The sequence below is a fragment of the Mytilus californianus genome, unplaced genomic scaffold (genome assembly GCF_021869535.1).
Source record: "Mytilus californianus isolate M0D057914Y unplaced genomic scaffold, xbMytCali1.0.p SCAF_6, whole genome shotgun sequence".
Lineage (NCBI taxonomy): Eukaryota > Metazoa > Mollusca > Bivalvia > Mytilida > Mytilidae > Mytilus > Mytilus californianus.
Genome location: NW_026262712.1, coordinates 102,970,804 through 103,042,892, shown reverse-complemented (window position 1 = coordinate 103,042,892; position 72,089 = coordinate 102,970,804). Strand labels below are relative to the sequence as shown.

The following is a 72,089-nucleotide window of genomic DNA, read 5'->3' as shown; positions in this document are numbered from 1 at the left end:
GAAAACATTTGAAAAGATAGATGCAAGCAAGGAAACTTGGTTATCATGGCAACTGAATAAGCAAATATTTTCATGTTAGAAAAATGTCATAAATTGGGAGTTTTCAACTTTATCATCTCCCCAGATCAGCGCGGTTGGTTGTAGTTGACTCTTGTCTAAAGCATATACAAAGTAAAAAATTTTGAAAAAAATGTTTATCATGTCTCAATGTTTTTTTTCAATATTTATGCACTCTTTTCTCAAATATCATATAAATACGCTCTCTGTAGACAATCTTATTCACTTTAAAGTACTACTTTGATTAGAATAAAGCTTTTATACAATTTCGAAAGATATTCTGTTTAAGTTTTGAAGCAAAGGCATATGTATTGTTTTTGAAATTGGACTTTTTAAGGTTAACATTGTCCATTTTTGATCATTGTTTTACAAAAATCAATCTTAAGATTTATGAAGACACATAACTAAGTAGAATGATATTTAATTTGGCAAATCCTTGAACAGTGTACATTTTGTAACAGAATAATAATTATGATTCGAAAAACCAGCATGCGTTTACCATGTTAGAAACGATTGCATTGAAAGAGAAAATTTTGTGTCAATATAAAATTGAACGGTGTCGTAGTTATATTTTTATATATTTTTATTTAATAAAAACTGAAAACTCACAAGGTAAAGACTTCATAGGAAGAAAAATACTTAAACCCATGCATTATTCGGACTACTAGCCAACACGTCCTAGTATTTGCTTCTACTCCTAAATGTCGCGTGTTTGGCTGAAAAACTTGCCATATTTCTTTTTTTTTAAGCATATTAATACAGAGATTGCTGTTTTTTTGTGTTTAAAATTACGTCAACACAATTAAAATGTAGTTGTTGGGGGTGTCTGGCTTTCTCATTAATTTTGGATGTTTGCACACCATCTTTGAATGTCTCCCGTAGCCCGTAAGCATTAACCTATCTGCGTTATTATTCATTTGTTATCTACACGACTTCTTGCCCAATCAGCTGACTTAAAATATATGTTAATAATATGTGTAAATTGTTATCAACGATATATATACAGAAACACTTCTCTGAACCGGCCCCTCCAAATACAAGTTCTCCCCTCATACCGGCCAAATCAAGAAGTCCCGGCCGACTTGTGTTCCAATAAATAGTGATATAACCCTGGGACTATTATACTAATATTATGTCCCAGTATTATATCATAAAACCGACCATCCCTTTAAACCGGATACCGGCCGGTATTTTGGAATTCGGTTAATCAAAATCAATAAAATTTAACCTATTAAAACCGGCTTTGTCATCTGAAATCACCGATTCGTACATATACATGTATTTGTTAAGTCTCGGTTAGTCTTTGAAAAAGTATATACTATAAAATTTAGAGCGAGGGGCTTGCCCCGAGCACTTCATTTCATAGTATATAACTTTTCATAGACTATCCAATTTTACACATATTTACAACTCAAGTAATCTTTTAATATTCACAGTTTATTTTGGCTGACTTCTTGTATCACAGGTGCTTGTAAAACGGAGTTCATTAACAAACTTTTTAAGTATTATGTTTTGTAAATCTACTCACAACTATCATAGTAAAACTCTTTATTTCAAAAGGCCCTCGACTCCAGAATGAAAAGATGGTTGCTGCTGGTGTAAGTATGTATATGGATATAGAGCGATGTTTTAATACATGTACTTTCTCACATGGTAAGATTACAAAATACATTGACCAAAAGCAGGCAATGATTGAATTGCTGTGGAAGCTTTACATGTGTTGAAAACATTTTTCAATTTCACAGTAATACTAAAGCTATAATACATTTAAAACATAAAGATAGTATGCCCCTTTAGATAATAGTCTAACGGTTAGGCATTAAAAATCAACTACCAATAGACCAAAGATAATTGTGCTTTTTTTCAAAACTAAAAAAAAAAAATTATTTTTATGTATATACAGGTGGCAAATTCCCTTCAGACATTGATAACGAATTTTCAATTCATAACATCGTCCTGAACATGCATGAAATATTTGCCGGTGGACATTAAGCAACGAACAATCAATAAATAAATCAATCAATTAATTTATGATGAAATAGATCAATTTCCTCAAGTTTATAAAGTCATCATCAAGTTGCCTCAATTTCCCTTCACAAGGTAGCTTTTATAGTACACACATTTTCTCGATAACATAAATATTAAGTAAATATAAATACAAGCTTAGGGTAAACAGAATACAAATAATTCTGTGAACACTTATAGGTTCCGCATCGCACCTCCGAAAACATCTGTACCATAAACACCCAAAGCTTTTATTGAGCATGCGCGAAATGAATGGCTGTAAAAAGATATGACTAACTCTTTTCAATACACATCTTATACAAGTACACCTAGAATGGCATATCAATCGAATTGTTCACCTGTTTATCCTCCGCCACCCGTTCCCCTATTTATGACTTTTCCAATGTCACCGTGAATTGAGAATACATTAAAAGAACTCTGTCAAAAGATGACAAAGATCTCAAATTGACAAAGCTTAATAAAATAGAGGAACGATTGGAGCTAACTGATATAAGGTTTTAATCTGTTGATACAGAATTAAGCAATTGTAAACAACGTTTAAATAATCTTGAACAAAGCGCCCATTTTTTATCAGATGGACACTACGAACAAGCTGCACTGAAGAAAAAACTTGATACAATGACAAGTACAATTGAAAAAAACAAAAAACTTCAGTAGTAAACTTTTAGATATCGAGACACATAACCTGGAAAAAAAATCTGCTATTATTCTCATTCGAGGAAGAACCAGCAAAAGTTAATACAAATGTTAATAACATCGACAATCAGGAGGGAGGACGTGGTGAAAATGAAAACTGTAAGGAAAAAATACTTGAATTCTTAGAAAACACTATGAAGTTAGATGGCGCGAAGAATATACATTTGGAAAAAATGTTTCGTTTAGGGAAACGAAAAGCCGATGCGATTAGACCAAGACTGATAGTTGTGAAATTTAGTGAGATGTCAGATTGAGCAAAAGTTAAAAATGCCTCAGGTCGTTTAAAAGACACAAAGTTCGGAATCAGTCCCCAGTATCCGCGTGAAATATTGAAAACCGGAAAAAAATGGTTCCGATAATGCTGAAAGAAACTCTATGTGAACGGAAAAATATGGGAAGGTGAGGAGACGGCGGAGAGTGTAAATAAAAAATCTGAAACCCAACAAAGTGCTATTAATATATGTCTTTGGAATATTTCAAAAGACTTAGTTCGAAAGCTACGTGATCAGGAATTTATTCAAATTGTAATCTAATACGACGTTTAATGTCTTAGTTAATGTTGGGTCAAATGCTCGGATGAGTTTGAATTAAATGGCTATGAAAAAAAATTTTGGCTAGGTCAAAATGTAACGGTAGTAAAGTAGTATTGTTCTATAAACAATGGCTATGTCAATTTATCGAAGTAATTAGATATGAAATTGATAGTATGATCTGGTTAAAATTTGACAAACGTAGTATGCCAAACAATGAAAATGTATGTATGTGTGTTATTTACATGTCACCTGATTGAAACGTGTATTATAAAAAGTATAATATAGATTTATTTGATATTTTACAAGAACAAATAGATTTATTTGCAACCTTAGGAACTGTGACTGTCATGGGTGATTTGAATGGAAGAGTTGAAATAGAATCTGATTGTATTGTAGAAGACACCCTAGATAAACATTTACTAGACACTATATTGACTTCATATGTTATGTTTCTGATGTAAAAATAACACAAAGATTGTCCGAAGACTTAAAAGCCCCAAAACATGAAGAACTAGAAATTCCATTTACAGAAACTGAATTAGAAAAATGCTTAAGACGATTGAAATATGATAAAGCTACTGGATTCGATAATGTCATGAGTGAATATTTTATTTCTGGAAAAAATATACTTATTCCAAAATTGTTTAAACTTTTTAATAGCATTCTTAATTCCGGAAATTTCCCTGAAATATGGGTCAAAAGTATTATCGTACCTGTTTTTAAAAAAAGAGATGTGAATGATCCTAACAACTACCGTGAAATTTCTTTAGTTTCTCATGTTGGGAAATTATTCACCTCGTAGCTGAATACAAGGTTGCTACAATGGAGTGAAAAGAACAATGTTTTGACAGATGCACAATTTGGTTTTCGTCCTGGATTTGAAACAGTCAATGCCGTCTTTCCCCTTTATTCCCTTATCACTAATTCTCTAAGTAAAGGTACACGTTTATACTGTTGCTTTGTAGATTAAACCAGAGCTGTTGATAGTGTCACGCATTACAAATTATGGCAAAGGTTAGTCAGATGTGGAATAAGTGGAAGGCTATTTAATGTCATTAAGTCTATGTATAGCAAATCAAAAACCTGTGTAAAACTTGAAGGAAAATTTTCTGACTTTTTTTAATATAGTGTTGGCCTAATGCAAGAGAACTCTTATCCCCTATCCTGTATTCATTATATGAAGGTGATATGGAGATCGAACTTATTACACAAAATTTTAAATCATATGAACTTAAAATGTTAAATCTGTATTTGTTAATGTACGCAGACGATATGGTCTTATTTAGTTAATATATAACTGACCTACAAAAGATGATCGATACTGTTAATGTTTATTCAAATGAGTATGATTTATATATATTTTCCAAAAACAAATATTGTAGTTTTTAGAAACAGAGGTAAAATTAAACCAGAAGAGCAATGGTATATAAATGGAAAAGCTATTGATATATGTAACGAGTTAATGTACTGGTAATTTTGCAAATACCCCAAAGAAACTATCAGAACAGGGTAAATAGGCTGTTTTTAGCATATTTAATAAAATACATATTTTTTAAAACGTATTCTTAAAGTCAAAATGAGTGCTGTAACTAATATGATTTATTGTGAATTATGTAGATTGTCTATGTCCATTGAAAGGCAATATAGAATGTTCAAATATTGGTTAAAAATTATGAGTACAGAAAATTGTATATTAAAGAACTACTATGATGAGATGTATGAAAGAAGTTGTATTTAAAAGAATGACAAACAAAACTGGTGTTGTAAGATCAGAGATATTTTGTTAAGATATGGATTTAGTTATGTTTGGTTAAGCCAAAGTGTAGTTTGTATAGATTTATATTACAATTGAAAGAAAGAAAGTGAAGTAACTGCGTTTTTTTAGAATTCAAATAAATGTCATTTGTATAGATATATGTATAGTACACATGCTTTGCAATTTTATTTAGATAGACCTGTTTATATACAATTAATACTTATATAATCATTTGGACTAGTATTGTGAAAATAATTGTGAATTTTTGGATCTCGTTCCAAATAATTGTATGAATTTCAAGATTATATATACGTCAAAAAAATACGTTACGTTTTGTGGTGTTGATCCATTCATTTGACGTGCAGTTTGTGCCGTCCTGTGCTGTCGTTTATGGGAGATGTCCATTTTCATTCTACGGTTTACATGTTGTAATGTACTATTATATTATTTATTCGTGCATTTCTCTATGCTGAGTGTTCTTGCGTTTGTTTGTACTGTATTCTTGTCACGCAAAGTTGTAATTTTAGCGATATTTCTTAACTTTGAAATATAAGCGGGAGGTTTGGCTAGCCATAAAACCAGGTTCAACCAACCATGTTTTCTTAAAATGTCCTGTACCAAGTCAGGAATATTGCAGTTGTTATCAAATAGTCCGTTTCAATGAATGTTGGCGTGTTTTTGTTGCAGTTTAGTTACTGTTGTTCCGTTGTTTTTCTCTTATAGTTGATCTGTTTTCCTCGGTTTTAGTTTGTAACCCGGATTTGTTTTCTCTTAATCGATTTATGACTTTTGAACAGCGGTATACTGCTGTTGCTTTATATACAGACCATACATTTGTAAATATCGTATATCAGCTCATAATTTAAGCAAAGAAACAGGCAGATATTATAATGTTGATGAAAATAATAGACTATGTACAAATTGTAACACTAGCTCTATTGAAGATGAATACCATTTTATACTTGAATGTCAAAAATATAGTCAAATCCTAGAAAAGTATGTAAAAAAGTATTATTGGAGAAATCCATCTGCATACAAACTTATCCAGTTGTTATCTGTCAGAAATATCAAAGAATTAAATAACTGAGGTATATTTTTAAAATCAGCATAAAAACTTAAAACTCTCTACCAGAGACCAAATCACGTATAAGTAAGCAACTATAGGTCATCGTTCGGCCTTCAAACAATCATAACATTTACTTCTCTGCAAAACATATTGTGCTTTTGGTGTTATTCAATAAAACAAACAAATTTAATAACTTACATGAAACTTTTGGTGTGCTTCAGATACCCAACGCGCTATTTCAGAGTAGGTGACATTGGCTTATTGATAGGTTACATGTAAACACAGGACTAATGTTGATTTTTTTTTTATTAATAAATTACCTTTATAGCAATGAAAGTTAATTACAATTTTAGTTGCAAATATTATGTTATTGAATCGGTTGTACGTAATCTGAACCATCTTATTTCCGTCAAAATTTTGTTTTGAGTTAAGTTTTTAGTGGACATCGCTGCGATTTGTAAACTGTGGTTTCGTATTAGAGAAGATAAAAGTTCTTTATATTTCTACTCAAAACATCACCATAGTTAAATCGCTTGCTAAACAAGCTCATCAACGATACCAGGCTTATGATTTTGTACACCAGACGCGCGTTTCGTCTACTTTAGACTCTTTCGTGATGCTAAAATCACACAAAAGAGAGTCCAAATAAAAACGAAGTTAAAAAACATTAAAAACCAAAATTTCATAAAAGCTGTGATAAATATGGCTATGGTAATCTAAACCTAACGGTAGAAAAATCTTTGCGTTTCAAATAATTTATTAAATAACAAAAATACCTAACTTTAAGGAAAATTCAAATCGGTAAGACCCTTATCAAATGGCAAAATCGAAAGCTCAAACACACCAAACGAATGAAAACAACTGTCATATTCCTGACTTGGTACAGGCATTTCCTTATGTAGAAGATGGTGGATTAAACCTGATTTTATAGCTAGCTAAACCACTCTCTTGTATGACAGTCGCACAAAATTTCATTGTATTGACAACAATATGTGAAAAAAACAAACAGACGTAATAGGTATACAAAATGTCAAAATAAAAGGTACAGCAGTAAACATTGTGTTGAAATCTTAATCAATATAAAAACAAACCAATATGTCAACAAAGAAAAACAAAATGGCATATAGACAAAACACATAAGCAAAAATGGTTGACAAGAATATAAAAAAATGGCCATAGCACAATAACACAATGGCGGGATGTATAAGTACCGAGCAACGGCAAAAGGATATTACCAAAAATGGACAGTAAAGGTTCATAATTTGCAAAGATAAATGAAAGAACGCTATAACACGTAATTATGATGATAAACATGGTCAGTACATTCTGTATGTGCCTTTCCCAAGTCAGGAGCCTGTAATTCAATGGTTGTCGTTTGTTGCTGTGTAACATATTTCGTTTTCGTTCATTATTTTATACATAATTTATGCCGTTAGTTTTCTTGTTTGAATTTGTTATTCCGGGGCCTTTTATAGCTGACTTTGTTGTATAAGCTTTGATCATTGTTGAAGGCCATACTGTGACCTATAGTTGTTAATTTGGTCTCTTGTGGAGAGTTGTCTCATTGACAATCAAACCACATCTTCTTATTTTCATATTCAAGACCACCATGTAGTATTCGTAAAGTTCATACGGAATATTTATCAACAAGGTCTTGGTATCTTCCGATGAGATTTTTTAGAAAAAGGACGAGACGTTCTTTGACATAACCCTGGTTCTTCAACTTTCTGCTCAGACACTGGTGACGTTTTATTAAGTCTAAGTAGCAGCTGTAAACTATTGAACACCGAATTAGTTGAGAAATGTATATCGGATGTTAAGTTATAAAAGTCCCAGGCATACAAAATTTGAAACGATTCAAAATAGGAAACCAAATGCATATTAAAGCTGAAAACAGAAAACCAAATATAAAACCAAAATGTCAATTGTTCGTGAACAATTGAGAAGTCTTACCTTTTCGTTATATAAAATATATGTTTAAATAAGCAAAGAATGCATTGAAAAGCTCCAAAACACACATAAAACCCTTACAATATGGTCAAAAAAACATAATTTGCAATTTGGGACATGACCTTGACTTTTAACCTTACGACTTATGTCAAGGTCATTGGTCCACGATCTCATTCCAAAAGTCTCCATGGGTATATGACCTTTGGTTTAAGAGTTAAAGCTAAGTTTGTCTTTTCAGAAACCGTTAACAGAAGTTATGCCGCTTACGGATAGGTCCCTCTTTTCAAATTTCTGCGGTCAAAATGTTAAAAGGTTGCGCCTTAATGACCAAAACAATTTTCACTATTCATGATTTATGTAAGTATAATGGTTTTTGAGATATCCCATTAAAAATTGTACGTTCAAAAGTCAAGGTCAACCTTTAAAAAGCTTTAAAACATAGAAAACACACTATTAATGAGGTTAAAACACATAATTTTCTATCTTGAATATTACCTTGACCGTTGACTTGTGTCAAGGTCATTGGTCCCCGATGTCATTGCAATAGACCCCATGGGTCTAGGACCTTTAGTTTAATAGTTAAAGTTAATTTTGTCTTTTCAGAAACCGTTAACTGGGGTTATGACCTTTACGGCAAGGTCAAATCTTGTCGGTCAAAATGTAAGAAAGTTGCGCCTTAAAGGCTCAAATATTTTCCTCTATTGAAGACTTCTGTTAGTATGATGGTTTCTGTGATCATCCCATAACACGATGTAAGGTCAAAGTTCAAGGTCAACATACACATTTGACCTGGAGGTATTTTGAAGGTCACATGAGTTGATGATCATTTTTGAAGATCCTAGGTGGCTACGACTTACGGTTAATTTTCAAAGGGGCATAACCATACCAATGAGTCGATGAATCTTTTTGATCCATGTTCAACGACGAACCAAGGTCTGGTCCTGAACAAATCCCAGCCTTTGGTTTATTTTCTACCTATTACGGTTACGGTGTTTGAATGATAACAAGGTTTTTAGGTTTTGGGCAGAAAACTCCGGACCGGCAAAATTTTACGACTCACTGGGAAAGTTCCGGATAGGTATTTGTGACGCCGTTGCAAAGTTTGAACCTGAAAGCGACATGTCTTACGGTTACGGAGGGAAATTTTGTCAAAGTTTAGCGGAAAAAAAATAATAATTAAAAACCAATTATTCAGAGAACAATTGAAGGTCTTTCGACTCTAAATAGACATATCTAGACAGGAAAATATTAGATTTTGGTTTAAAATGTCAATTCTGGTGTAAGAAAATAGCTTAATTTATGCTGATTCCAAAAATATATGGTTTATTATAGTTTTGAGAAAAATAAGGGAGATAAGAAGGTATTTTCGGTTTACAAAATGCTGCTTTCGGTTAGATTTTAACGTTACTTCCGGTTGACCTTTTTCAAGGTCATAGATATCTGTAACCCAATGATGTTAGAGCAAATGTCAAAATCTAGAACGTCAAATCAAACTTTGACCTTGACCCAAATTTTAAGGTCATTAAACAAGGGCCTCATATCGTAAATGAGTTATATTACCATACAGCTAACATTAGATTAAAGAGGGGAAAAAACTCCCTTTAAATATCTACGTACCCTTACGTACCTTTTCAACTAAAATTTACGTGTTACGAAAGGTTGCAACTGATAATTCTGTAGAAATATTTTGTCAATATCTTATACAATTTCTGAAAATAAGTGATAACAAGCCAAAATCAAAATTAAGAATATGATCTTGACCTTTGACCTTGACCTCATTTTCTTTTTAATGGACCAATGACATTAAATCAAAAGATCTCTATCACTTAGGGTTTGCCAGTAACAAATACATTTCACTTATATCAAAACAGAAGGGGAAGTAACTCTCATATGGAATCTCTATACCGCTTCGGTCAAAATTAAACAGAACATCCTGAGGATATAACGAGCAATTTGGAAAAATAAATTTGTCGGTTTCTTTTACGGTTGCGAAGTATTAGAAGTAACAAGAAAAACAGTGTTCAGGGATATAACTCTTACAAGGAAAAGTATTCGGTTAAACAGGGTCTGTTTCAAAAGCGTATAAACTGTTCGATATCATATACCAAATATCTAAGCGACATCTTTCGAAACAATCAAACAGCGAAAGAAAACAATAGGCGGTAAAAAAATAATAATCAGAACAAAAGCAAAAGGTGTTTCCACGGAAAATGAAAGACCTTAATAATAAACAGAAGAAATACAGTAAGGTCTTTCCCTTTTGGAAAAGGAAAGTCCTCAATAAACAGAAGAAATACAGAAAGGTCTTTCCCTTTTGGAAAAGGAAAGACCTTAATGATAATAATAATCAGAAGAAGAAATACAGTAAGGTCTTTCCTTATAGTGAAAGGAAAGACCTTAAATACACACACAATTTCCCTCAGTTGCAGCAAGTTTAAAACCATTTTCTGATTATAAATTAATCACATTTTCCGATCATCAAAAGTCAACTTACTAGTCGTTGATAATAATTTTTTGCATACTATTAAAATTTGTTTTAATTTGTTTATCCTGAATAAATCCTTTTATGTACGTCATCATCAATAGTGGAAAAGTGTTCACTACATTCTACTAAGTGGTGTCTGTGGAGTATTTTTTATAATATTAATTTAAATAATGAAATCAGTTACCTGCGTTTGGCAGCACATGCTGGTCCCTGTCATTATCAACGAATGAGACATAATAATTTAATTTTTCCATTGTAATTTGTGCAAACAATGTTTCCAAAATAATATACATTATTTACAGTTTAAAACGATGTGAAAAATTTGTTTTGCTTATAAACAGAACATTTATTTGCTGATAAGCATGATGATATTAACCCCCTAAGAAATACTTTGCTGTTAAATCAATGTTAAGCATATTTTGGGATTTTTTAGAAGTTTTGTCGATATTGTGTAAATTACCACTTACTCAGGGTATGTTTGGAATTATTAATTTCTATTTTATATATTGTATATGTGTTTTTGGAAAACAAACTCACATAAGAACATAAAAAGAGCACCTTTTGTGAAGGCTTTCAGAATTGGAAAGAGTTTTTTAAATGTACTTTTGGCTTTGATTTATCGGCAATTGCACCGTAAGACTATTTTAAGGCAGAGAAAGACAGAAAGTCTCTCACAAATGTGTAACTGATTACTTACAAAACAAAAGCATTTGCGTCTCCCAACCCCACACCACCCTTGTTATCGGAATACAGTCTAAGGAAACGCAAATTTGAGAGTTTCCAAAGGTATTCCAAAATATTCAACACATAAACAACTGTGAACGGCATGGTTTTGAATCGAAACGATTTAATTATTACTCGAGTTGAATCTTCATCATTATTAATCAACTAGTTAATATGATCTTCCAGGACGTGAAGATATAAAGCAAGTTTTTTTTTTTTTATAGTAAAGTTGAAATCAATTCTTCGGACTTTTTACGGTCGCAACCATGATTTGGTTATTCATTTTATAATAGTTAGGTCACAAATGTCAACAGATATGTTTCATTTAATAGCGTTATCATCCAATCTCATTTCATCAATTGTAAAATCATTTAATGCGACTTATCACCATATCTTTAACTGCCATGAGCAACATAACAGGTGCCACTAGACAAGCAAAAAACAGCTTACAATTTTGTAGCACCTAACGTCAACCCGAATGTCGTGTGATGCTAGTGTTCAATATCTATTATTCTGTGTAGGCTGATTATTTGCTTGTCTTTTTTCTGTTGGTCAGTGTTCATTTTCATTTTGTTTTTGTTTGCTTTCGTAGTATCTTTAAACATTATAAGGTTTGATGATCATATTTATATATATATAAAAAAAAAGAACCCATATTTGTGGAATGACTTACGCGATGGAGGTTTTAAATTGGATTAATGGAAGGAAATCTTTCGACATTTTCCATGTAACTGCCTCAAATATTATATATCCACCATTGTAGGAACATACAAGCAGGAAATTACTTACATTATGTCTTAATATGGTAAAAACTATTTTAGACCGTTAATAATGTGCGGAAATATTTCATCCTTTGACTTTTCGTGTATAACATCATTTTACAAATGTTTCATACACGGATTTTTAGTTTTCGGTGTGAGCTTGAGAGGAAACTGGAATAGTAAGTAACACAAGTTTCATTACTCAAAGGTAGGATTGATTGATTTTCTGGTAACTCTTTCGTTGGTTACAGAGACATATTTTCGTTGATTTAACGTCGTTAAACACGGTGTTACATAAGTGAAAAATTACAGCACATAGTTTGAATGAATACGTGCTCTCTACGCAGATCTTTTTATGAGTTTTGTACTACATATTTCAATAGCCAAAGTATACTTGAATGCACTATTATGCCAAGAAGTATATACATTGCAGTCTATCATTTTTAAAAGATTCAGTAATACTGAGTTAGTTTCTCCAAGAAAAAAGAAAAGAATGAGCGCAGAATTTGAAACTACAAGGACACACATTAGAGAAATAAACTATTGATCTTAATAACACTCTTTGTGGGAAAGAACATAAGAATTCACCTATTTATTTAAAAAAAAACATTTTAGTACTGTGACCTCGCTGGAACATTTGTAAACGCAGTAGTTAGTAGGATGATCGAAAATGTTAAGGGATTTGGGCTCAATTTAAGTATATTTTGATATCTTGACACGACTATTTTCTTTTTCAAAAGTATTGTTATAAGTATCATGAATTTATAATTATAATCTATCTAAGTTATTTAAGTGTTTATAGGTATTTTTTAACAAATAAAGGGAGGAAACATATATAACTAAGAAATACTTTGTTGGTTGATAACATTTTTAGCTGATTTCCCTTTTAGTTGTGTGGTGATAACAGAAACAATTGAAATTTGACGAAGTTTTGTAAACAGTATAAATTGCGGACCTGTACTTGAATGTAGCACAATTCAAAGTTTTCGAATTTACTCTCCTTTGTAATACTAAATTGATAATGAGAATAAACCATCATTCTAACTTATTCTGGTCTTTTTTTATAGTAAGACATGTACAAATTATATATCGTTAAACATTTATCAGAAGCATTTAGATGCGTGGTATTGTTTATCCTAATGTATGTATCTCATCTATTTTAGTTTTATAGAGGAGGTAGATGTTTGGCGTTTCAATATTTTATCATCTGTATCATATCTTGTTATTACAATTCTATTTCTATTTTAGATGAATAATATTCATGTAGTGGTGGTGATGTTAACCAGTTACTTGGCACACATTCAAACAGGCAAGTGGATTTTAAACATTATATAACAGTACCCTCTCACAGCAATGCTATAATGTTGAATTGTTTTTTTTGCAAATACAATCCAGATAGGTAAATTGGGATAAAATAATTAACCGATGTTCAAAAACTACCTAAAAGACAATCAAAGTAACGAACAAAAACTGAGAGATTAGCATGGACTCCAAAATGAACGAGATGCTTGGTCGACAGGGTAAGCGTCTCATGCTATGCATTCACCACCCGCCATATACATGCAATCCTACGGCGGAAGATATCGTCGCTATGTTAAGGAGTTTTAAATTATCTATATAGTAACATTATTTGTAAGTTTTGCAATCTATTTTGGGAAAACTTAAATATCATTCTTAAAATGATTTAATCATTATTTAAAAAGATACTGTTGTTATTTCAGAAAACATATATCATGAACCTGGAGATGAAAAACTGTATAGTATTTTTGTAGTCGACACCGTAACTCTTCTATTCTCAGTTAACTGTTTAAAAAATTATGTTCGATGGGTATATATGAAAGGCACACATGATCAAACGATTTTATCGCATGGATTGATTTTAAATGCAGCGGGATTTCATTTTGATGTCAACTATACGAACAATCTAAAAACAATTAGATATTTAAGGATATATAATATCACTTTGCAAGAACAACAGATGTTTAAATGTTATTATTCATTCCAAAACAACACGCATATTGAATATGAATACATCATACAACTAACAGGTAAGTAGTCTAAACAGTATGTTCACGTAACAAAATGTTTAACACCATCAGCTGTTATGGTAACTTTGAGATAACAATTTGACTTTTTTGGAATTTTACTAAAGCCTTTAGGTAATATTGAAGACTGATAACTGACATTGAAGTACACAAATCTTTAATGAAACCAATACTTTCACTAATGAAATAAAAGTTTTTATTAAAAGACCGACTTCGCCTTATACAATTTTTTGAATTGATTGCATACATTATTTTTAAATGATCTTCATAACCCTTGCTTTTAATTGCTTTTTTTTTTCGATTGGATCGAGCATTTATGTATTATATTTATTTAGAAACACGATGGTGAGTATAAAATAATTCTTGTCTTATAAATATTATATTGCTTGTCATGCTTATAGGCCGGGCTTCATTTCTTATAATGTTTGCCAAAAAATTTAATGTTACCATATTACCATATTTCATAAAGTCAGCTGTATTACGTTGTTTATTTTTGTTTTGTATCTTTTAGCATGTTAATGCTCTCGTACATTTTGGATGTTTCCAATACCATTATAAAGTACGAAAATAAAACGATTTGTTGTTGTGTAGCTTATGGAAAAAATGCAAAGATTACCCATATAATTTGGGAACATCGCACAGTACTTGATGAACACATTCAGTTTGATAAAATTATCAAGATAAATGGTTCAGGGAACATCTAGTCAAACAATGTCCTGTCTGCAGATAAATAGAATTTTATCATATATATCAGAGAAGGGAAGTACATATGCATTACTCAACTTTCCATCAGTGGTAGGAATCATACGATAAATAGATCTTCATCAATTGAGATAAAAAATGTACAAGGTATTCGTCTTTGCTTAATAATTTTGATAATATGCTTAAAACAAGTTAAGAATATGGAAAAACTAACATATATATAACTTCATCATAGAAAATTTAATATATTGGTTTTACATAGCAATGTGTTAATATGCTATTTCAGCAAGAATAAACAAATATTAAACGATTCCTCCCCTATAAATAAAAACTTTTAAATTACTTATATATGTGTTTAAATAAAAAGAACTGCAAAACAAAAAATAAAACCAAAGTCTAATAAAGACTTCTTAACGTTAACACAATTGTGAAGAGTTATAATTGATTTAAATTTAAAAAATCTGTACTATTTCCTATAACACAGAAATTAGAGATTTTTTGGCTTTTTGCATTGATTTGTAACAAACCTTCATCTATGTACCTTTATCTGTTCAAATGATCAAACAACAGTTAATTGCCTAAAAAAAAAGATTTTTGTTTACACCTGTCAGAAGTCAGGAACCTCTAGCCTTTGTCAGTTTTGCGCGTTTTTTTTAAATTTTGGTTTATTTGTATGTTTCGTAGTTTAGTGTGGCGTACATTTCGCTGAACTAGTATACTCTATTATTTTGGGAACCAGCTGAAGGGGTTTCTGGGTGCGGGATTTTTTTTTGATGCGATGAAGACCCATAGGAGGTCTTGTGCTCTTTAGTCGGGTTGTTGTTTTTTTAGACACATTCCCGTGCATTATCTATTCTATTTACCATCGTCTCATAGTGATGTGCTTGTCAATAGGCAGAACACTTGTCAGTGGTAGCCTTCAGTTATATCTAAATATTTTCAGTAAAATTTATCACACTTTTTTAATGTAAAACCAAAAAAAAAAAAAACGAAATGCCTGATATCAGAATTTGCGTTGCATATAATATTTTTTGTATCAAGAAATTTTCAGTTTTATTAGTTACATAAACCATTAATATCTATCATCCCTTTTTTATATAGAATATGAAACATTGCTTTATATCACGTCAATGTGTTTAATAACACCCGTTGGATTCGTGAGGTTCTTGTTGCTCAGTTTTTTGTTTCTATGTTCCTGGTCCTTTGATCATTTTTAGTTTTTTGCCATAACAATGTCAGTTTGTATTTGACTAATGAGTTTGAATTCCCTTTGGTTATTTGTCTCGACTTTAAGAAGTTTTATGTTAAAAATCAACTTTATTATCGTACGGATCAATTTGCATTTGTATTTCAGAAATAATTTTTTTAATTGATATGTCTTAATCATGTTGCCTGTTAAACATATGAAAAAATACTTTGGTCCGTTAAAGAAAATATTCTTGCATTTCGATGACAGGAAAAATTATTGAAATTTTCAGATCGACCATTGTGCATTCAGATCACCAGAATCCAGCGTAACGTTCTAGGAGCTAATGTCAGTATTGGTATGGATTTCTACAGCAAGCCAAAATATCATGATTTAACATTTAGAAAAGACAATAGTGAGTTAAAATTGGAAAATAATATTTTTGTTTCCAGTAAAAATGTTTCATTGAATATATACAACGTTTCTGTTGTGGTCTTTGGATATGAAATAATATTCAACATCACAGAATTTAGCGAAACAGACATCGGAATTTATACAGTCAATATCACAAATGCGTTTGGTTACTCTAACTGTAAACTGCAATTATTTCGTCAAGGTAAGCAATATTTCCTTTTATAGATTTTTTGAGGAATATATCCTTGAATCATTTTAATGTGTCTAGTCACGGAGTATTTTGCTGGATAAAACTGTGACATGATCGGGACTTACATTATCCATCAAACGAGTGGATATGACAACGAATGCATACAAATTACAGGTCAATATAAAGCCTTCAATAACGGACAAAGATTAAACTTGCTTGTTAGTTATCAATCACTTTAATAGTCAATATCCGCAAATCAAACAATTGACCCCGTATGAACAGTTCATTTCTGTTTACAGTTATTTATACATTTTCGCGCCTCTTAAAGCTTGTGCTACCGTGATGTTTTCTTAAAATTGAAGTCGGAAAGTTTTTTTTTTTTCATTTTGGTGACATGATGTAATCTCACTCATGTTTAAATAAATGTCCAACACCAATTTTAAATATAACTTATATATAGTTTTCGGACGCAGCTTTAAAGAAATATTTAACCTCGAGATATGATTTTTTTCTAATAAAAATGTCAGTTGTTAGTATTAATTGAAAATATTTTATCTCGACGAGACCTTTTAAAAAGCGTATAAGTAAAACGAATCACGGATGGTTATACATGTAGTATAAAATCCATGAACAGATCAACTTAACTTGTATATGATCAAAAGTTTTTGATGCAAATAATTCAAACTGGTTATTATTTAGATAATTACGACTGATTACCGACTTTATTACGTAATGATCACCTCATTTTTAAACTTTTTTCTTATCAATTGATTCTTGAAATTACTACAAAGTAAATTGGTTTGTTTGAATTCCCATCATTATTTACTGTACAACCAACCCGTGTTTCATTAATTAATTTATTTTATTGTTTGAGATTTATGACTTATGTGCTCTTTTTGTCTCCGGTAATGTGATCAATTTAATTTCATTTGACAATTAATAATAGATGTTTAATTTAATCGAATATTAGACAGAAATAAATTAGACTAGAATTAAGAAAGGTGTTATAAAAAAGTTTTTTTTCTTCAAGTTAATATTTAGACAAGAAATTAACACGACAGTCATAAACATTTTAAAACACAGTGTTTTGTTTTCTTTAAAAGATGAAAATTAAATGTTTGAAACAAATGAAGTGATGATTTTATTTTATTGAGAAAAAAAATCATTTGTAAATTCTACTAGGAAATTGTTTTAAATTAACAAAGTAAATTAGCGTGAGGATGTGAGAGAGAAAAGGGGCAAAGGTAATATGAAGTTGGAAGAAAGCTTAGTTTGATTTGTTAATGATGACAAAAATTTTAGATCTCTTTTCGTATAATATTTGTAGCCCTTAAAAGAGCTGTTTTAAATAGATGTTGACTATCAATCATCTTCATATCAGCTGCAAGCTGGCAACTTTTAGCTGGTACTCTGGCGTCTTCAATTCGGTATCAAAATAGTGGAGGGACTTTCCGCTTGATCTCTCTGGAAAAATCTTTTTGGGTAGATCTCCGGTAGCTCGTCCACCTATCACAACCGCTATTGGCATGACTTTGAAGATGTGGTCGATGAAATTATTGCATAATGCAATTGTCATATCTTCTCTCCAAAACGACCTTATGCCATTGATTAAATCTTCTTTTGTCCTTGGCTCTTTTTTAGACAATCTTGACTTCATCATGCTCTAAACTATCTCAATTGGATTGAAATCGGGACTTTCTACTGGCCAATTATCCTACCAGTTTATACTATGCTGCTTAATAAAGTCTTTATTTGCATTCGAAGTCGTTGAAAGCGATGAGTATCAGGGAACACCCGGTTAATGAATGGAAACAGGCCGGACACCAAAATAGAGTTAATGTAAAATGTAAAATGCTGATGGCATAATATTCTCGAATACTAGGATACTCGTTGTTCCTCGACGACTTATTCCAGCCCAAACGTGTACCTTCAACGGATGCTTAGGTTTAATTAATACTGGTGCGACTGAATCTCTTTCGCGGTAGATGACGATCTTATCCTCATGCAGCTGAACGGAACATTCGTCGGTGAAGATGATATTGTCGAAGTTGTCATTGTTGGCAATTTTCTCTTAAGCGAACTCGACCCGTTTTACTTTGTTAGCATCACGTAATATCTGTCCATATCTTGGCGATGTTACGGTGTAACCAGCTGCACCAATAACTTTATGTACTGTTGACTTACTGACGTGTGTACCCTTCTTACTGACGTGTGTACCCTTTTCAGACAAAAGACTGCGAATATCAGCAGATGTCTGGGTTGGTTTTTCCGAAAGCGCTTTTTTTTTACAATTTTACGTCATGATCGGTAATTAGTTTGAAAGTTGGTATCTTCCGGTCTTTCGTAAATAAATTCTCGCAACCTATTTTGCCGGATTGGTACTTTTTTATAACATGCTTAACGGTACTCCACGTAACATTTATGCCTCGTTCAGCTATCTTTCTGACGATGGCATGGACAGGCCAGCTCTGTCTGTATAAATTAGTTTTACAAAATACACAAGTAAACTCCAAACGAGAACCGCAAATGCTTATATTAAAGAATTGTTAATACTTGGTACATGAATATTTTATTGTTGGGAAATAAACACAGGATGTTGAAAAAATAAAGAACGAATCACCAAAATTTGTTTGTACTGCATACAAATATTTTAAAAAACTACACAAGCGATACGCAAAATGAGAAAGGCAAAATAACACACGTATATCAGTCAGGAAAATCTTGGTACATGAATATTTCGAATGTAACAAAAAAGTTGGAAATGATGGTTTGAATGTTATTTTATTATTTAGCAATTATTTTATCTTGTGTCATTTCGAAGGAGAACTTTTAAAAAAAAATACACACACTTTGTTATATTAACGATCTATATTTATCTTTTAACAAGAAAACATTGTTGACATGACCGAATAAAGACACGTAACTTTATTTAAATGGATTAATTACAACTGTACCCTTCCTGGAGCCTCTGCATTCATTTATTCCTGTCAATCATTGCCGTATCACCATGGTGATACGGTCTGATTAGTCAGAGGCTGGACGTCTGGAATGTGGTAAATCTGTTAACGGTATCTCATTGGTTATAAATAACATTAAATGGCTGCATCTCAGCTGCTTCCGGGCTGCTTCTGGGTGAAGTGAAAGATATCTTAACGTCTGATTGGCTATTATTGAGTTGTATGCATTATATGTCAACGCGTCCGTAAGTGGGGTCGGATAAAAATCATGATAGTAGGTCATCGGTAGAAACTATAATGAAGTGTTCAATTGCTATCATAATTTAAGCCAAATTTAGTTCACGAATTAAGCCCTGTCAATTTGGGCAAATAATATCATTCTGTGATGATGAAATTTATGTTATCTTGAAATTTTGTTGCAATTTTGGTACAAAGGTGTGTATTTATGGATTATTAATGTTCTTTCAAAAACAAAACAATAATACATCTAATCTTTACTTTATAGTGCGTATTGAAACATATTTTGCTATATTTCTTCATAAACTATAATTTTAAATAGTAAATACACAAAACGTGTGTTCTATTATTAAAAATGTTATCCTTATATTTTTCATTGCTTGAACATATTGATTAGAAAATATTCAAATCACGGAATTTACCGTATTGATACGAAGATGTCCTTTCGTTTCCACGCGCATTCACCGCTTCATTGATTTCTGATGTAAACAAAACAGACAATTGCCGATAAACAGCTGATTAGAAGAATAGAAAACAAACAAGGTGAGCAATATGGTTGCGTGTGTGCAAGGAAGCAAACACCAAGCATCACGGTTTAGTTATGGGCAAGGGTTTCAGTGCACTATAGTTTGTTTAAGCTCTAGCTGGACGTCTACGACTATAGATAGATAAAATTAAAAAAGGCAGCAATGAGCAATTTGAATTAATATGCCTGAAAACCCAAGATATTTGCAACACATCGAGGTCCCAAATGATGTTCGCATGTGGGGTAAACAATTTAATGTACTCGTACATGATGATTTATTCTTTGGAGCCGTTATACACCCCAGGCGGATCCAAAAGGGGGAGGCTGGGGGCCGCCCCTCCCCTTGGTTGATTATATCTCCCCCCTCCCCTTTATGAAATTTCTGGATCTGCCACTGTACACAGTGGCGCTCAGCAGTCATTGTTAATTGATATATCAACAGCACTGAGAACTGCATTTGATATAGATAAATCCAATTCTAATTTGTTCACATTACAATGTACAATGTATCAGGTCTTACAATAAGTATATTTCGTCGTGATGATAATTACTATTTGCTTTGGTTCACATGCTCGAGATAATCAAGGTTTCCCATTTTCAGATGGTGCTGCTATTTTGCTAACCTTTTCAAATCTGAATGAGCTGATACTATATGTATAATCATCAATATACAATGGTGCTGAGTTTAATCTATCGGCTGTATTTGTATCAGTATTTGTAATATGTGATATTGGCAGATCGAACTGACTATGTAAAGGCTCTAGTTTATGACTCGGATGCGTTAACAATGATGGTGGTTGATAAGGAAATCTAGATCCAGGATGTTAATCCAAAACCGAACAGGTATTTTACATGTGTACGTATATATATTAGAATTCATCGTCCTGAACATAGAACCCATATATAATAACCATACACCTAATCACTTTATGGAATTCTATCCCAGCTGACCTGAGAATCTGTCCCGCTTCAACCATTGACATCATACTACAATCACTTTTCCATTGTGGCGTCAGATATTTTGTATTATGACGTCAAAATTTTACGTGAACCTTTGTGATGGCCAGTAATTGCAGACACATAGCAATAAGTAGGATTCAAAGCAATCTTTAATAAATAAACTCTAATGAAATATTCTTATATATATAGATGATCACATGACATCATGAACATAGACGTCGCTTTACTAGTGCTGAAAATAAATTTTTCAAATGCATCTATTGAAAAATAAATTATTGCATGCCTTTCATAAGTTCAGCAGATTTATCGTTGTTTTAGAAGTTCAACGAGAAGTTATATATTTTACTGAGTTGGGTGGGTAACATAACATTTATCTTGTCATTATAATATAAAAAAAGAAGATGTGGTATGATTGCCAATGAGACAACTCTCCAAAAAGACCAAAATGACACAGAAATAAACAACTATAGGTCACCTTATGGCCTTCAACAATGAGCAAAGCCCTTACTGCATAGTCAGCTATAAAAGGCCCCGAAATAACAATGTAAAACAATTCAAACGAGAAAACCAACAGCATAATCTATGTTTGCTCAGCATTCATCATGAAAACGATCACATTACAAATTATTTTAGGAAAGCACTGTGTAAGCAGACATTTCAGGAAGCAACAAGTCTGTAGGCTGACTGTATATTATCTGAACAAGTTCATTTCTTGTCATCTTCATAATTATTTCAAACATTTTAATAGATGTCATCCAAATTTGGTCTATTTCTTTAAGCTAAATATTCTTGCTTTTTCAAAGTCATGTTCATTTATTTTTCAACTGCGCCCAGAAATATGCGGTTACCTTTAATTTCAGAAAAGGATTTAGGGAAAGGCGATCTGGGTCCCCCTTTTAAAACTTACATTTAATGGTAATGCAGACATATTACTTGTTCCAAACCAAACCTTGTCAAGTTTCGGGCCCCGGGTACCCCTTCTTTCTATAATTCATCCTACATCTACTTTTGAATTTGTTGCTTATTAGTTATTTGGTCTATGAATATCTGTCTATATATTGACAATGAAACCACATCTTGATGGTCCCACAAAAATGTTGATAATGTGTACATTTCATTTTTTTTCTAGCTCCTCTCATATGATAGCAGTACCTTTTTGGTCATTATTCTGTGTTGCCTCTAAATATTAATTGTAACACTTTAAAGTGACTGAACAGGTAAAACAAATACATTTGTACTTCTCAAGAAACAGAAAAAGAAGACTACTTGGAACAGCACCAGACTATGTATGAATAAAAACTCAGATCGGAATAGCATGGATGATATGTTTATACATTTTGTACATCATTGTGAATAAGCAAGGAAAGCTATTAATAATAGTGCATTTTTTTAAAGTTTATTGGGTTTTTTATTCATATTCTGTTCGAATTTTCACAGAATCTTTCAAAAAGGCAAAACTAAATTTACTGAAACTTTCAAACAATATGAGAAGTGTTTCATTCACCAAAACACTCTAGTGATTCTGCAAAAAAAAAATCATGCATGATTTTGTGAATGAAAGGGGAAAGAAGATCCTGACACAGCGCACCTGAGCATGTCAATTGCGAACTGACCCAATAATTTATATATCACGACCAGTCAACTGATACTGACATTATCAGAGAGTACACATCAAAGGAAAAATGCACAAATTACCGATAAATTGTTAAATATGATATCATAGAATTAAATATTTTTTTATTACAAAAGAATGTGTTCTCAATCTTGTCGATAGATATAACAGAATGTCATATCAATACCAAAGACAACTCTCCATCCAAGTCACAATTTGTAAAAGTAAACCATTATAGGTTGGAGTACGGTCTTCAACATAAAGCCTTGGTTCAAACCAAAACAGCAAGTTATATAGTCCATATCAATCATGACAATAAACATAAACAAACAAAACAACTATCGCTTACTAAAAATCCTGACTATATGTATTACATGAACTTGTTGCCATCAGAAATGAAAATATAAATATTCCAACTAACAAAATCATATGCTACTACTGGAAGTGTTTAACGACCGTGACTGGCTGTTCAGCCCTCGCACGGTCGGCTCGGTGCCCGAAGGCGTTTTGGTGAGCGTTTAAATATTTTTGCAGTCCGACAGGAACATTTGGAATTCGCCATTTTGGTAGGCGGCCATCTTAGATTTGTTGAGTTGTTTTGGTTTTGTTTGTTGACTACTAGTATTTTGTTAATTACTTCACAACGGCTGCTTTCAGGGCCAGGTTGGTCAGCTTGGCAGCCCGCTAACCACGATGATGGAGTACTGGTCGATGAGTCTCGGACATAGTAATAACGATGACAGGAAGCATTATCAGGACCAAAGTCGTGAGACTGAGAAATGGCGGTCAAACATCTAACACCTAGGATACAACCCTCGGACGTCTCTCGGCATACCACTCCCCCATCCATAATGGGTTTTGGAGTGTATGCTGACGTGGGAATTAGCCCTACGCAGATTATAGCCTAACGTAGTCTGTACAGCGTTGGATTGGTTTCTGTCATCGAAAGTAGTAAGTCGTTGATCCATCTAACAGTAAACCCTCATCGAAGATAGCGGGTAAAGGAGAGCTGACCCAGTACGTCCGTTCAGTTGTAATGACTGAGACGTGACTGTGATGGATTGGATTGTTACACATGCAACCAAATATAAAGCACTAAATGATAATACCAATATGAAGCTCTTATCTATAGAACTTACAAAAAAAATGTCAAGATTACAAACCGCAACAAAATAATAAAAAATATAAGAAGCCAGCTGACAACATGTTCTAGAAAATTATTTGCAATTAATATTTCATTCCAAATCCATTACCACAAAACATCTTCTTACAGTTATACTACATCTGGAAATTAGTAATAACAACACTTAACCTGTACCTACAAAACTAATTGCTTCTTCTAAGACAAAAGCCAGATGAGATATTCATCACTTGAAGTGCTCCAGCCAGAAATAGAAAAAGGCAGGGTGCCAGTGAAGGGCAGGGCACTTTTTTATGATAGGAAAAGGCACTTCTCATTTCTTTTGTCTACGCTTCTGTGTGTATCACGAGTTCACTTATTTTGTTTTACGTATATGTTGTTAATAAAGATCCATAAGTTGTTGTTTTGATTATTTACTCTATAAAATTTGCATTTGAAAAGTCATTCATACTACATGTTCATAAAACATGGCAATACACATTCATACATCAGATCACTATTAACCAAAAGAAGCGAAATAAACTTACTATTCTCCCCCTCCTTGGAAAAAGGCGTCAGGGAGGGGCACAATTGAAGGCACACAGGGAGGGGCACAATTGAAGGCACCCAGGGTGCGGCGCCCTTCTAATTTGGGCTTAAGAGACCACTGTCTTCTATACATATAAGATGTAATATTGTCATATTCGAACGGCCAACTATAGTAGTCAGAGGCTGATTTAGAGAGTTTTTCAGGGGACCCCCCTTTCGTGGGAAAACTTTGGTTGATCATATACATGTAGCAGGAGCGGGCCCCCTATTATGAAAATTTCTAGATCTGCAACTGGTAGTCCATTTTGTCTAGCAGTAATCCTCAAAAGTAAATAATACGTTTTTCTTATCAACTTGATTATAACCTTGCTCACTATTACATAACTGTCAAGACACAGTATGCATGTCAAAACTACTTGCATTGTCATAAAGAGTAAACAATCATATTCCACAAAACAAACAAAAAAGTGTATGTATCGTTACTCTAGCTATTACAAACCATATATATATATATAATATATATTATCATATGTGACTATCAAGCCTCCTTTAATGATAACCCTGATTCACCAATACTACAACTAAAATCAAAAACCAGGAGAAAAAAGACACTATATATTCTAATGCTTGGAGTGCAAGATTCCAATAAAAATCCCTATACCCACAAACCACCGATCTCAATACATGTATAAGCAGCTAAAATACGGCAAGCTTTTTAGAAAAGCTATTACTTGTCATGAGTAGTAGTTAATATCACGAGAACAATGGAGCGTTCTATTTTTAGTTACATTTTACCTCAAACTTCCGGACAAATACATTATTCGTCTTAACGGAGGAATTTACCAGTACACATAGTTACACAGGCAGATGAAAAGATAAGAAAATTCACAATTAAAGAATTTCAAACTAAACAATGCATAACTTATGTATTACGATTTACTAGTATCACTATAAATATTAATTACTTTTAGAACTGACCCAAAACGACAGAATATTGTGTGGTTAAATATAGAAATAAATTGCATGTGACTGTCAAACTAATACGTATTCACTTTGCACCGCTAATCAAATGGATGTACGTGAACTATAAATAAATAAAACAAAGAGAAACTTTCAGAAATAAAACGAAACTTTGTTTAAAACCGTATGTCAACGAATACGATACAAAACGAAGAAAAAAAAAAGACAAGTAACAAATAAAGAACCATGAATATACTTAGAAATCGGAATATGATTTATAAGCCATTATTTTATAATAAAAGTTTTATCCGCTAATTCATCTGCACAAATATTTTAAATCAACTACGATGTAGAGTTAATCAATAAAGTGAGAGGTTTAAATCACGGTTAAACTGATTCTGAAATCAGTGAAGCGTAATTGTCTAGTAGCATGGATTAAGATTAAAGGTCAATTATATCACCGTTCACACCTGGATCTGTTGATTATTGACCATATACCTACCATAAAATTGTCGGATTATTCATTTCCGACATGTCCGAGTCCGTCATTTATAGTCATAAGTCGGACTACGTACTGTATATGCGAAGTGTTACAATTGAAAGTTTTAAGAAACAAGAACAAAATATTAAAGTTACCGTGCATCTAAAGAGTAAAAGACATTTGATTATAGTTTAAATGGAAACTGACCGCAATATTCTTTAAAAATATCTAAATCAGATATGTTTATGCCGAAAGGTACCAGGCGTCTGTTGTCATGACTGTGCAGTGTTTTTCATATGGTTAATAGGAAGTAAGTACAGATGATTGGCGCCACCTACATTTCACATCCAAGATAATAGGTAGAAGTAAATTTATTTTCTGCTGCCCTAGTAATTGGAAATCAAAATTGAAATAGTGAGAAATGAGTGTTGGCCATTGGTATAGAAATAGCGAGAAATTTAGAGAAAACTCTCTGTGACGAGAAACATTTTCTGTGCCAAATTTAGCAAGGGGTGTTCTTCATTTATACTATTTCGAAAATTCCGGAACCGTTGAGTACCCTTAAAAAATGCCATTTTTCTATCAAAAAAACTGCGGCACCATATGTGTTTTGCAGTTTCAATTACACCCAAAGGTGTTGATAATTCAGATTTAGACATTTTTTTCAATGGATCTTTGATAGGGAAAACGCAGGACCAAAAAAGGCTACCATTGTCGCCTATGTAAATAATTACTTCCTTGTAACCATATTTCTAAGGTGTTGTTGACATGCATATATGAAGGTAGGAAGGGAGAGTAGACTTAAACTCTATGACCAAAAGTATTAGCAAACGTTACGTGTACCTTAAATATAAAGGAGTATCCCAATCTGAAGTCCATATCAATTCCAAGTATAAAACAGAAATAAGTGATATTAAAACAGTCCAAATCGCAAAAACTCCGATCGGAAACATTTCAAGCAACACAGTCAAAAACGTTTGCTCGATACTAGGAGTCCAACATTTGTACTCGATACACCAAATCAAGTATTTTGATTGTTTGATTCCTAAGTCTGGGTACGATAATTGTATTTGAAAGTTATATGACTGCAAGCTCCTATTCGTTGATATGGTAATCCTACGATCCGCATGCATCACTAGATAAACTTTTACTTAGTGACACCAAGGACGTATATTAGAAGGATAGGAAAGTCCCTATACCGCCTTGATAGCATCCGAGAAATACCGCGTGCTACGAGAAATCACGAGATCTTGCAGAAAGCTTCAGCGGGAAGTGCCGCTTCGAGATTTCTACATCAATTTGTAAGTATAAAAACATTATATGAATAATTAAAAACTGATTAAGTAGAAGTTATTTTATGGTATTTAATGATATTTCACTACAAAAACATCATAAGACACTTATAAACATCATAATAAGTGATCAACAGTATGGATGCCAGATGCTGCCCATGATGCTGGGTCCGAGTTGCATGACCCTGTCATGTTGCATTGAAATCATTAAATTTTATTGCATTTACTTCTACAAAAGTATTTGATTACAAGTTTTAGATACCATTTACGTTTGCATATGAAAACAGAGTGTCTTTTGTTGTGTATTTCACGTGTAATATAACATATAAAACAGCCCTTTTCGGTAAACAAAATGGCGACTTACATGGAGAATGGCCTTGTATTTTTGCAGCTAAATTTTCGTTTTTGGTGTAAAAGACGCTCTAAATTAAACGAGTTCTTTTCCTTTTATAGTTTTACGTTTGCATAGCAAGTTCCAACTTCTTTTGTTGAGAGGTTAGTCAAATATTGAAGTTATTTCTCCCCCTCCATTTTTTTGGTCAAAATGTTTACCAATCAGAGCAGAGATGCTATTTTGCAGCTATATTGTTGAATATATGCTACACAATCACATATTGCATTATTGTTTTCCATTTCTTAGACATTTTTACACTTGCATATAAAATTTAAGCTTCCTATGTTGAGAATTTGATTAGATATTGAGCTTCAAAATGAACTAATTTTAAAAAGCTCTATTTTGTTTCATTATATCTACCTATCAGAGCAGAGCTGCTAGTTTGCAGGTATATGGTTAATGCACGTTGCAGAAAAATGCATTAAAGTATTTTTTTTCCATTCAATAGATATATTTACACTTGCAGAGAAAAAATGAGCTTCCTATATTGGAGAGTTAATTAGATATTGAACCTTTCTTTGCTTAAATTAATTTTCATTTTTTCTTTCTCAAAATGACTGTGAACCAAGGCAATGCAGTTAATTTGCAGCTCAAGAGTCAATATCGGAAGAGTAAACAAAAATTACTTTAAAGGTCTTCTGTTCCTTACATGTTTTTGAGCATGCTGAGCAAAATTAAGCCTCCTATATGGCAGAAAAACATACATATTTTATGATTTGTCTTATACTTCTGTCTCAGTTGTCAGGGGCGTATCCAGCCATTTTAAAAAAGGGTGGGTTTCCAACCCAACCCCCGGAACCCCCTGTCTAGATCCGCCACTGTTCTGTCTCAGTTGTCTACGCAAAGCTATTTTTTAGTATTAAACAAATGTCAATGGAATCAGAATTTTCTATAGTTTATAATGTAATTTTAATATAATAAAAAGCTGTCTTCTAAAAAAAATTAGGGGGAAATTGCACAGTCTCAACATGAAAAACCTGAAATCGGGTCATGTTCATAGCCACGAATTGAAGGCATGATTCATGCAAATTTCAGATACTCAATACAAAGTCTGATTTCATGGCTCTGGTATTAGAGCAACAAACAAGACGAGGGTAATATTCTAAAATCATTTTGATAAATCAATTTCAACATGTATTAATTGAAAGCTAACTAAACCATTCTTTCTATCAAATTTATTCAAAACAATGCAAGATTGAAATGATACATTTTAATTGATTATGTAAATTAAGTTGGATTTTTTCCATGGTAATTTTTAATCATGAAATTAAACCCTTTGTATTTTATGTACTCCTCAATGTTTCCATTTGTTTTTTACAGGTTCTCAGGTGTTTTCATTGACCAATTTTACTAAACTGATTGCCTTGCCATTGACTAAGAAGTATTAAATATTCAGGTATGGTTTTATATAATCTTTTTAAATATATGCTAAAGCCAAGATTATTTATCAAATAGATATAGGAAGATGTTGTATGAGTGCCAATGAGACAACTCTCAATCCAAGTAACAATTTATAAAAGTAAACCATTATAGGTCAAGGTACGGCCTTCAACACGGAGCCTTGGCTCACACCGAACAGCAAGCTTTATTATAAAGGGCCCCAAAAGTTACTAGTGTAAAACCATTCAAACGGGAAAACCAACAGTCTAATCTATAAAACATACTTAATTAATAAAAGTTACAGTGGTCATTAGGGATTGAAAAAATTATGTTTGTATAAAACATTGTGAAGTGAAATGTACATGTTTAAGCGCATGATGTTCAAGTTGCACGACCAAATATAAATAGTAATATTATTAATTAATAATTTATGATGAATGTACCAAATTGAAAATCCCTGATATATCAAAAGTGTAAAAAAAAAATCATGATAAGAAACAATTATCAGTGCGGTCGGGGTTGCATAATAGGTTTTAGCATGCAGCTTCTCTGAAGTGTCAAGGTCAACATACAATGTAATAAAGTGATAATTACAGGAGCTGGAAATATCAATGTTTAAAACAACATCTAGACTTAACATTCATATGCAATACTCAGACACTTCAGAAGCAGGTGATCACAATATCAGTTCAACTTCAATTCCCAAGTATCAATGTACATTTTTTTGTACCAGCACTTGCTAAAATCATTTTGAAACAAGCATTTGGCATACATGTCAAAGTTAACACACTGTGTGACACACTGAATTTGTTATAAAATATGATTTGATATGAAATATTATTCCAGGTTCACATGTACATGTTTTGGTCATTGTTAGTGGTAACTAATTGTTTGCTTTAATCAAATGATTAAAGTGAAATTATCAATAAATCTTAACATTCATTGTCATGTTAAAATGTCATGCTTGCAAAAATTATAATTTAAATAATACAAATAGTTTTTATATGCCCGTATTAATTTTTGGTATAACGTTGTCCGTTGTCAACATGTCGGACATTGACTCAAAAACGCTTTAACCAATTTAGATTACACTTTGGTGAATTGTTTATATCTATTGACGTGAGCTCCCTTTTGTTTTTTATAAATTTTAGATTCGACGTTTCTGAGTTGTGGTGGTTTTATTCATTAAAAAAAAGGGGTTTTCCAGCTGTTTATTAATTTCTGTCTTCATTATTTTATAGAATGCCTAAAAGGAAGAAAAGGCAGAATGTGCCATATCACAGGAAAAGACGTGGAACTGGCAAATTAAAATTAGACAAAGGGCAAACTGAAATACATGCAATTCCGCCAGACCTTGCACATGATGAAGATCTTTTGCCATCTGAAACAGAAGAGCTTATATGCACCAGTGTGGATTCAGTCTCTTTGGATCATTCATATTTGTCTGATAACCAGACAGTGGCAGAACTTTGTTTAGATGAAGAAATTGATGTGGTTATTGATCAACATATTGAACTTGAATGCCAAGAAGAGTGTGTAATACATGTAGTTTCAGAAGACCCTTACGAGGCATTGAAAAAGACTGTTTGTACTAGTCTAACTTCTCCGTATGTGTATAATTCTGCTGCCAGTGACAACTTGCAAATTATAGAACATTATCCGTCATCTAAAAGTGTGTATGTTAAATTAAATATCATAATCAACAGAGATTTTTCAGCTAAGGTATATGTTCACGGCATCGAACTAAGTAGAGAACATGACATCTGGTTAGGATTGTCAAGTGTGTATGACAACATAACAAGCATTGAGAGACTATTATCTAAATTAAGGAGTTATACTGTTTGTAGTGGAAACCACGAGCAAGAGTTTCTAGATATTACTCCAGTTGGGAGCACCATAGAGCATGCCACAGATGCACAGAGTTGTCGAGGTTTTAAAGAACAAGATTTTGGTGCAGTTAAAGGGACTGTTAATTACTCTTCAACAGTTCGCAATGTCAGTTGTTTGTTACTAGTGCAAGGAAACAGATGCTCACCATGTACTCGTCTACGACGCATTCTTATAAGAAAACACAGACTTGAAGAAAAAAAAAGGTTTTCTGATGGCAGCACTCCAAATTACATTTCAAGGAACTATAAGCATTGCAACATGTCACGAGATGAGCTCATTGGTAAAATTTCACAGCAGAGAAATGTCATCACCAGTTTGCAAAACCAGATTGCCCAAACTCAAAGACAGTTTCAACGGGATTTATCAGGAAGTGGTGTGACTCTAAGTGCATGTCAGTCCATTGAGATGAGAGATGCTATGGCTTTATGTTCAACCGAAATGGAGAAAGCCTTCCCAGATTCCAATTGCTTTCAAAGACTTTTTTGGAGTGAACAATTTAAAAGTGTTAACGTGAAATCAGCTAAAGGAATGAGATGGCATCCCATGATAATTAGATGGTGCTTGTATCTTCGACAGAAGTCCAGTGCTGCATATGATGCTTTGAGAGACTCTGGGTTTATCACTTTACCAAGTGCCAGGACTTTGTTTGATTACTCTCACTACACTAAATGTGGTAAGTCAGTTACGCATATATTTATTAGACATGTACAGATATGTTGGGGGTTCTGCCTCTACAATGTATAGGGTCAATCGAAAAGATAATAAATGGAACAAAAAGTCAAATTAAGAATTTAGTCCTAAAATATATCTATAAAAAAATAGCTATAGATAATAATGCATCCCCTTAAAAATGAAAAGAAATGGTTATTATATACATGTATCATGATTATGATAATGAGTTATAAATTGCTTTATTGAATACATGTATACAAGCCATTACAGGTAACGTTATGGCCTTCATCAATGAGAAAAACCCAAACAATATAGTCATGATACATGTACATGTAGTTGGCTTGAAATTAAAGGCCCAAATATTAAGACTGAAGAAAGTTAACAGCCTACATTTTGTATTTGTACTTTATCATTCTTTTAACCAAAGATATAAGACAGGAACACGTATGACCAAAGACAACAATTGAACTAGAATGTAGTCTCCTAACATGTGACAGGCACATGCACAATGTGATGGGGTTAAACATGTTTGTGAGCCCCCTAAACAGCACAAAATACATTATAGTCATTATAGGTCATTCAATGTCAAAATGTTTATACAAGTTAAAACATACATGTACATTTTTGTACAAGTTCCAAGACTTCATTTAAAAGACACCCTTATAATTAGGCTAGGTTAAATTGTATGTATTTTTGTTGGGTTATTTTTATTTGAGCAAAACCTGATTGAATTTAATTGCAATTTCACCTACAGAAATAAATCAATTCACTTATTTTTGACATTATATATATATCATGATTATCCTATAGCGTTTTTATGAATGCCGTTAGAAGTGAAATTAAATACTGGTGAGTTGTGGCGCATTGTATGAACATTTGTCTGTTGTTGAAGGATTTGTATTGTTTTTTTGTCAATCTATTTGTTAGGTTGCTGTCTTGTTTTGATATTTACCATTTTTACCTCTCTTGCAGTCTGTGCCAAAAACTTCAACATCTACTAGTCTGGAAACTAAGTATCAAAACTTGTCAATTTATGACTATACAAAATTTTGAAAAATTTCACTAGTCCAAATCAATATTTACCAGTCTGGGGCATCGACTAGTGGCTAACGGTGCAGACTGCTCTTGATACGTTAAAATGTAGGTCACATGTACTTTTCCTTTTATTACTAAAGACTGTTTATAATGTAGGTTTACTGAAAGATTTTTTTTTCTTCAGGTAATGGTTATCAACCAGATGTTTTAAATATATTGAAATCTGAGGCAGAAAAGAAGGGCATGTATAACAATGATGAGCCATGGCGAAAGTACGTTGGAATACTATTTGATGAAATTCAGGTTAAATCAGAATTGGTATATGACAAATACAGTGGTGAATTAATAGGATACTGTAATTTAGACAAAGTTGGTAACCAGATGATGGAACTTGACAAGAGTATTAAAGGAACTGAACACTCAGACATAGCCAAGTACATGCTTGTTGTAATGGTGAGGGGTGTAACTTGCGACCTACGGTTCCCATTGGCCGGTTTTCCGACAACTAGCATAACAGCAGATTTTTTGTACCCCATTATTTGGAAGGCAGTACGCATTCTAGAGACCAGCCTTGTTGACCTAAGGGTTTTATTCATTACTTGCGACGGTGCATCATCAAACAGGAGATTTTTTAAACTTCACGGAGAGGACAATGACTTTGTACACTATGCAGATAACCCGTACTCATCTGACAACAGAGCTATATATTTTATTTCGGACGTACCCCATCTTATTAAAACCACACGCAACTGTTTTTGCAATTCATTCTCTCATAAAAATACTCGAAAAATGTGGAAAGACGGTAAAGACATTTCTTGGCTTCATTTGCTTAATTTATTCGAACAGCATTGCGAACTGTCATTATACAGCCCATGTCCCAAATTAACAAGAAAACATATCGACATGTCAACATTTGGGTGCATGAAGGTGAATTTTGCTGCACAGGTCTTGAGTTCAACTGTAGCTAATGCATTGGAAATGATATATGGAGACAATGTCACAGAGACAGTGAACTTTATAAGGGTTATGAACCGGTTTTTTGACTGTTTGAATGTGCGAAGCCTGTACGAAGGTCGTAACAAACGAAATCCGGATTTGAATCCCTACAATTCTTCAAATGATGAAAGACTGAGGTGGTTAAAAGAGGATTTCCTGAACTACTTCAGTGAATGGGAGCAAGCCGTCATGAATCGTGTAGGAAATTTCACTTTGAAAGACCGGAAGGGGATGCTGCTTAGTCATCAGACTATTACTGGACTGAAAATAAGTGTGCATTCGATTGTTGCAAGTGTGAAATTTTTATTAAACAGTGGTGCTAAGTTTGTTCTCACTCACTCTTTTAATCAGGATCCTCTTGAACAGGAGTTTGGACATTACCGTCATAGAGTTGGTGACAACAGTAACCCAACAGTGTATTAGGTTCGACACATGATGAACCAAATGCGTGCAGTAGGAGCAGTTGCTTTAGCTCCGAAGAGAGGGAATATCCACCGAGAAAATGACGAAAACCGTTTTGTAATTGACGATTCAAAGTTACCCAAGAGATAAGCTTTAGTTGTACATTAGTAACATTGTCATGATTGCAATTCTTTTCAAACTTCAAAAAGTTATGAATAGTTTTAATTTAGATTTTAATGTTTCCCCATATTTTACCAGTATTCATGAAGAATTGCTAAAAGTACATGAAAGTTCAAAGTAGATACAATATTCTGGATGTGGATCTTTTAAATTCTTGTTTACTAATATTTCATTATTTATGATATATACATGTATATGAAGTGTGCCAATATAGGAAAACTTTACTTTTGTCCCTAAATATACATGTAGGTTCTTATGAATTTATGTGTATATATATATTAATTGTTTTCTGTTTAGTATTTAATTAATATTAAGATCCATTTTGTTACATTTTGTGATCAATTTATTTGGCAATCGCCAGTGGCAGTCAGCAGGGTTTAAGAACATCAGTTGTTCGACCTGTTAGTCAAACGCGTTTTGTTAAAATATACTTTTTCACTTTTTTGGTCTTCTGGAAAGTGTTGTTTGTGCTGTATTTAGACCCTTCTAAAACGAAATTTGTTTTACATGCACACGTATAAAAATTGCGGTTTTTATCCAAAGCAATCATAGGTTTGAACGTAGTTTTCAATTTAGACTTGTGTATATATATATATATATATATATATATATATAGATACAATGGACAATTCAAAGTTAGACACTTTAATAAAATAAATCTGATCTTATCTTATATAGTGTACATATTGTATAAAGTTCTACTTCTGGACACAATTTTTATAAAACATGTTTTTCATAGAAATAATTTTTTTATAGTAAAATTGGTTGTAAAAAACAAATTGATTCGTATTAAAATGGAAATGTTTATTTAGTCATTTCAACAGCTATTTTTAGGATTATTTTTAGCAGCTAATCAAAATGAAAAAATGTTCACACAAAAAATGTAATTAGTACTAGCGAGGATAATAATAATATGATTTTATTTGTACATATACTTTGGACATATATCTATTAAATATGTCTTGATTTACTGATTTTGTGTGTGTAATTTGTGTTGTGTATATATGTAATATATGTTGCGTGTTTGAGATAAATAGATTTAAATCTAAATTGCTTTATTTTGAGTTTCAACTTCTGCCTTTTATGTGACAACAATGACAAGTTTCTAGTATATATTTCTGACACATGTACATGTACATGCAGGACTCTGGAGGATGAATATGAACAATATAAATCATATTTTTCACAAAACAGTCTTAAACCTGCTACAAGTAAAAACAGGAGATGTGATGTAATTGCCAAGAATACAACTCTTTATTTACCGGACTAAATGATGTAAATGTACACAACTGAATTCGAAGGTTACTGTATAGCTGTCAACAATGAGCAAAACCAATACTGTATATAGGTTACTGTAAAAGACCAAACTTGCCAAACAATTAACAAAATCAAATTTGACCAACTGTTCTCAACAACAACAACTAAAGCATTATCTATACTCATTCTATACAGAATACACAAGTATATTGTTTACCAATGATGAAACACCTTATAGCTCAATTCAACAATTGATAGTCATGGTCTTAGCTGTATATAAAAAAAAAAAACATAAATACTTTAATTCTTTTAATATAAATAATCAGGTAGATATGAGCACAAAATCAACAATTCAAGGATACACAGTTTATAGCAGCACTGAAATGTACTTTGAGAAGATTCTTTAAATAACAAGAACATCAATACACTGAAATATAATGATCAGGGGAGACGACTTTAAATAAAAATCCAGAAAATTCACTGATACATGTAAAAGCACTTCAGTCTACAGTTGTTTACAGTTTATTTTTAACTACTGCTAATTAGTTTTTGGTTATGTCTTTCAAGGCCTGTCTCAAACTTGAGGATGACTTTTTGGTAGACTTGGATGATATGCTTGTCTTATTACGCTCAAGTCGGGTAACAGCAAAACCACGTATCCTTAGAAATAAACGGATAATGTCTTCTGTTACAGCTGAAACAATTGAACCCTCTTCATTTGCCATTAGAATGTTACAATAGTATTTGATCATGAAACCTTCCATAATATTTTCCATCAAGGGTTCAGTTAAGAGTGAATTTGCACTTAAGACTGAGCTAGTAGACTTGCGTACAATAAGTTCCATCTCACGTACTAGCAGAAACAAAGTGTCACATGGCTTTTGGAGACCACCACGATCTTGTATATTGTACCATTTGCTATATTGGGTAACAAAATTTTGACTGTCTGATGTCATGGTAAAGTTTGAAATTACACCAAGTTTATATGCACTATACCTAGAAAATCTTTTACGCAGCGAATACACAATATATCCTGCTATATAGAAGAGAATAGACTGATCATTACTACTAAGGTGTGATTGCTCTTTTTCTGAGTTGTCTTTTTGCACCTTGGTCATCTGTGCCATAATTTCACCAATAATGTCTTCAAAAATCAATTGCAAAAATATTGAAAGTACATTCTCTGAACATGTTGGAAAATGGTCTAAAAACTTCTGTCTTAAGGACACATCCGAACGAACCTTATGAAGTTTTCGAAAAATGTTTTCTCTATCATTGCTTTGTGTCAGTTTAGAGTTTGACTCTTCAAAAATGGTGTAAATAACCTGATGTAAACATTCCTTAGCAGAGGTATTGTTTTCTAGTTGATGACATAAATCTTTAATCTCGTGTGGATTAACAACAAATGGGTCATTTGCAATATTGCATAGTGATGTTGGCAGTGCTGTATAAAAAGTTTTACTAAAAGTATCTTTTGACACCTGTGAAGATTCACAACTAGTAGATGTTGATGATTGTGTTGCTGAAACACCTTTTGTAACACGAAAGTCACTGGCCCGAATTTGTTGACCATGCTGTTTTGAGGTATGCCCTCTAAAGCCTGAGATGGTTTTCAGTGGCTTGTCACATACTGGACATTGATACAAAATGTCTGACACCTTTGCCGTTGGGTTGGCAGTTTTTTTCTTTTTAGGACTAGGGACAGCGAAATCTATACTACTGTCACTATCACTTGGGTCATATTCTGTATATTCCCCTAGCAATAGTTCTAGATCAAGATCAGTGTCCCAAGATAAGAAATCTGACATGTTAATAGAGTTCAAATCGAAAAGTAAATAGCAGATATTGCAACTCGTTCTTTTTATTACATACTCGTGTATATTTCTCAAGATTAATTTTCTCAAATCAGCTTTGGTCATTTTGAAAGTAGACAATGACTCGTTTAGTGTAGTTTGGGTCATAGCTTTTCTAAATTGAATAGTACAAAGGAAACCACACAAGCTCATTAAATAAACAACTTACAATCGGTTAAAAAGTAGAAAGGATACCGCACAAGCTCATTAAATGAACAACATACAATCAGGACTACTTTATTCTTTATTATAATTAATTATAAATCATCACAGGAATAAGGAATGCAAAGTTAAATGCTCAAACTAAATAAGGGTTAATCAAATCAATCATTGTTTCTAGAAGACATTTACTATTCAATAATAAAAATGTTAAAACGTTGAAATTTATACGATTTTAACGGCCCTGTAAGACATATTTGATAGAAAATATTTTTTTTATATTTGTTACTTTTGTTTTTGAACATCGAAGATAATTAACAAAAGTTAAAAACAAAACAGAGAATTTCTGTCATGACGATCGAGACTAGGAGTTTAGTTGTTTACATTATCGTAACTAGCCGGAAATATTTATTTGAAGCGCGCATAATTGTAGTAGTGAGTAAATCCAAATCTCACGATTTGCGATATTTTAACGAGATACCGCGAGACACGAATCCTTGTTAGTTATACGTCCTTGGTGACACCATTTATATCAGATTGACATAAAAATAAAACATCTGAGACAGAATTAAACTTTCACCAATGAGTTTAGATCCATTAATAAAATTGAAAAAAAACTTTGAATTTTACTGTAAACATGTAGAATTTAGATACTTTGTTCTTTAGAATGACACCAAAGCAAGTGGACAGAGTCTCCAGTAAAATCTTTAAAAATCAAATAATATTTTGAGATAATGCCTGGTACAATTAAAATATGATCATACTACCCAACCAAGTGCTCAAACGACTCAAATCTGTCTCGACACTAATACATGTAGTACTTATTCGACAGCAAACATTTATCAGTGGAGCTAAAACACAAAACAATCTGTTTTGTTATTAAAAAAACACTTTGGTTTTCTTGTTTCGTTTGTTTCACATTATGTTATGTTAAGTATGTATTTTGCTCCATTTTGAAGGTTATTTAGGTTAACTAGGAGTAATTGTGGTAAGTTTTTAGGCGTGGTAACGTGTCACTTTCATTTGGACCGCGTCTCTTTGCAAGGCAAAGTTTAGCAGTAACGCTAGTTGACCTTGCAATGAGATTATGAGGACAGTTGCCATAGACAGTTAGTTTTCAAGACAACACAGGTTAGTACATCTCAGATTTGAGGATAAATTGTGAGAAGAGGAAAGCCCGTGTTTAAATCGTGTTTAATATCTTATTCCTTCAATCCAAAGTTTAAATGACCAAATGTCTTAAAAAGATAAGAATATAGTCTGCAAGAAATCTATAACACATACTTCAATTCCTGATGAAATATGCAGAATACTATCTTTATTCGACATTAAGACAGACTAGCTGGACATTTAACAAGAGGAATAAGTTGTAATGGAGCATTTATCTGATTTTTGTCGTCCGGAACGAAGGCATACATAGTTTGTTTTAGGGGCCGATTTCGAACCTGTCATATATTGGTGCAGGATACATGCTTTCATCTATTTGATTTGGAAACAATATTTGTGTGTGCAGGTCTTTTACATGTGAACATTAATGAATATCACAATGTTTTACTACACTCTCACTTAATAATTCAAAATTTGGTGATTATGATGAACGAATCTATCCCATCGAACTTGAGATAAGGATACAACAGATACACTTAAGTCTGCCTCATATCTTGACTTACATCTAGAAATTGACACTGAGGGTCAGTTGAAAACAACTTTACGACAAAAGAGATCATTCCAGCTTCCCAATTGTGAACGTTCTATATCTATATATGTAGCAACATTCCAGCAGCGCCTACATACGGAGTATATATCTCCCAGTTGATACGATATTCCAGGGGTTGTGTTTCCTATCATGATTTCCTGATAGAGGGTTGCTGCTCACAAGGAAGCTATGAAACCAAGAGTTCCAAGTGGTGATGTTGAAGTCATCCGTTTGTAAGTTTTACGAACGCCATCACGAGTTAGTTGACCGTTATGGAATATCCGTTTCACAGATGATAACGGATATGTTCGTAATGTCGTAACTACAATCCCGTACCCTTTTCCCGAATGTGACCTACCGAATTAGACATATTAGCGGTTTTGTAATAACATGAGCAACACGACGGGTGCCACATGTGGAGAAGGATCTGCGTACCCTTCCGGAGCACCTGAGATCACCCCCAGGTTTTGGTGGGGTTCGTGTTGCTCAGTCTTTAGTTTTCTATGTTGTGGTTTGTGTACTTTTGTTTGTCTATTGGTCCTTTTCTTTTTCAGCCATGGCGTTGTCTGTTTATTTTCGACATATGAGTTTGGATGTCCCTCTGGTATCTTTCGCTTCTCTTTTATATATATTATATAATAATGATAAGTGCTGTACTATGAACTAATAATGAACTGAAATACAGTATTAAATTTTTGATTAATATGTTGCAGGAACTGTCTGATGGCAAGGAAAAGGAAAGATTACACGCAAAAACAGAGAAGAGAGTAAATGTATCCACCATTGAAAAGGCAATAATGGATAAAGGAGGAGGCGTAGAAACACACAAGTGTTCTGTATTATAATCCCAGATCACATTAAGTGAAAGACTTGACTTGGAAGACAATACTGTACCTCCAGGAGACCAACAGTTTTAATCAATAGTAAAGATAACAGGAAGAGCGAAACAATTGGCAACTTTTACTAAGGCTTTCACCACACTCTAAATGAACTTTAAACGGCATCATATACATGTTCTGTAAATGAAAATTTGAAATACATTTACGTGAACGCATATTATTGTAAATTTAATACTGCATTAAATGTTTTATATCCCATTATCGAGTAAAATTATGTTTGCAAATACAGTGCTTAGGGTTTTGAGTTCTTAATTTTTAATAGAATATCCTTCCTATCCTAAATGTTTATATAAATGTAAAGAATATCAACAGGTTTTTGGGTGAGTGTCTGTCATACACTTTAAAAAGGATCATACTCTTTACAAATTGTTCTGCTTTTAAAGTTAATATTTATTTGAAGTTATACTATATGGTGATCATGATTAGTCAATGAGCATCGAAGACAATATTCAGATTGTTAAGGTTGTTCATCTATACAATATTTATTCAAAAGATTTGCATTCTGAAATACATTTGCATTATCAAACATTTTAACAAAAATGTTTGTTTTATACTTGTATGTTTGTATTTTAATGTATTTTTTTAATTTATGAGACAATTACTGGCTGAGAATTAAATCAAGTGAAATGCAAATATATCAATAAAGAAAATGAATACTGTTAACATTTGATGACTTAAAAATGATAATAACTAACAAAATGCACCACTGTTCTCCGAAACCCTTTTTTCAATCATAATTTATATTCTCATTACTTTTTATGACTCTTTAATGTTCTATATACTTACTACTTTTATCTAAGTGCGTTACCTTAGTAAACTTAAGTATATTATATCTAAAACATTGCTTTAAAAAAGCTACTTAATATAACTAAGCAGACTGAAACTAGTTTCATTCAAAGGGGCATTAGCTACGAGATATCAGAAAAAAATTTAATTTTTTTTCAATCATTAAAGAAAGTGAAATAGTGAAATAATAATTCGCTTTTAGCAGCAAGTTTGGTTCAATTTTGACAAAATAAACTAAGAAGCATCGCTATTGAATTATCCACCTGCAAGTGACTTATTCGACCTCATTGAATCCGTATTCATGTGACCTTCAATTTAACAAATTATCTAGAGATTGGTTACGCATGAATTAGGCGTGTTCAGCTTTTCAATTGAAAGTGAAACAAGGGTAAAACATTTGATTGACTGATTCGATCCACAAAGACTCATTCTTATACAAGTTAATACGATGATTAACACATATTTTAATCTATAATATGAAATCAAACAGACCTAGAAAAAATCAATTGCACGAGTTTGCTATCTATTTATATCTATATTTATGTTTATATCGGGTTAAATAGCCGTCGGCAGTCTTCGGAGGTCACCTTGATGGTTAATTAGATGGCGTCTAAACTGAAATACACACGAAATGCTGATACATATTATCGAGCCCATGCATTGTAAATAGTTTATTTTAGACTTCTTTTAATTTGGATATACGTTTAACTATGTTATAAATCAACTATGCGAATTCGAGTCAAATCGGTGAACATGAATTTGAAAGGTAATGCCCCTTTAAGACATAATAGTTGGTTTGCATTGCTTTAAATTCATGATATAACTTATTTTATTCTCACAGATGCATTTATTAATTCGTATTGACACTGAATTTCAAATATACACTGGATGTGTGCTTGAATATTTATATTTGTTAAACACCTGCCATATTAATGATTTTATGTAAAGATACTTATCTGAAGTATTCTTCCAGTCGAATTGGATAGTTCTGATATGCATTATTCGTTTTTGTTATTATGTTTTTTTATGTGTTGTTTTGTTTGAATGTAATATAGTGAACCCTATATTATGGACAAAGGTTTCCATATGATCAGCCCGTTTCTCAATCAAATTCAATTAATTTAAATAAACTTTTGTTTAACCTGATCATGCTAATTAATCATGTCTAAATGGCAAAATAACCACATCGTCTCATATGTATACTGGAATTTGGCAGCCATACCAATATTACTAAATAGCATGATAATATTAATACAAAATAAATCGAGGAGTACTTCCTAGTATCTACATGTACATACCCTTTTATTAATGTTTTCTACAATGAAGTACAAATACAAAACTGCATGGGTAACACCGCTATTCATATTCTCCTTTACGTTTAAAGTGTTTACATTTAAGCGCAATTACTGAAGAGTGCAATTGAGATTTGATCAATTGGGATTTTAAAAATTTTAGTCAAATGCAGTATTTATAAAAGTCATATGAAACGAGTTTCATAAAATTTTAATGTTATCGAAATTATTGAACCAATGCATGCATTTATACTAAACTAAGTCTTGAATGCACTTTTTTTTATTATATTTTTTACGCATCTATAACGTATTATCAACATATAATATTTCATTCAGTGGTTGTTGATCGCAAACTAATTAACTTTCGAGTTTGTTGCCGGAGGTTACCGGATCGTGACATTGACAAACAATAAATACAAAGCACGCGGAAAACATGACAGATAAGTGAATTAAAAAAGCCTTGACATTTGTTTTTATATTTACAATGCGTTCCCAGTTAATTTTACTATTCCTTAACAGTTGTTAAATGATTTGCTGTATTAAATTTGTTCTTGAAGAATATGTTATAACTATTTACCTTCAAGAGCACGTTTGTTTACATTCTTTCATTACGGTTTTCCCCCTCGCAATTGCGCTGTGCGCTGGCCGAAGTTATAACGAGAGGTTTCATAGTTAAAGTCACTGCACATGGAAAAATATCGGCTAATTAGTGTTCGGGAAGTCACTAATTCAATATCGGTACATTTATAAAGATTTTGAGAATGTAAATAATTTTCTTTTCACGTTCACTTCTTTTAGATAAAACTTAGTCATTCAAGTATAAAAAACATATTCAACTTTTGTTTTTAATTTGAAGTTTCATATGACTCTAAAATAAAAAAAAATCAGTAGACTCACACATTTAGTTACAGATAACTTTTTTTCATACCAAAAGTTCGCATTTTCTTGTTACCTGGATGATTGACTACTTTTGTTAATTTAATCAACGGTTTTAAATCATTATGCACAATTGTTTCGGAATATTCAATAGAAGACCGAATTCAATAATTGTCAAAATAAGTTCTACCCAACCTTTGTTCAAATCTAGTATTTAGTTTTTGAAATATTATTTGAACCTGCAACGTCCAATCATGAGTTTCCAATTAAATAGAAATGGTAAATGTAAATGAATAATTGCACTATCGTTTCATTATTTATCATCATTTAAGTTGGTTATATTCTCTTTCGTGTTTGTTTGTCTTTGTTGCACATTTGGAAATATTTCTTAATTACAGAAGCTGAATAGTTGCATCCTAATTTAGTAAACACTAAAGGAGAATGCCACTTGTTTTACCCCTTGAATTCAAAAATATGATAGTACTATACATCTTTGAAATAACATCTTAACGATGTAGGCAGGACAATGATCTGCCAGATACAGTTTTTTTTTGTACTATATATTTGCTTAAGACATCAAATTAACTTTAATTTTTTAAGAAGGAACATTTCTTTTAAAAATAATCACAACTATATCTAATATAAGTACTTCAATAGGTAAGATGAACAATTCTTAAAGTTGAGAGGTCATTATTTCAATGTCTATGTGTTCATTGCAAACACTCTGAAAAAAGTTAAATAACAAAATACCGAACTCCAAGGAAAATTCAAATCAGAAAGTCCTTTATCAAATGACAAAATCAAAAGCTCAAAAACATCAAACGAATGGAAAACAACTGTCATATTCCAGACTTGGAACAGGCATTTCCTTATGTAAAAAGTGGTGTATGAAACCTGGTTTTATAGTTAGTCAAACCGCTCACTTGTATTACAGTCGCATAGAATTCCATTATATTGACAACAATATGTGAGCAAAACAAACAAACACATTAGGTAAAAATGAAATATTATCTCTCTGTCTGCGTATTCCCACCCTACGAATACCTGCATTGACATCGCTCTACAAACAATATGAAAGCAAAGGCATACATGGGCATACTTGCTTAGTAAGCAAAATATAAAAGGGACAAAAGTACAATGATACGACCTTTGAATATTTCAGTTCGTCGGATATTCGACCGCCTGTTAAGTTTATGTCTTAATTGACTGAATTAATAGATACATATCGCAACTGCTTAATCATTGTTCATCATGTAAGTTTTCTACATTATTAGTTTAGTTTTACACGAACGTGTAAGTTAGTCGTTGTACATGTAAAGTTATAGCTTTGAAAACACAAAACCTATTTCTTCCTACAAGTGTTGTTGTAAAAATGGACGTAATACCATGGGACAAAAAACCTCCAAGTGAAAGAAAACAGACAAAACCATGACTAAACTAAAGACGACGACAAATCACTACACAGAAAAGTAAAGATCGATCATCAATATATAATTTCTTATTAGCTTTCTTTTTTTCTTATTGTTCTTATCATTATTCATTTAGATAATGTAGCTATCAATATCAGAAGATATCCGTCTAGAAGCATCTTTGAAGGCCAGAGTGTAATATGCATTTGTGAAATTGAAATCAAAAGTACATCAAATAACGTTTCTTGGACAAAGAACGGCATTGTAATATCTAATTCTTCAACCATCGTGTTAGAGAACGTTACACAAGACGACAGTGGAAACTATACATGTTATATGAAGGACAGACAAATTTACGTAACAAAGAATGAAAATCTGATTGTGAATCCACCGTGTATGGAGCCACATGGTAAACATCAGAATATTTTTTATAGTAGACGGTTGTAGCCTTTAAAATTGTGTCGAAAATATATGAAAGGTTTTATGATAGTTATGTTATTACAGTTAACAAACCTAACCTAAAAGAACCCAAGGAAAACACCCGGACACAATTTAAGATTATAATAACATATCATCGTTTTTCTTATAAGATATATATTTTGTTTATATATAAGTTTTTTTTAAAAAGACCCAGACCTGAAGTTAATAAATCTATTATTCTAGCACTACGTATTAGGACACAGTATAAGGCAATCAGTAAACATATATAACTATAATGTTCAATATAGAAAATTGTCCTTGCTTGTTCAATTATTTTTTTTACATAATCTTGCTATTGACGGCAATTAAAAACAGTTTATGAATTTATGTATCTTCACGAAGATGTTCAATTAAAGACAAACGATGGATATTTTGGTTTGTAAAATGATATACAATTACCTTTGCATTCACTAATACTAGCAAAACAAACTTGTTTTCTTTTGCAATCAATGTAAACAATCGATAAAGCATGAAATAAAAACAATTATTTGAATTACTAAAGAACATTTAGATTTTTGAACTTTAAATATTTAGAAAATATTATTTTTAAACACAATAATTATAAAGGTGGAGCTTTTTTTCGGGAGGGTTTGTCCTACCCAAAGCATTTCAATGAATCGAAATAATATAACATTATATAAATTTCATGCGTCCGAATTACACTAAGATAACATTAAACTTTCAAATGTATTTCAATCGGAATTAGCGTACAAATATTTATTCTATTTTGACATAAAATAAATCTTGTAGTTAAAAAGACAGGCGAAAAAAAAATAAGAAACATTAACACTCATATGTCGAAAATAAACTGACAATGCAATAACAAAACAACAAACGAAAAATGATCAAAAAGACAAACAACAGTATACACAACACAACATGGAAACTAAAGACTCTGCAACAAGAACCGTACCAAAAATCCGCGGATAGTCTCAGGTGCTGCAGTACGGTAAACAGACACTGCTTCAAACGTGATAATCGTCGTGATACTCCTATAACATATGTTGTCAAACATCAAGTGATTAGGCATCAGGCAATAGCAGATTGGTAAATGACCTTTGTCTAACACTGAGACAACATCAATTCAATAAATCATCGGTCATCTAAATTTTCTAGCCGTGAAACTTAGTCAAATTTGTTCAGAAATAAGTCAACGCAACAGTATTTTACCGATGGTCAAATCTCGTATATCGATTAGAAAAAGACGAATCTAGGTAACAAAAAGACACATAGGGAATCACCTGAACTCTTAAAGGAGCGAATTCACACTCAGTAAAAATGGTATAATCTGGAATAAAAAACAGACAACTATACTGGTATCTTATGACCTGACACTACGTAAACATGCCGATAGTGAATTGAGACAACTACGTATTGGTCAACCAATTCATGAATATGACCCTTAAGCGTAAGTACAAATTATTGTCGATAAGAGTCGTTCTTTCTCATAACACTGTTGATGCAGTTTTTGTGTAAGGAGCACACCCTGTTTATTAAGTCCGTACACTGTGCACATGCACGAGCGTAACGTTTTAATGTATGTACGTAAGCGCCATATGAGAAATGGGGAAAATTGGAATATCACGTTGTCAGAGATTCCAGTTTGAAGTCGGCAATTTGTGTCAGTATAGTAGAAAGTTTCAAGATATGAAGCAGACCTACTTTTTTTGTACCCCTGGCATAGGTGGACTCGTATTTGGAACCTCTTTTCGGATTTTGGTTTCCCGTGTTTAAATCGACCTTCTAACTGTTTTTATTCGAGCGCCACTGATAAGTAAACAAAACGCGGTCTTCAGTTACAAGTTATAAGTCCAGCAGTTCCTTTGATTAATTTTTTTTCAAGCGCTGGGGCAATTCTACTGCTTATTGACGTTCTTGTTTTTTTAAACTGCAGGCAGATATGGCACTTCAACATGGGTAAACTGCTGTTATCTTAACTTAGCCGTGTTTGTCACAATTGTTTTGAATTTAGGTTTTTAATGCATTTCAACTTTGTATTTGATTTACCCCTCTAATTGTTTTGATTCGAGCGCCACTGATTAGTCTCGTGAAGATGAAATGCCCGTCTTGTGTAAAACAATGAAAACCCCATTCAAGTTGGTGAGTTCATGTGTATGATGCCACGTATTTATGTAAGGATATCCTTTACTGTAATTTGTCACACAATTTTGAAATGAAACGCTTTGACAGTGTATATTTCGTCTTCAGGAAGACTTGACGGAAGCTTGTACTATTAACGGTAATATAGGTTCAGCTTGACACAGTGACAACAGATGGGTTTGACTAGGCAGTGTACAGTTTGTCTTTTGCAATTGAACTAATTATGCGACTGGATGGGTTGTATCCGAAAATCGTTCTTTAGTTGGCTTTTTTAACTTATTTTATACGAGCGTCACTTATGAGTCTTTTGTAAACGACGCGTCTGGGGTACAAAAGTTTAATCCTGGTGTCCATGATGAGTTTATTTACTTCATAAATGAGGAGGTTAAAAATACCAAAGAGACAATCAAAACATCATAAGTTTAAAAGTGACCGACAAAATCATAGATAAAAACGAAAAACAACAGCCTACAGAACACTATATTGAAATCATAACACTGAGTAAAACAAACAAAATTTACTTGTTTAACTTTTAAAGAACATAGTTTTAGCAAAACATAAATGTGTTATGTGTTTTCATACACTGCCCAATCCTGTTGAAAATAGCAGTAACTGTCAACAGTGGTCAAACAGATATATTCATTACAGGATTTCGTGAAATAAAGAGTTTTCTAGGAATTGGAATATCATTTGTACTCCTTATAGCATCTGTCATAGGCAATATTGTCATTCAACTTTACTGTAAAAGGCTGACAAGGATACCGCTTCGAAATGAAAACGAAATGTCAAGAGAACGAGTACAAATGACAGATACACACGATGGGTATCATACTATTGATGAAGAACACTTTCGACTAGAGGATACTGAGATTGACCATACATCTGAAACGACAACTAATATTCCGGAGTATCTAGAAGTTTTAGATGTTCCAGATATGGCATCTGATATAATTGAAATACCTATAGATGATGACTATTTACATCCGTATTGCACAATGATGCAAGAAGGTGCATAAGTACATAGCTCTTGTTACAGAATATGCAGGAATAAGAAAGATCTAGAGAAAAATGAATTGTCAAGTTTCGGAAGTTTCGGGAGTAATACACATCTACTTTAGTAATTTTGATGTATATCTGTTAAGATGCACATTAACTGTACATTTGTAAAGATGTATATAAGCTATACATTTGTTTAGATGCAAATAAACTGACATCTGTTGAGAATGATATAAACTGTACATCTGTTAAGATGCACAGTAACTGACTTTGAATATGTTAGAATATATACTATTGTATGTAGACATCGACGATGTATATAAACTGTACATTTTTAAATATAATATTTACTCTGTGTATATACATCTTTACATATATACAATAAATATACATTTCCACTGATTTGCAGTTTATATGCATCTCAACAGATGTACATTTTGTGAACAGTGTTACAGATGTAGAATATGTTTGCATCTTAATTGGTATACAGTGTATATGCATCTTAAAATGTGCATCATGTAACAACAATTCCATCCTCTTTTCTTCCAATGTTACATCGCCGAATTTGTGCTTACATGAGCAATACGACTGGTGTCACATGTGGAACAGAATCTATTTGCCCTTTTATGAGCATCTGAGAGGTGGTTGTGTTGTTCAGATTTTGGTTTTCTGTGTTGTGTTTTGTAGATTATTGTTTGACTATTAGTCGATTCTCGTTTTTTGCCATGGAGTTATTAGTTTTTCTTCGACGTGTGATTGTCAATATCACTGTGGTAACATTCGCCCCTCTTGTGACCCAACCGTATTATGTATGTACTCGTCTTGAGTCAAGAGCCGTCAATTCAGTGGCTGTCTTTTTGTCGCTGTATATCATGTGTTTCGGTCATTGTTGTGTACATATATCAGGCTGTTGGTTTTATCGTTTGAATAGTTTAACATTTTGTCATGGTATACATAGCTTACTTCTTTTTAAGGTATTTGCTAATTAAAGGCCCCGAGGGTATCAGAAGCCTAGACGTCATTAATTCAGTACTTGTACGAAAGTATGGATATTGTTTGATTTAAATTAAATATTTCAAACTTTCCAAATCATTAATTAAGGAATTTATTTCTTTCATGCAAAGCTCTAATTCCTTGGTTTTTATTTGGATTTATTTTTAATAATTTTTAGTATTATCAGCTCTCAAACGTTTATATAAGTTGAGGACTTTCAAATATTTTGTCATCACTGAAGAGATATTTACTGTTTAAATGCGCACATGGTGCAGTAAACTTGGTACCGTTAATGTTATTACCGATCTTCAAATCTCATATATCTAGTAAGAAAACAATTCAAGGTAATAAAAAAACTGAGGAATGCAGTCATTTTGTCAAATAAGTTCATTGATGATCTTTCATTTAGAAGAGGTAGAAGTGTAAATGTAAGTAAATATAAGTTTTGATTTCATTTCTTCTGCAATTTTCATAGATTGCAAATAAATTGAAAATATAAACGTATTTTACATGTGTTACACATAATATCATATTCTATGTACTAATAGACAACCTACTAAGCAAAACAAACTCTTCACGGAGTGACTTAAGTTAAATCCTCATGTTGAGAAAATCAACCGTCAATCGTTTGAAAGTAATAGAAAAACGATTGTTATCTAGGTTGGATAGAGGGTATCATCTGCTACAGTATTGAAATGGATATTTGATAGGAATAATTCAATTTAAATAGCCATGATCGAGAAATGAATCAAACGTCATTTTTCGCTGCTGTTTAAATTTATTGTTTGATATATGCTAGCAATCATTTTGATTGCTTGACGAGGCTTTTAATTGATAAATTGCCTGAAACGAACTACAGATCATTTCAATCCTGTTTATTTTTTTCTGGGTAAAGGTAAATATGAAAAGTGCATGTGCATGTCATTAACAAGATTTCTGTCCCGATCAACTGATTGAACATGTTGAAATACTTTCCTTAAATTTACGAAAATAAGATTGTGTGATTTGTTTTATCTTTTTCGTTATCAGTTCATCTATATGTCAGCATTGTTGTCATGTCACAGACATAGTAGATTATTTTTTGTAAATTTTTCTATCAGACTCAAACATTTATTCTTTGATAAAATATTCTGTCTAGGGCAAATAATTTAAGTTTCTAATACAATATACCTATTTACAAGTGGGTGTATATAAACATTACGAGTGTTTTTGCATGTTTTATAGACATTTCCTGTCTAACAGTGTATTTTAACATCCGAACCAGCCATAGGTCTAGAAATTATCGCTTGAACTTTTCGATGCAATTTTATGGAATCACGAGGTGAAATGCAAATGATTTGTTCAGGAAAAAGCATCCCTTATGATGGATTAAAATTCTACTTTGGACCAAATGTGGGAGACACTTGTGACATTTTCACCTCCCCTTTTTGCAACATATAAAAAAATCCAGATTGCTGACATGGTTTGACCAAAAAGAGATTATATATCACCATTTTAACTATTGGAAATCAAATCTGCTGTCTCCACACACACACACACACACACACACACACACACACACACACACACACACACACATATATATATATATATAAGTCTAGAGATTTGCACAACGATACTAATATAAGATGGTATTATACGAAGATGTTGTTAATAAATCGTGTTGACAAATATTTCGGCTTAACAAATAGCCTTCTTCGGTGTCAATTATTTTAACAGTACTGATAATATGTATAAAAATAGCTCAATAATACAGGTAAGTTTTGGTCTATTGATTTAATCCAAAATCCTGAACATCATAGTATAAAACAAAACTCAATACTCAAATATACGTGACTGTGTATATTTACAACCCAAAATGAGTGAAAAATAAAACTTAGTATTTTTTATTGATGCCGTTTGGATGATGTACATTTAGTTCCTTTATCCAAAGGCTTTCCCGAACCTGTCGCTGGGCATCACTCCAGTGAATGTTCTGTTCAATCACTAGGATCTTCATGCGGTTAAAGTCATCAAGTGTGTGACCAGACTGTCTGAAATGCTGAGAAACTGGGAGAAGTGGCTTCTTAGAGATATCACTCCTATGGCCATTGAGGCGTTTGTGGAAAAGCTGCTTTGACTCACCAACATATTGGAGGCCACAAACCGAACATTCTAGAATGTAAATAACATTCATACTTTTGCAGTTAACATTGCAAAATATCTTATAGTTATTTTCGGTTGCCTTACTGTGAAAAGTTGATGAGTGATGCATCTGTAGGCAGCATTTGCAGCGTTTTTCATCACACGAATGACATTCTCCAGAAGTACTTCTATTATCAGACACTTCAGCCCGCACCAGCAGGTTACGCAGACTATTGGGTTGCCTAAAAGCTATCATGGGAGGCTCGGGAAAAATCTTGGATAGTTTGGAATTCTTTTCAACTGTTTTCCAATGCTCACGAATGACACCGAAGCTGTTTTTGAGAGATGGGTGGTAAGTAAGAACACATGGAGTCCTTTTATTTTTCTTTTTATATTTGTATTCTAACAGTTTACTCCTTGGAATAGTTTCCGCTTTCTGAAAGCCTTTTTGGATAGTTTTGTGTTTGTAGCCCCTTCTCTTCAAGCGGGTTTCGAGTTGACGTAGTTGTTTTTTAGTTGTTTCTGAGTTGGAACATATTCGCTTGACTCTGAGTGCCTGACTGTACGGGATGCTCTTAGTACAATGAGCAGGATGGCAACTTTTAGGGGACAGATATTGGTGAGTGTCAGTAGGCTTAGAATATAGATCGGTGGATATAATGCCATCTGTGAGCAAGCTGGAGGTATCGAGGAAGGTGATTTTGGATTTAGATTTCTCATGAGTAAATTTGATACTTGGATGTATGTTGTTGGCATGAGTGATGAATGTATCTAAATCCTCGTCACTTTTATTCCATTTCATATCCACATCATCTATAAATCTAAACCAGGAAAGCGGTTTTTCGATGGAAGATTCAAGGAGTTGTTTTTCTAATTTGCCCATAAATATGTTGGCATATGATGGAGCCATTTTGGTGCCCATAGCAGTTCCATTAACTTGCAGATAATGGTCTCCATCAAAAGTGAAGTTGTTGTTTTTGAGTACCAGCGTGAGCATTTTGACCAGGCATTCAGTAGGTGGATAGTTCACTGGTCGGGAAATCCAAACTTCTTTACATGCATCAATGCCATCTGCATGTGGAATATTCGTGTAGAGGGAGGTGACGTCCATAGAGACAAGTGTCGTGTCGGAGGGGAGTGGATTTAAGGCCTGCAATTTTCTAAGATAATCGGTAGTATCTTTGATGTGAGATGGTAAGTCCTCAACATGTTGAAGAAGATGGAAGTCAACGAATTCCGATATTTTTTCCGTCGGATGACCGTTCGCTGAAACTATAGGTCTTCCTGGGTTATTGGCCTTATGAATTTTAGGTAAAAGATAAAATCTGCCCGGTTTTGGATTTTCTGGTTTCAAATATTCTAGAGTCTTTTCATCGATGAAACCATCGTTGTGCATTTCTACCAAACTATCAGTTATTTCTCTGCTAAAAGATGTTGTAGGATCAGAGTCTAGTTTTTGGTAGAACCTTGCATCGCCAAGTTGTCGTTCAGCCTCTTGAATATAGGCAGATTTATCCATGACAACCACTGCACTGCCTTTGTCTGCAGGTTTAATGACGATATTGTCGTTAGATCGTAAGTTTTTCAGTGCAGTTCGTTCTTCATTGGTAAGATTGTCAAAAGGTTTATTGTTATTTCTAGTATTTCTAATAATGTCCGACTTAAAATTGTCAATAAATGATTCCAAGGTGGCATTTTTGCTCGGTTTAGGGATCCAAGTACTCTTTTTTATAAATTTGTAGTTGTTTTCGTCTTCTGAAATTTCTGAGTCGCTATCCGAGCATCTGTTGTTGTTCTCCTTCGACGCGAAATATTCCTTAATGCGTAGACTTCTGGCAAAATTGTCAAGGTCTTCCGACAATTTAGTTTCATTGACAGGGGCAGGTAAAGGACAGAAATTTAAGCCTCTCGAGGGAAGAGATGTTTCAGCTTCCGTTAACTGGTGTTTGGAAAGATTGACCACAATGTTGGAGGGCGAATCAGTCTCTAGCTTTAAACGTAGGTCACTAGAGACTGATTCGCCCTCCAACATTGTGGTCAATCTTTCCAAACACCAGTTAACGGAAGCTGAAACATCTCTTCCCTCGAGAGGCTTAAATTTCTGTCCTTTACCTGCCCCTGTCAATGAAACTAAATTGTCGGAAGACCTTGACAATTTTGCCAGAAGTCTACGCATTAAGGAATATTTCGCGTCGAAGGAGAACAACAACAGATGCTCGGATAGCGACTCAGAAATTTCAGAAGACGAAAACAACTACAAATTTATAAAAAAGAGTACTTGGATCCCTAAACCGAGCAAAAATGCCACCTTGGAATCATTTATTGACAATTTTAAGTCGGACATTATTAGAAATACTAGAAATAACAATAAACCTTTTGACAATCTTACCAATGAAGAACGAACTGCACTGAAAAACTTACGATCTAACGACAATATCGTCATTAAACCTGCAGACAAAGGCAGTGCAGTGGTTGTCATGGATAAATCTGCCTATATTCAAGAGGCTGAACGACAACTTGGCGATGCAAGGTTCTACCAAAAACTAGACTCTGATCCTACAACATCTTTTAGCAGAGAAATAACTGATAGTTTGGTAGAAATGCACAACGATGGTTTCATCGATGAAAAGACTCTAGAATATTTGAAACCAGAAAATCCAAAACCGGGCAGATTTTATCTTTTACCTAAAATTCATAAGGCCAATAACCCAGGAAGACCTATAGTTTCAGCGAACGGTCATCCGACGGAAAAAATATCGGAATTCGTTGACTTCCATCTTCGTCAACATGTTGAGGACTTATCATCTCACATCAAAGATACTACCGATTATCTTAGAAAATTGCAGGCCTTAAATCCACTCCCCTCCGACACGACACTTGTCTCTATGGACGTCACCTCCCTCTACACGAATATTCCACATGCAGATGGCATTGATGCATGTAAAGAAGTTTGGAATTCCCGACCAGTGAAATATCCACCTACTGAATGCCTGGTCAAAATGCTCACGCTGGTACTCAAAAACAACAACTTCACTTTTGATGGAGACCATTATCTGCAAGTTAATGGAACTGCTATGGGCACCAAAATGGCTCCATCATATGCCAACATATTTATGGGCAAATTAGAAAAACAACTCCTTGAATCTTCCATCGAAAAACCGCTTTCCTGGTTTAGATTTATAGATGATGTGGATATGAAATGGAATAAAAATGACGAGGATTTAGATACATTCATCACTCATGCCAACAACATACATCCAAGTATCAAATTTACTCATGAGAAATCTAAATCCAAAATCACCTTCCTCGATACCTCCAGCTTGCTCACAGATGGCATTATATCCACCGATCTATATTCTAAGCCTACTGACACTCACCAATATCTGTCCCCTAAAAGTTGCCATCCTGCTCATTGTACTAAGAGCATCCCGTACAGTCAGGCACTCAGAGTCAAGCGAATATGTTCCAACTCAGAAACAACTAAAAAACAACTACGTCAACTCGAAACCCGCTTGAAGAGAAGGGGCTACAAACACAAAACTATCCAAAAAGGCTTTCAGAAAGCGGAAACTATTCCAAGGAGTAAACTGTTAGAATACAAATATAAAAAGAAAAATAAAAGGACTCCATGTGTTCTTACTTACCACCCATCTCTCAAAAACAGCTTCGGTGTCATTCGTGAGCATTGGAAAACAGTTGAAAAGAATTCCAAACTATCCAAGATTTTTCCCGAGCCTCCCATGATAGCTTTTAGGCAACCCAATAGTCTGCGTAACCTGCTGGTGCGGGCTGAAGTGTCTGATAATAGAAGTACTTCTGGAGAATGTCATTCGTGTGATGAAAAACGCTGCAAATGCTGCCTACAGATGCATCACTCATCAACTTTTCACAGTAAGGCAACCGAAAATAACTATAAGATATTTTGCAATGTTAACTGCAAAAGTATGAATGTTATTTACATTCTAGAATGTTCGGTTTGTGGCCTCCAATATGTTGGTGAGTCAAAGCAGCTTTTCCACAAACGCCTCAATGGCCATAGGAGTGATATCTCTAAGAAGCCATTTCTCCCAGTTTCTCAGCATTTCAGACAGTCTGGTCACACACTTGATGACTTTAACCGCATGAAGATCCTAGTGATTGAACAGAACATTCACTGGAGTGATGCCCAGCGACAGGTTCGGGAAAGCTTTTGGATAAAGGAACTAAATGTACATCATCCAAACGGCATCAATAAAAAATACTAAGTTTTATTTTTCACTCATTTTGGGTTGTAAATATACACAGTCACGTATATTTGAGTATTGAGTTTTGTTTTATACTATGATGTTCAGGATTTTGGATTAAATCAATATACCAAAACTTACCTGTATTATTGAGCTATTTTTATACATATTATCAGTACTGTTGAAATAATTGACACCGAAGAAGGCTATTTGTTAAGCCGAAATATTTGTCAACACGATTTATTAACAACATCTTCGTATAATACCATCTTATATTAGTATCGTTGTGCAAATCTCTAGACTTATATAATTTTTTTCCTTATCTGCACAGTATCGTCTATTCTAGACGATCCGGTACATAGTAAATTTGCTGGTTGGTCCTTTTTATAGACTTCTATATATATATATATATATATATAAACAAGTCTAAATTGAAAACAACGTTCAAACCTATGATTGCGTTGGATAAAAACCGCAATTTTTATACATGTGCATGCAAAACTAATTTCTTGGTAGAGGGGTCTAAATACAGCACAAAAAACATTTTCCAAAAGACCAAATGAGTGAAAAAGTATAATTAACAAAACGCATTTGACTAACAGGTCGAACAACTGATGTTCTAAAACCCCTGCTGACTGCCATTGGCGATTGCCAATTAAATGGATCACAAGTTGTAATAAAATGGATCTTTATTATAATTTAATACCAAACAAAAAATAATAAACTTGCGAAAAAGATAGTATATCGCAAACATGAGAGGCAAAAATATGTACACCATATCCGGATTTCGACAATTAATGTCTCTTCAGTGATGTTAGGAATCGAAACAGTATTTGGAAGGCCATATAATTTACCTCAATTTAGGATAAACTCTTGAATTTGAAAGAATCAAAATAGAATGAACGGATCATATAAACCCGAAGGCAAATATAATACAAGACCAAACGAAAAATATAAACAAGTCTAAATTGAAAACAACGTTCAAGCCTAAGATTGCGTTGGATAAAAACCGCAATTTTTATACATATGCATGCAAAACAAATTTCTTGGTAGAGGGATCTAAATATAGCACAAACAACATTTTCGAAAAGACCAAATGAGTGAAAAAGTATATTTTAACAAAACGCATTTGACTAACAGGTCGAACAACTGATGTTCTAAAACCCCTGCAAACTGCCATTGGTGATTGCCAAATAAATGGATAAAAAAATGTAATGAAATGGATCTTTATTATAATTTGATACCAAACAAAAAACAATGAACTTGCGAAAAAGATGGTATACCGCAAACATAAGGTGCAAAAATAAGTACACCATATCCGGATTTCGACAATTAATGTCTCTTCAGTTATGTTAGAATCGAAACTGTATTTGGAAGGCCATATAATATACCTCAATTTAGGATAGACTCTTGAATTTTGAAAGAGTCAAAATAGGATGAACGGATCATATAAACCCGAAGGCAAATATAATACAAGCCCATACGAAAAAATATAAACAAGTCTAAATTGAAAACAACGTTCAAACCTATAATTACGCTGGATAAAAACCGCAATTTTTATACATGTACATGTAAAACAAATTTCTTGGTAGAGGGGTCTAAACACAGCACAAACAACATTTTCCAAAAGACCAAATGAGTGAAAAAGTATATTTTAACAAAACGCATTTGACTAACAGGTCGAACAACTGATGTTCTTGAACCCTGCTGACTGCCATTGGCGATTGCCAAATAAACGGATCACAAGATGTAATAAAATGGATCTTTATTATAATTTAATACCAAACAAAAAACAATAAACTTGCGAAAAAGATGGTATACCGCAAACATGAGGTGCAAAAATCTGTCTACCATATCCGGATTTCGACAATTCATGTCTCTTCAGTGATGTTAGGAATCGAAACTGTATTTGGAAGGCCATATAATTTACCTCAATTTAGGATAAACTCTTGAATTTTAAAGAATCAAAATAGGATGAACGGATCATATTAACCCGAAGGCAAATATAATACAAGCCCAAATGAATAAAAATATAAACAAGTCTAAATTGAAAACAACGTTCAAACCTATGATAGCGTTGGATAAAAACCGCAATATTTATACATGTGCATGCAAAACAAATTTCTTGGTAGAGGGGTCTAAATACAGCACAAACAACATTTTCCAAAAGACCAAATGAGTGAAAAAGTATATTTTAACAAAACGCATTTGACTAACAGGTCGAACAACTGATGTTCTTAAACCCTGCTGACTGCCATTGTCGATTGCCAAATAAACGGATCACAAGATGTAATAAATGGGATCTTTATTATAATTTAATACCAAACAAAAAAACAATAAACTTGCGAAAAAGATGGTATACCGCAAACATGAGGTGCAAAAATTTGTACACCATATCCAGATTTCGACAATTAATGTCTCTTCAGTGATGTTAGGAATCAAAACTGTATTTGGAAGGCCATTAAATTTACCTCAATTTAGGATAGACTCTTGAATTTTAAAAGAGTCAAAATAGGATGAACGGATCATATAAACTCGAAGGCAAATATAATACAAGACCAAACGAAAAAAATATAAACAAGTCTAAATTGAAAACAACGTTCAAACCTATGATTGCGTTGGATAAAAACCACAATTTTTATACATGTGCATGCAAAACAAATTTCTTGGAAGAGGGGTCTAAATACAGCACAAACAACATTTTCCAAAAGACCAAATGAGTTAAAAAAGTATATTTTAACAAAACGCATTTGACTAACAGGTCGAACAACTGATGTTCTTAAACCCTGCTGACTGCCATTGGCGATTGCCAAATAATTGGATCACAAGATGTAATTAAATGGATCTTTATTATAATTTGATACCAAACAAAAAACAATAAACTTGCGAAAAAGAGGGTATACCGCAAACATGAGGTGCAAAAATATGTACACCATATCCGGATTTCGACAATCAATGTCTCTTCAGTGATGTCAGGAATCGAAACTGTATTTGGAAGGCCATATAATTTACCTCAATTTAGGATAGACTCTTGAATTTCAAAAGAGTCAAAATAGGATGAACGGATCATATTAACCCAAAGGCAAATATAATACAAGCCAAAACGAAAAAAATATAAACAAGTCTAAATTGAAAACAACGTTCAAACCTATGATTGCGTTGGATAAAAACCGCAATTTTTATACATGTATATGCAAAACAAATTTCTTGGTAGAGAGGTCTAAACACAGCACAAACAACATTTTCCAAAAGACCAAATGAGTGAAAAAGTATATTTTAACAAAACGCATTTGACTAACAGGTCGAACAACTGATGTTCTTAAACCCTGCTGACTGCCATTGGCGATTGCCAAATAAACGGATCACTAGATGTAATAAAATGGATCTTTATTATAATTTAATACCAAACGAAAAACAATAAACTTGCGAAACAGATGGTATACCGCAAACATGAGGTGCAAAAATCTGTCCACCATATCCGGATTTCGACAATTAATGTCTCTTCAGTGATGTCAGAAATCGAAACGTTATTTGGAAGGCCATATAATTTACCTCAATTTAGGATAGACTCTTGAATTTTGAAAGAGTCAAAATAGGATGAACGGATCATATAAACCCGAAGGCAAATATAATACAACCCAAACGAAAAAATATAAACTAGTCTAAATTGAAAACAACGTTCAAACCTATGATTGCGTTGGATAAAAACCACAATTTTTATACATGTGCATGCAAAATAATTTCTTGGTAGAGGGGTCAAAATAAAGCACAAACAACATTTTCCAAAGGACCAAATGAGTTAAAAAAAAGTATATTTTAACAAAACGCATTTGACTAACAGGTCGAACAACTGATGTTCTTAAACCCTGCTGACTGCCATTGGCGATTGCCAAATAAACGGATCACAAAATGTAATAAAATGGATATTTTTTATAATTTGATACCAAACAAAAAACAATAAACTTGCGAAAAAGATGGTATACCGCAAACATGAGGTGCAAAAATATGTACACCATATCCGGATTTCGACAATTAATGTCTCTTCAGTGATGTCAGGAATCGAAACTGTATTTGGAAGGCCATATAATTTACCTCAATTTAGGATAGACTCTTGAATTTTAAAAGAGTCAAAATAGGATGAACGGATCATATTAACGCAAAGGCAAATATAATACAAGCCCAAACGAAAAAAATATAAACAAGTCTAAATTGAAAACAACGTTCAAACCTATGATTGCGTTGGATAAAAACCGCAATTTTTATACATGTATATGCAAAACAAATTTCTTGGTAGAGAGGTCTAAACACAGCACAAACAACATTTTCCAAAAGACCAAATGAGTGAAAAAGTATATTTTAAGAAAACGCATATGACTAACAGGTCGAACAACTGATGTTCTTGAACCCTGCTGACTGCCATTGGCGATTGCCAAATAAACGGATCACAAGATGTAATAAAATGGATCTTTATTATAATTTAATACCAAACGAAAAACAATAAACTTGCGAAAAAGATGGTATACCGCAAACATGAGGTGCAAAAATCTGTCCACCATATCCAAATTTCGATAATAAATATCGCCTCAGTGATGTTAGGAATCGAAACGGTATTTGGAAGGCCATATAATTTACCTCAAATTAGGATAGACTCTTGAATTTTGAAAGAGTCAAAATAGGATGAACGGATCATATAAACCCGAAGGCAAATATAATACAACCAAAACGAAAAAATATAAACTAGTCTAAATTGAAAACAACGTTCAAACCTATGATTGCGTTGGATAAAAGCCGCAATTTTTATACATGTATATGCAAAACAAATTTCTTGGTAGAGAGGTCTAAACACAGCACAAACAACATTTTCCAACAGACCAAATGAGTGAAAAAGTATATTTTAACAAAACGAATTTGACTAACAGGTCGAACAACTGATGTTCTTGAACCCTGCTGACTGCCATTGGGGATTGCCAAATAAACGGATCACTAGATGTAATAAAATGGATCTTTATTATAATTTGATACCAAACAAAAAACAATAAACTTGCGAAATAGATGGTATACCACAAACATGAGGTGCAAACATCTGTCCACCATATCCGGATTTCGACAATTAATGTCTCTTCAGTGATGTCAGGAATCGAAACGGTATTTGGAAGGCCATATAATTTACCTCAATTTAGGATAGACTCTTGAATTTTGAAAGAGTCAAATTAGGATGAACGGATCATAAATACCCGAAGGCAAATATAATACAACCCAAACGAAAAAATATAAACTAGTCTAAATTGAAAACAACGTTCAAACCTATGATTACGTTGGATAAAAACCACAATTTTTATACATGTGCATACAAAACAAATTTCTTGGTAGAGGGGTCTAAATACAGCACAAACAACATTTTCCAAAAGACCAAATGAGTTAAAAAAGTATATTTTAACAAAACGCATTTGATTAACAGGTCGAACAACTGATGTTCTTAAACCCCGCTGACTGCCATTGGCGATTGCCAAATAAACGGATCACAAAATGTAATAAAATGGATCTTTTTTATAATTTGATACCAAACAAAAAACAATAAACTTGCGAAAAAGATGTTATACCGCAAACATGAGGTGCAAAAACATGTACACCATATCCGGATTTCGACAATTAATGTCTCTTCAGTGATGTCAGGAATCGAAACTGTATTTGGAAGGCCATATAATTTACCTCAATTTAGGATAGACTCTTGAATTTTAAAAGAGTAAAATTAGGATGAACGGATCATATAAACCCAATAGGCAAATATAATACAAGCCCAAACGAAAAACCTATATAGACAAGTCTAAATTGAAAACAACGTTCAAACCTATGATTGCGTTGGATAAAAACCGCAATTTTTATACATGTATATGCAAAACAAATTTCTTGGTAGAGAGGTCTAAACACAGCACAAACAACATTTTCCAAAAGACCAAATGAGTGAAAAAGTATATTTTAACAAAACGCATTTGACTAACAGGTCGAACAACTGATGTTCTTGAACCCTGCTGATTGCCATTGGCGATTGCCAACTAAACGGATCACTAGATGTAATAAAATGGATCTTTATTATTATTCAATACCGAACAAAAAACAATAAACTTGCGAAAAAGATGGTATACCGCAAACATGAGGTGCAAAAATCTGTCCACCATATCCGGATTTCGACAATTAATGTCTCTTCAGTGATGTCAGGAATCGAAACGGTATTTGGAAGGCCATATAATTTACCTCAATTTAGGATAGACTCTTGAATTTTGAAAGAGTCAAAATAGGATGAACGGATCATATAAACCCGAAGGCAAATATAATACAACCCAAACGAAAAAATATAAACTAGTCTAAATTGAAAACAACGTTCAAACCTATGATTGCGTTGGATAAAAACCGCAATTTTTATACATGTGCATGCAAAACAAATTTCTTGGTAGAGAGGTCTAAATACAGCACAAACAACATTTTCCAAAAGACCAAATGAGTTAAAAAAGTATATTTTAACAAAACGCATTTGACTAACAGGTCGAACAGCTGATGTTCTTAAACCCTGATGACTGCCATTGGCGATTGCCAAATAAACGGATCACAAAATGTAATAAAATGGATCTTTATTATAATTTGATACCAAACAAAAAACAATAAACTTGCGAAAAAGATGGTATACTGCAAACATGAGGTGCAAAAATATGTACACCATATCCGGATTTCGACAATTAATGTCTCTTCAGTGATGTCAGGAATCGAAACTGTATTTGAAAGGCCATATAATTTACCTCAATTTAGGATAGACTCTTGAATTTTAAAAGAGTAAAAATAGGATGAACGGATCATATAAACCCAAAGGCAAATATAATACAAACCCAAACGAAAAACATATAAACAAGTCTAAATTGAAAACAACGTTCAAACCTATGATTGCGTTGGATAAAAACCGCAATTCTTATACATGTATATGCAAAACAAATTTCTTGGTAGAGAGGTCTAAACACATCACAAACAACATTTTCCAAAAGACCAAATGAGTGAAAAAGTATATTTTAACAAAACGCATTTGACTAACAGGTCGAACAACTGATGTTCTTAAACCCTGCTGACTGCCATTGGCGATTGCCAAATAAACGGATCACTAGATGTAATAAAATGGATCTTTATTATAATTTAATACCAAACGAAAAACAATAAACTTGCGAAAAAGATGGTATACCGCAAACATGAGGTGCAAAAATCTGTCCACCATATCCGGATTTCGACAATTAATGTCTCTTCAGTGATGTCAGAAATCGAAACGTTATTTGGAAGGCCATATAATTTACCTCAATTTAGGATAGACTCTTGAATTTTGAAAGAGTCAAAATAGGATGAACGGATCATATAAACCCGAAGGCAAATATAATACAACCCAAACGAAAAAATATAAACTAGTCTAAATTGAAAACAACGTTCAAACCTATGATTGCGTTGGATAAAAACCGCAATTTTTATACATGTGCATGCAAAAAAAATTTCTTGGTAGAGGGGTCTAAATATAGCACAAACAACATTTTCCAAAAGACCAAATGAGTTAAAAAAAAGTATATTTTAACAAAACGCATTTGACTAACAGGTCGAACAACTGATGTTCTTAAACCCTGCTGACTGCCATTGGCGATTGCCAAATAAACGGATCACAAAATGTAATAAAATGGATCTTTTTTATAATTTGATACCAAACAAAAAACAATTAACTTGCGAAAAAGATGGTATACCGCAAACATGAGGTGCAAAAATATGTACACCATATCCGGATTTCGACAATTAATGTCTCTTCAGTGATGTCAGGAATCGAAACTGTATTTGGAAGGCCATATAATTTACCTCAATTTAGGATAGACTCTTGAATTTTAAAAGAGTCAAAATAGGATGAACGGATCATATTAACGCAAAGGCATATATACTACAAGCCCAAACGAAAAAAATATAAACAAGTCTAAATTGAAAACAACGTTCAAACCTATGATTGCGTTGGATAAAAACCGCAATTTTTAAACATGTATATGCAAAACAAATTTCTTGGTAGAGAGGTCTAAACACAGCACAAACAACATTTTCCAAAAGACCAAATGAGTGAAAAAGTATATTTTAAGAAAACGCATATGACTAACAGGTCGAACAACTGATGTTCTTGAACCCTGCTGACTGCCATTGGCGATTGCCAAATAAACGGATCACAAGATGTAATAAAATGGATCTTTATTATAATTTAATACCAAACGAAAAACAATAAACTTGCGAAAAAGATGGTATACCGCAAACATGAGGTGCAAAAATCTGTCCACCATATCCGAATTTCGATAATAAATATCGCCTCAGTGATGTTAGGAATCGAAACGGTATTTGGAAGGCCATATAATTTACCTCAATTTAGGATAGACTATTGAATTTTGAAAGAGTCAAAATAGGATGAACGGATCATATAAACCCGAAGGCAAATATAATACAACCAAAACGAAAAAATATAAACTAGTCTAAATTGAAAACAACGTTCAAACCTTTGATTGCGTTGGTTAAAAGCCGCAATTTTTATACATGAATATGCAAAACAAATTTCTTGGTAGAGAGGTCTAAACACAGCACAAACAACATTTTCCAAAAGACCAAATGAGTGAAAAAGTATATTTTAAGAAAACGCATATGACTAACAGGTCGAACAACTGATGTTCTTGAACCCTGCTGACTGCCATTGGCGATTGCCAAATAAACGGATCACTAGATGTAATAAAATGGATCTTTATTATAATTTGATACCAAACAAAAAACAATAAACTTGCGAAATAGATGGTATACCACAAACATGAAGTGCAAACATCTGTCCACCATATCCGGATTTCGACAATTAATGTCTCTTCAGTGATGTCAGGAATCGAAAAGGTATTTGGAAGGCCATATAATTTACCTCAATTTAGGATAGACTCATGAATTTTGAAAGAGTCAAATTAGGATGAACGGATCATAAAAACCCGAAGGCAAATATAATACAACCCAAACGAAAAAATATAAACTAGTCTAAATTGAAAACAACGTTCAAACCTATGATTACGTTGGATAAAAACCACAATTTTTATACATGTATATGCAAAACAAATTTCTTGGTAGAGAGGTCTAAACACAGCACAAACAACATTTTTCCAAAAGACCAAATGAGTGAAAAAGTATATTTTAACAAAACGTATTTGACTAACAGGTCGAACAACTGATGTTCTTGAACCCTGCTGACTGCCATTGGCGATTGCCAAATAAACAGATCACTAGATGTAATAAAATGGATCTTTTTTATAATTTAATACCAAACAAAAAACAATAAACTTGCGAAAAAGATGGTATACCGCAAACATGAGGTGCCAAAATTTGTACATCATATCCGGATTTCGACAATTAATGTCTCTTCAGTGATGTTAGGAATCGAAACTATATTTGGAAGGCCATATAATGTTCTTATATAAACCCGAAGGCAAATATAATACAAGCCCAAACGAAGAAAATATAAACAAGTCTAAATTGAAAACACCGTTGAAACCTATGATTGCGTTGGATAAAAACCGCAAGATTTATACATGTGCATGCAAAACAAATTTCTTGGTAGAGGGGTCTAAATACAGCACAAACAACATTTTCCAAAAGTCAAATGAGTGAAAAGGTATATTTCAACAAAACGCATTTGACTAACAGGTCGAACAACTGATGTTCTTGAGCCTTGCTGACTACCATTGGCGTTTGCCAACTAAACGGATCACAAGATGTAATTAAATGGATCTTTATTATAATTTTATACCAAACGAAAAACAATAAACTTGCGAAAAAGATGGTATACCGCAAACATAAAGTGCAAAAATCTATCCACCATATCCGGATTTCGACAATTAATGTCTCTTCAGTGATGTCAGGATTCGAAACGGTATTTGGAAGGCCATATAATTTACCTCAATTTAGGATAGACTCTTGAATTTTGAAAGAGTCAAAATAGGATGAACGGATCATATAAACCCGAAGGCAAATATAATACAACCCAAACGAAAAAATATAAACTAGTCTAAATTGAAAACAACGTTCAAACCTATGATTGCGTTGGATAAAAACCACAATTTTTATACATGTGCATGCAAAACAAATTTCTTGGTAGAGGGGTCTAAATACAGCACAAACAACATTTTCCAAAAGACCAAATGAGTTAAAAAAGTATATTTTAACAAAACGCATTTGACTAACAGGTCGAACAGCTGATGTTCTTAAACCCTGCTGACTGCCATTGGCGATTGCCAAATAAACGGATCACAAGATGTAATAAATTGGATCTTTATTATAATTTGATACCAAACAAAAAACAATAACCTTCGAAAAAGACGGTATACCGCAAACATGAGGTGCAAATATATGTACACCATATCCGGATTTCGACAATTAATGTCTCTTCAGTGATGTCAGGAATCAAAACTGTATTTGGAAGGCCATATAATTTACCTCAATTTAGGATAGACTCTTGAATTTTAAAAGAGTCAAAATAGGATGAACGGATCATATAAACCCAAAGGCAAATATAATACAAGCCCGAACGAAAAACATATAAACAAGTCTAAATTGAAAACAACGTTCAAACCTATGATTGCGTTGGATAAAAACCGCAATTTTTATACAAGTGCATGCAAAACAAATTTCTTGGTAGAGGGGTCTAAATACAGCACAAACAACATTTTCCAAAAGACCAAATGAGTGACAAAGTATATTCTAACAAAACGCATTTGACTAACAGTTTGAACAACTGATGTTCTTAAATCCTGCTGACTGCCATTGGCGATTGCCAATTAAACGGATCATAAAATGTAATAAAATGGATCTTTATTATAATTTGATACCAAACAAAAAACAATAAACTTGCGAAAAAGATGGTATACCGCAAACATGAGGTTCAAAAAAATGTACACCATATCCGGATTTCGACAATTAATGTCTCTTCAGTAATGTTAGTAATCGAAACGGTATTTGGAAGGCCATATTATTTACCTCAATTTAGGATAGGCTCTTGAATTTTAAAAGAGTCAAAACAGGATGAACGGATCATATAAACCCGAAGGCAAATATATTACAAGCCCAAACGAAGAAAATATAAACAAGTCTAAATTGAAAACAACGTTGAAACCTATGATTGCGTTGGATAAAAACCGCAATTTGTATACATGTATATGCAAAACAAATTTCTTGGTAGAAGGGTCTAAATACAGCACAAACAACATTTTCCGAAAGACCAAATGAGTGAAAAAGTATATTTTAACAAAACGCATTTGACTAACAAGTCGAACAACTGATGTTATTGAACCCTGCTGATTACCATTGGCGATTGCCAACTAAACGGATCACAAGATGTAATTATATGGATCTTTATTATAATTTAATACCAGACGAAAATGAATAAACTTGCGAAAAAGATGGTATACCGCAAACATGAAGTGCAAAAATCTGTCCACCATATCTGGATTTCGACAATTAATGTCTCTTCAGTGATGTCAGGAATTGAAACGGTATTTGGAAGGCCATATAATTTACCTCAATTTAGGATAGACTCTTGAATTATTAAAGAGTCAAATTAGGATGAACGGATCATATAAACCCGAAGTCAAATATAATACAAACCCAAAGAAAAAATATAAACAAGTCTTAATTGAAAACAACGTTCAAACCTATGATTGGTAGAGGGGTCTAAATACAGCACAAACAACATTTTCCAAAAGACCAAATGAGTGAAAAGTATATTTTAAAAAACAAAACGCATTTGACTTACACGTCGAACAACTGATGTTCTTAAACTCTGCTGACTGCCATTGGCGATTATCAAATAAACAGATCACAAGATGTAATAAATGGGATCTTTATTATAATTTGATACCAAACAAAAAACAATAAACTTGCGGAAAATATGGTTTACCGCAAACATGAGGTACAAAAATATGTACACCATATCCGGATTTCGACAATTAATGTCTCTTCAGTGATGTTACAAATCGAAACGGTATTTGGAAGGCCATATAATTTACCTCAATTTAGGATAGACTCTTGAATTTTGAAAGAGTCAAAAGAGGATGAACGGATCATACAAACCCAAAGGCAATTATAATACAAGCCCAAACGAAAAAAAAAAAAATAAACAAGTCTAAATTGAAAAGAACGTTCAAACCTATGATTGCGTTGGATGAAAAACGCAATATTTATACATGTGCATGCAAAACAAATTTCTTGGTAGAGAGGTCTAAATACAGCACAAACAACATTTTCTAAAAGACCAAATGAGTGAAAAAGTATATTTTAACAAAACGCATTTGACTAACACGTCGAACAACTGATGTTCTTAAACTCTGCTGACTGCCATTGGCGATTGTCAAATAACGGATCACAAGATGTAATAAAATGGATCTTTATTATAATTTAATACCAAACAAAAAACAATAAACTTGCGGAAAAGATGGTATACCGCAAACATGAGGTACAAAAATATGTACACCATATCCGGATTTCGACAATTAATGTCTCTTCAGCGATGTTAGTAATCGAAACGGTATTTGGAAGGCCATATAATTTACCTCAATTTAGGATAGACTCTTGAATTTTGAAAGAGTCAAAATAAGTAGACCGGATTCTATAAACCCGAAGGAAAATATAATACAAGCCCAAACGAAAAAATATAAACAAGTCTAAATTGAAAACAACGTTCAAACCTATGATTGCGTTGGATAAAAACCGCAATTTTTATACATGTATATGCAAAACAAATGTCTTGGTAGAGGGGTCTAAACACAGCACAAACAACATTTTCCAAAAGACCAAATGAGAGAAAAAGTATATTTTAACAAAACGCATTTGACTAACAGGTCGAACAACTGATGTTCTTGAACCCTGCTGACTGCCATTGGCGATTGCTAACTAAACGAATCACAAGATGTAATTAAATGGATTTTTATTATAATTTAATACCAAACAAAAAACAATAAACTTGCGAAAAAGATGGTATACCGCAAACATGAGGTGCAAAAATCTGTCCACCATATCTGGATTTCGACAATTAATGTCTCTTCAGTGATATTAGGAATCGAAACGGTATTTGGAAGGCCATATAATTTACATCAATTTAGGATAGACTCTTGAATTTTGAAAGAGTCAAAATAGGATGAACGGATCATATAAACCCGAAGGCAAATATAATACAAGCCCAAACGAAAAAATTATAAACAAGTCTAAATTGAAAACAACGTTCAAACCTATGATTGCGTTGGATAAAATCCGCAATATTTATACATGTGCATGCCAAACAAATTTCTTGGTAGAGGGGTCTTAATACAGCACAGACAACATTTTCCAAAAGACGAAATGAGTGAAAAAGTATATTTTAACAAAACGCATTTGACTAACAGGTCGAACAACTGATGTGCGTAAACCCTGCTGACTGCCATTGGCGATTGCCAAATAAACGGATCACAAGACGTAATAAATGGGATCTTTATTATCATTTAATACCAAACAAAAAACAATTAACTTGCGAAAAAGATGGTATACCCCAAACATGAGGTGCAAAAATTTGTACACCATATTCAAATTTCGACAATTAATGTCTCTTCAGTGATGTTACGAATCGAAACGGTATTTGGAAGTCCATATAATTTACCTCAATTTAGGATAGACTCTTGAATTTTGAAAGAGTCAAAATAGGACGAACGGATCATATAAACCCAAAAGCAAATATAACACAAGCCCAAACGAAAAAATATAAACAAGTCTAAATTGAAAACAACGTTCAAACCCATGAATGCGTTGGATAAAAACCGCAATGTTTATACATGTGCATGCAAAACAAATTTCTTGGTAGAGGGGTCTAAATACAGCACAAACAACATTTTCCAAAAGACCAAATGAGTGAAAAAGTATATTTTAACAAAACGCATTTGACTAACAGGTCGAACAACTGATGTGCTTAAACCCTGCTGACTGCCATTGGCGATTGCCAGATAAACGGATCACAAGATGTAATAAAATGGATCTTTCTTATAATTTAATACCAAACAAAAAACAATAAACATGCGAAAAAGATGGTATACCGCAAACATGAGGTGCAAAAATCTGTCCACCATATCTGGATTTCGACAATTAATGTCTCTTCAGTGATGTTAGGAATCGAAACGGTACTTAGAAGGCCATATAATTTACCTCAATTTAGGATAGACTCTTGAATTTTGAAAGAGTCAAAATAGGATGAACGGATCATATAAACCCAAAGGCAAATATAATACAAGCCCAAACGAAAAACTATAAACAAGTCTAAATTAAAAACAACGTTCAAACCTATGATTGCGTTGGATAAAAATCGCAATATTTATACATGTGCATGCAAAACAAATTTCTTGGTAGAGGGGTCTAAATACAGCACAAACAACATTTTCCAAAAGACCAAATGAGTGAAAAAGTATATTTTAACAAAACGCATTTGACTAACAGGTCGAACACCTGATGTTCTTAAACCCTACTTACTGCCATTGGCGATTGCCAAATAAACGGATCACAAGATGTAATAAATGGGATCTTTATAATAATTTAATACCAAACAAAAAACAATAAATTTGCGAAAAAAATGGAATACCGCAACCATGAGGTGCAAAAATTTGTACACCATATCCGGATTTCGACAATTAATGTCTCTTCAGTGATGTTAGGAATCGAAACGGTATTTGGAAGGCCATATAATTTACCTAAATTTAGGATAGACTTTTGAATTTTGAAAGAGTCAAAATGGGATGAACGGATCATATAAACCCGAAGGCAAATATAACACAAGCCCAAACGAAAAATATAAACAAGTCTAAATTGAAAACAACGTTCAAACCTATGATTGCATTGGATAAAAACCGCAATTTTTATACATGTGCATGCAAAACAAATTTCTTGGTAGAGGGGTCTAAACACAGCACAAACAACATTTTCCAAAAGACCAAATGAGTGAAAAAGTACATTTCAACAAAACGCATTTGACTAACATGTCGAACAACTGTTGTTATTGAACCCTGCTGACTACCATTGGCGATTGCCAACTAAACGGAAAACAAAATGTAATTAAATGGATCTTTATTATAATTTAATACCAAACGAAAAACAATAAACTTGCGAAAAAGATGGTATACCGCAAACATGAAGTGCAAAAATCTGTCCACCATATCCGGATTTCGACAATTAATGTCTCTTCAGTGATGTCAGGAATCGAAACGGTATTTGGAAGGCCATATAATTTACCTAAATTTAGGATAAACTCTTGAATTTTGAAAGAGTCAAAATAGGATGAACGGGTCATATAAACCCGAAGTCAAATATTATACAAACCCAAAACGAAAAAATATAAACAAGTCTTAATTGAAAACAACGTTCAAACCTATGATTGGTAGAGGGGTCTAAATACAGCACAAACAACATTTTCCAAAAGACCAAATGAGTGAAAAAGTATATTTTAACAAAACGCATTTGACTAACAGGTCGAACAACTGATGTTCTTAAACCCTGCTGACTGCCATTGGCGATTACCAAATTAACAGATCACAAGATGTAATAAACTGGATCATTATTATAATTTAATACCAAACAAAAAACAATAAACTTGCGAAAAAGATGGTATATCGCAAACATAAGGTGCAAAAATTTGTACACCATATCCGGATTTCGACAATTAATGTCTCTTCAGTGATGTTAGGAATCGAAACGGTATTTGGAAGGCCATATAATTTACCTCAATTTAGGATAGACTTGAATTTTGAAAGAGTCAAAATAGGATGAACGGATCATATAAACCCTAAGTCAAATATAATACAAGCCCAAACGAAAAAAATATAAACAAGTCTAAATTGAAAACAACGTTCAAACCTATGATTGCGTTGGATAAAAACCGCAATATTTATACATGTGCATGCAAAACAAATTTCTTGGTAGAAAGGGTCTAAATACAGCACAAACAACATTTTCCAAAAGACCAAATGAGTGAAAAAGTATATTTTAACAAAACGCATTTGACTAACAGGTCGAACAACTGATGTTCTTAAACCCTTCTGACTGCCATTGGCGATTGCCAAATAAACGGATCACAAGATGTAATAAATGGGATCTTTATTATAATTTAATACCAAACAAAAAACAATAAACTTGCGAAAAAGATGGTATACCGCAAACATGAGGTGCAAAAATTTGTACACCATATCCGGATTTCGACAATTAATGTCTCTTCAGTGATATTAGGAATCGAAACGGTATATGGAAGGCCATATGATTTACCTCAATTTAGGATAGACTTTTCAATTTTGCAAGAGTCAAAATAGGATGAACAAATCATATAAACTCGAAGGTAAATATAATACAAGCCCAAACGAAAGAATATAAACAAGTCTAAAATCAAAACAACGTTCAAACCTATGATTGCGTTGGATAAAACCGCAATTTTTATACATGTGCATGCAAAACAAATTTCTTGGCAGAGGGGTCTAAATACAGCACAAACAACATTTTCCAAAAGACCTAATGAGTAAAAAAGTATATTTTAACTAAACGCATTTGACTAACAGGTCGAACAACTGATGTTCTTAATCCCTACTGACTGCCATTGGCAATTGCCAAATAAACGGATCACAAGATGTAATAAATGGAT

At 32.9% G+C, this 72,089-nt stretch overlaps 1 protein-coding gene and 1 long non-coding RNA gene across 2 annotated transcripts; both read left to right on the top strand.

Moving 5' to 3' along the window:
* Window positions 1–27,156: 27,156 nt before the first annotated feature.
* Window positions 27,157–31,117, top strand: LOC127706266 (uncharacterized). The gene is made up of 3 exons (XR_007984346.1): window positions 27,157–27,292; window positions 28,998–29,073; window positions 30,299–31,117. It is a non-coding gene; the product is annotated as an uncharacterized LOC127706266 (long non-coding RNA).
* Window positions 31,118–31,127: 10 nt separating this feature from the next.
* Window positions 31,128–34,345, top strand: LOC127706238 (uncharacterized). The gene is made up of 2 exons (XM_052210735.1): window positions 31,128–31,620; window positions 32,839–34,345. The coding sequence occupies exons 1-2, from the start codon at window positions 31,206–31,208 to the stop codon at window positions 34,071–34,073; spliced, it is 1,650 nt and encodes a 549-aa protein (XP_052066695.1). The 5' UTR covers window positions 31,128–31,205; the 3' UTR covers window positions 34,074–34,345.
* Window positions 34,346–72,089: the final 37,744 nt, after the last annotated feature.

Excerpts from the sequence above, each read along its gene's own strand:
- LOC127706238 (XM_052210735.1), top strand. The coding sequence starts at position 31,206 with ATGTCACGAGATGAGCTCATTGGTAAAATTTCACAGCAGAGAAATGTC. Across the intron at positions 31,621-32,838 it reads CTCTCACTACACTAAATGTG|GTAATGGTTATCAACCAGAT; the intron begins GTAAGTCAGTTA and ends TTTTTTCTTCAG.